The sequence below is a fragment of the Arachis ipaensis genome, chromosome B4, assembly GCF_059453495.1.
Source record: "Arachis ipaensis isolate K30076 ecotype BB chromosome B4, ASM5945349v1, whole genome shotgun sequence".
Taxonomy (NCBI): domain Eukaryota; kingdom Viridiplantae; phylum Streptophyta; class Magnoliopsida; order Fabales; family Fabaceae; genus Arachis; species Arachis ipaensis.
This window is the reverse complement of record NC_142439.1, coordinates 108,715,892-108,787,980: the sequence shown is the minus strand read 5'-3', so window position 1 is coordinate 108,787,980 and position 72,089 is coordinate 108,715,892. Positions and strand designations below refer to the sequence as shown.

General features: G+C 35.2%; 1 protein-coding gene across 4 annotated transcripts; it reads right to left on the bottom strand.

Annotated features, from left to right (window-relative positions):
• Positions 1 to 39,218: 39,218 nt before the first annotated feature.
• On the bottom strand, positions 39,219 to 49,401 carry LOC107639482 (auxin transporter-like protein 2). 4 transcript variants are annotated; one of them, XM_088483507.1, is made up of 10 exons: positions 48,755 to 49,182; positions 48,442 to 48,537; positions 48,066 to 48,258; positions 46,699 to 46,884; positions 45,424 to 45,536; positions 45,118 to 45,301; positions 44,201 to 44,298; positions 42,868 to 43,075; positions 40,998 to 41,255; positions 39,219 to 39,769 (listed from the first exon to the last, which is right to left on the bottom strand). In XM_088483507.1, exons 3-10 carry the CDS (start codon positions 48,234 to 48,236, stop codon positions 39,530 to 39,532), a joined length of 1,458 nt encoding a protein of 485 aa, XP_088339633.1. In that variant the 5' UTR covers positions 48,237 to 48,258; positions 48,442 to 48,537; positions 48,755 to 49,182; the 3' UTR covers positions 39,219 to 39,529. The 4 variants fall into 4 exon arrangements, with proteins under 4 accessions (XP_088339633.1, XP_088339632.1, XP_016198476.2 ...); XM_088483506.1 differs by lacking the exons at positions 48,442 to 48,537; positions 48,755 to 49,182 and adding an exon at positions 49,197 to 49,401; XM_016342990.3 differs by lacking the exon at positions 48,442 to 48,537 and having other exon boundaries at positions 48,755 to 49,259.
• Between the last annotated feature and the right edge of the window lie 22,688 nt (positions 49,402 to 72,089).

Sequence of the window (72,089 nt, the reverse complement as noted above, 5' to 3'; positions counted from 1 at the left end):
AAAGCAGTACCTCGTTTCTTAAAATTTTTTGAGCCCAATGAAGATCTGGAGGAACAAACTGATATTTGCTCTGAATAATCAATACAAATAAGAATAGTTGTAAGTTGATATATATTATATTTTTCAAACTAAGAACGAATTCTTAATCTACCAAAGATCAAATGTTTCTCTAAAACCTACTTCGAACTTTTTCCACCAAAATTTTCTAGTAGCTTCCACGAAGGCCACGGCTGAGAGTAATGCCCTTTAATAATGTCTGAAATCGCATTAGCCGCAGTGGGTGAAGGTAAAAATCTGTAGATGTTACTTAATATCAATCAGAATGCAATATAAGAGGTTAACTTCAAAAAATAAAATTACTGTAGTCTTGTATGGTGTTAAGAAAGTAAACATAGAATGATAAGGCCCTGTTCTCAAATATGCAAATAATAGTTTGTGAAAATAATTTCAAGTAGTTGAGATATTAAAATTATTTCAAAGACTATAACATATATTTCAAATAAAAAGGGACAGCAGGTATTTCAAAGACTATAACATATATTTAACACAAACGTGACACATAATCATCAAGCTCAAGAACAACAAAAATCTAAATACATCCCCACAAAACACAAAACAAAATATGTTACTGCCAAGTAACAACCCCAAGTGTATCCTAAATGCACATTTATTTTGTTTAAAATTTGATATCACCTCTTTTCACAAATTTTGATGTGACTCCACATTTTGTTTTGGCCTGTTTTGCCCTCAAACCCACCACACAGCTAAGCTTGAAATGAAAGAAAGCCAAAACACACAAAAAGAAGGTCCCATACACAGCATATGGGATAACTAGAAAAAAGATAGACACCAACCATAACCTCATAATACAGTTTAAGCCATAATAATTATTGAAGTTAAAGATGTGTCTGAGAAATAGTAAACTAAGGTGCAATTTTGATTAAGCGTTGCTCTTGAAGGATCCAAGAAAATTTCTAATGATTTAGTTGGTTTGACAACTTCCAAATATATGATGCTACCATATAAAATGAAAGTCAAATACTTAATTTGTACATTAAAAAACACAAATGTCAAAAGAATGGTTTGACAACTTTTTTTTTCCTTTTTTATTTTTGTCTTAATATTACCTTGTTATTTTTTCTCATGTTGTTTCTACTTATTGGTATCCATGTAGGTCCATTTGATTGGATATTGTGTTAATGACTTTCCAAATTCAAATAGCTCTGGACTCATTAATTTTTGTGTACTGATGTGTACTGAGGAGGTACCCTAACCAAAATAATGCAATCTAAAAAAGTTTGTGAGATTCAAAAAGGTGCATCATCAACAGGAGCAGGTAAATTGAGATCAATTAGGCATAGAACAACTGTAGCAGGAGCTGGCCTAATGACAAGTGTGTTCTCTACTTCAGATCCTCCAACAAAATGTGATCTTTTGTGACCCCCCCAATTCTTATAAAAGTACACAGCAATTTAATTCAATCTTGTATTTCTATGTTTTGGAGAAACTTATTCAAATTGACTACCACTTTATAAGTTCTCTTATTCAAATTGGCACACAGATAGAGAAACTAAAAACAAAGACACTAGTTTTTACTATCACTATACTAACCAAACTCAACCTAAGGCAATGAATGCAAATGACAACAATTGTGATGAATGATGAATATGACAACTAACCTCCTTCCAAGGTCCTTCATGAAGAAAAATTAGAGTAACTGGTATGTAACTTGAAGCCTTATTCATTGAAACAGTGCAGATTCTCAAATTCCATGGAGAAGAAGGAACACATGAGGGAAAATCTGCAAATGAAAAATGATCTAAGAAACTGCACTTTACTCAGCAACCAAACAAGAAAGAGACATTCGAAATATAACAAGAATAGCTTTTTCAAGTTTTAAATGTCATGGAGAAATTCTGATACTACACTAACATTTCGGAATTGAAAAGAAAACATTGAAAAATTTACATTACTTTTATGAGGAAGTGAGTGGTGACTGAAACAGTGACTAAGACAGCATGAGTGTAAAGAGTGCTTACAAGAGCAACTATAATACTTCTAAAATTAACATATATAGAATCATCCTCATCATAACATAAAAAATACATGTTTTCATCAAACTAACCTAACAAACTTGTCTTGCTAAGTTCTCATCTCTGCAGCCTAACTCAAAGATAATGCAGATCAAGTACCACAGAAACAACAATTAGATCATTCCACCAAAATAAGGCACAAGAAAATCTATGACCAAATATATAATTAAAAATTAATCAAATTGATCAAACTTGTTAAAACTCATTAAATGATCAATGGCATCAAGCAAATATGATCTTATCGAAAACACATTTTCTAGTAGGTGAATCATATCTGAGAACGAAGAAATCAAAAATAGAGAACAAAATAAAAAAACCTGAAAACATATCTGAATTGAGAGAAAGAGCATTTTTATTTACCTCTTTGAAAGAGCCTGAGCTTCTTCCTCCATGAGCTGGCCTCCATGGAGCACCTTGCTTATTCTATCCGAAGGCTGCAAACAAATAAATAAAGAACAATGCAAACGGTGAAAAGCGATAATTAGAAAAAGAATTCAAAAAGTCAGAGAGAGAGAGAGAGAGAGAGAGAGAGAGATATAGAGAGAGAGAGAGATAGTAGTGGATGAATGTGTGAACTTGGCCGAAGCGGCTGGAGGAGGCAGCGGTTTCCGTGGGAGGAAGAAGACGGTGAGGGAGACCTCAGGAGATAGCGCCGAGATCAGAGAAGATGACACCGATGGGACCTCAGGAGACGGCGGCGAGACATACGCAGAAAACGGCGGCGAAAAAGACGACAACGCGCGTAGAAGACGGATGACAGTATCTGATTGGAGAAGATGAGAATAGTGTGGGTGAGTTAGGGTTAGTGAGGGTAATTTAGATAATATCTTCTTTTTTAACTTAGCTACCGCTTTTGTGACTGATTAATTTATAAAATCGGTCGCTAATTTAAAAATTAGCAACCGATTTAGTGACAACACTTTAGCGACTGAATTAGCAAACAACTATGTTATTCTATCTACCTTTAGATCAGTTGTTAAATTTAAAAATAGCGACCGATTTTGTGACCAAGAGTGTAACACCCTAACTACCAAAGCTCACACTTCCGGCTGCGAGACTCTGGTAGCTCGGACATTACGACGACACTTATACTATTTAATACTAAAATATGAGCCTGTTTAAAACTTTAAACCTTAATACCGCTCCCAAAAATACTTTCGTTCAATAACGTACATCCATAAATACCATACAACTTACAACAACTCATAAAGAGTACATCCATATATATACATAAATATATATAAATAACTTTACAAGCATTAACCAATACAATTCCTATCCCTCTTACAGAATATATCAAGATAATGGCGAGGGTTCAATAAACCATAACTAAAACAAGACAAAGCATCTCAACAACAACTAAATAAACTCTTCGTGACTTTTGCATCCATACCCTGAAAGAGGAAAAATGTAGGGGGTGAGAACATCATCCTCCAAAGGGTTCTCAGTAGAGGGTTTTTGGAAATTACTGTAATAGGATACGTGAAGATAAACCGTACCAGTGATTAATAACTGACTTATGCCTCTTTTCAAAAATAACGGTTTACAGTAAAAGAGAAAATCTGAAATCCTTTTCTGAAAGAAGAAACTGTTCATTAAAAACAATATTTCGAAAGCCTTTCAAAAGGTTTATCTATGCTAAACCAAAAATAGCCTCTCATACTATTCCAAATCAGAAACACAAAACTGAAACCAACCATCGGTCCATCTCATTTCAACCACGGCCCTAGGCCCAAACAATCCAACAACAACCAATCACCACAATCCAACATAGTCCCAGTTGCAAACACAGATAGGTGGTTCAAGCACAAACAAACAGTTACAGCAAGTAGAGCAAGTAGCAGATAATCTCAAATAGTCACAAAGGCAAACCAAGTACAATATGCACACCCAAACAATGTTACATAAATGCATATGATGCATGCCTGTTCCTAGTGGCTGATGATATCATCTGTCGGTTATAGAGCCAACCCGACAAGTCCTGGTAGCTAACCATTGGACTGTCCCTCTGTCGTGTCTCCCCAACTTGAGTTATACTCAATATAAACTTGATCATAATCATGATCCATATCCATCACCCTCACTGGTGAATATTTATGGGGGTGAGCTCATCCGAGGCTTTCACAGTGCCCGGCCACCCTGACGACATAGTGTCAAAAGAGCTTCGAGTCTCAACCTGGAGCACGTGGTGGCTAGTCACTGCTTTCTCCCAGGGAAACTCTTATCTCCGATAGTAGAAGTGCAACATTAACATTTATCAATGATTCAGCATATACATGCATTCAATCTCATCCATGGATCAACATGCATCTAAGCCATTCGGCTCACGGTTCAGTCCAGAACCAGCCAATATTCATATCATACACAGCCATTCCGGCTCACGGTTCAATCCAGAACCAACCAATATTTATAATCATATACAGCCATTCCGGCTCACGGTTCAATCCAGAACCAACCAATATTTATAATCATACATAGCCATTCCGGCTCACAACAAAACAGCACTTCCACATTCAACATCATCAATTCATAAAATCGGTATTTAAGCCATAAATCACTTTTTCCCAAATCATTTCACTTTGAAATCAAGTTTCAACTCTTTTCAGCCTTGGCTTTAAAGATCTCATTTCTCAAATCATCTCAGGCTCATAAGCCACTTTTACTCAAGGTAAATTCCCCTTTTAAAACCATGCCACTCTCGGCATCCTCTTTTCAAAACTTCCATAACCATGGAAAGTTAAAGATTCATTTTGAAACATTCAAAATCATCCATCCAACAATGGGATTTTATAACAAAGTTTCTCGGCAGAGTCCCAAGTCTTTAGGGGGAAATTAATATAACTCATTTTCTCACATTCACTTAAAATCATTAAAACATTGGCTTCCTAATTTGAGTAACAAAATAGGATCTAAGGCATACAGATTCATAAAGTCAATTACTCTTTTCAAAGTTGTTTCCTTTACTTAAACAAAAATCAGCTTCAACCACATGAGGAAATTCTAAAGCGTTTCAACTGCTCAGAAATTGTTTTAGTCTTACAAAAATTCAGAACTCAAGGAGTACTTAAAACCTTTCCCAAAACACTTTAAAATGAGACTTGTCAATAGACGCTCGGGTTCTTTTAAAGCCATTGAAACTTCTTTAATTGAAACCCCCAAGTCAAATCCAAAGGCATAAACCCTTTTCACATTCAAGCAGCCTTAAAGCATAAGTTTCATTTAAATAACTTTTTCACAAGGAAAATGTAATACTTTGCTTAAGAAATAAGACTAAATCACAATTTCCTTTCTAATAATTCATTTCAAAAGCATAAGTCACCCCTTTCTTAATAATTCAGATAAAATAGTAGAAGCCGTTAACTCGTAAGTTTCCAAATAACGTTTCAGTAAAGTCCCAGATTCTACCGGAATTTTGACAGCACCTCCCCTAAAACTTGGACTTTGCCACCCGGTTCGGGTCCCAACAAAACAGTCCACAATCCTTTTCAACAGCCCAACATCCAAAATCAGTTCAAGGCGAGCCAAAATCCAACAGTCATCTAAATTCTATTTTTCACAAAAACATTTTCAAGAATCAAATCATTATCAGCCGAATAAACTTATTTCTAAAGTTTCAAAGAAACAGCTCAATAACAATCATATATCAATAACCAGATCATTTAAAGCAAGCCAGGCTGAATTCAAGAGTGTATTCTCTTTTTCACATTCTCAAGAAAATCAACTCAACTCAAATCAATTCCCAACGGATTAAACTCGATCTCAAAGCTTTAAAAGAATCAACTTCAAAATCATTTTGTTTCATAAAACCACACAACAATTCAGCCAAACAAACATTCATAATCACTCGAGACAATCGAATAATACATAAGGCTGCTACAACCACCAAATACACATTGTCTCACATCAGTATCCATATGTAATAATTCCAATATAAAATATAGTTTTTAGAAAGTGCCCCTACCTCAAAACGCAAAACCACAGCCCAACGCCACACAACGTCCTTTCCGTCTCAAATCGAAATCCAAGGCATCTTCAAAGCACAGCCCCACACATTTTTGCAGCAGCGTAAACAGCTCTAAATTACAAAAAGCAACCTCAGTTACTAAACTCTAGGAACATTAATACCATTAAGGCTTTAATACACGTACGGGACACAAACGTAGGGCTTTCAAAACATAATTTCTTACTGGAATAACAACACGAAGCAGCTGCAATTTTGAACCAGCCCCGACAACAGCTCCGGCGGCGGCCAGAAGCTCCAGTGGATCAACTATAAAAATTGCGCAGCATCAAAACCATCTCGAAAACCAAAAAGACAGAAACCTCAATTAAAACCGTTACCGGCAACTTTTCAGGCGACGGCAGAAATAGCCAGAAGCTCCGGCGGTGATCCTGGAAGTCACAAAACCACTCCCGGCGGTCAGGAACACAGAGGCACAGCTCCCTTCTCCAGCAGCGGCACCTGCGGCGGTCTAACCCCTCTTTCAACTGCGGTTCAGCCTACCATCACCAGCAACAGCGAGCTCAGATGGTGGTTGCGGTGACGACCATTCCGACGGAGGCGGTGGTTTCCACGACGACAGCGGCAGGAACGGCGGGGATAGCCTCGCGTAGCACGGTGACGCCTAACCTTCCCCCACCGTGGGCTCTCTGCCTCACTCTCCTTCGTGGCGGCTCTACCGGCGGCAGCAGCAACGCCGATCTCTGTTCGCGAATCCCAGGGTGGCGGCCCTCGACAACCCTCTTCCTCGCGTAGCTCTCTGTCTCAACGTCTCCCTCTTCCTCTGGCTCCCTCTGCAAGCATGCCCTCGTTGTGAAACGGCGACAGCATTGCGGAGACTCGACAGCAGCGGCGCGGGTGACGACTCACAGGTCAGGCGACGGCGACGCGACGGCGGTGGTGAAGCCTGACGCGCCGGCGACACTTCTCCCTCCCTTCTTCCTTCCTTCCTTCTCCGTGTCTCCCTCACCCCACTGCCCTTTCTATTTCATTATTTCCCTCTTCAGGTGGTTGTGTGTGTGTGTTTAGAGTAGAGAGGAGCAGTAGCTGCGGCTGCTTAGGTTTGAGGGAACTAGGGTTTCATTTTTGAAATTAGGGTTGGGGTACTTTTGTAATTTCACTCAAAAATAGGAATAATATAGTAATTGAAACCCAAATTAAATTCAACACTAATTGCATATAGAAAATACTATTTGCTCCTCAGTTTTACAAATTATTTTCAATAAATTGTCCAAATCAAATAATTAGAAATAATATAATTAAATCCTTTATTTTCTCAAAACAGTAGTATCAATATTCTAAAATATTAATTATTTAGTCCAAAATCATATAAAAATCCTTATTATTTCACAACCACCAACTGTGGTTTAAATATAGAAAATAATTCAATAATTATAAAATTGGATAATAATCATAACTTATCTCATATTCAATAAATCAAAACTTGCCTTAATTATCTTTAATAAAATAATTTTTGAAATTAAGGCTATAAATAACTATAGGATTTGAGACTTGATCATAATAAAACTTTTTCAAAAGTTCTGGGTCTTACATTCTACCCACCTTACAAAAATTTTCGTCCTCGAAAATTGATACAAAACAAAAGAAATTTCATAACAGTTCATCCTTGAACACATTTAAGAAAGAAGCAAAAATATCTCATCATATAAACATATATACGATTTTCAAATACTTTGATTGTCATATGCATAAAGATGCAAAGGTAGGGGTGTGATTGCAAAGCAAACGTTACAAGATAGGCTCAATGCAAAAGATGACATTGCTCAATCATGTGATAGTAAAGCAAGGTGTAAGACCCGGTTAATTAACGGCTAATTAACCCATATATGAGAATTTATTCTAGAAAGCCAAAAATGATATTTTTATGGCTTAATATGATAGAGGAAATTGAGACGAGAATTTCGGTACCAATTTTATAGAATTCGGACCAAGATTGGACCGAACGGGCCAAACCGGGCCAACCGGACCCAAAGTGGGCCCTTGGCCCAACATAACTAAACCAAAACCCTAGTTTTCAGCACTCTCTCTCCTCACAACACACTCAAACACGCTGAAATTGAAGAGAGGGGAGGAAGAACACTCTCTCAAGTTCTTTCTCTCACTTGATCTTCAAACCACCATAACTTTTGATCTAGAGCTCCGATTGCCGCTCCGTTTGCGGCCACGCGTTCACCGCGGAGAGCTCTACAAAACCCATACAACTAATCTTGAGGTAAGCCACGTGTTTCTGTTCGAAATTCCAGCCCTTATTTTCGAGTTTCATGGGTAAAATGTTAAGATTTTGGGTTCTTTGATGTTATAGGACCCAAATCTCTTGAAGGAGAAGGTTAATGTTGTCTCCTTGGACCTTGGGTGTGGTAAGATTCTCAACCCTAGTGTGATTTTGTTGTTCTATGATGTTTGGGTTTTGAGATGTTGTGTATGGGTATGATGGTTGTGGCTTAGGTTGTGTATATGTGAATATTGGAGCTTGATTGGTGACTTTGAAAAGCTTGGAAAGGGTTTGGTGGTGAAAAATCTGTTCTTGGAGGTGTTGAGGCCTTGAGAGCTTGTGGATAAGTGGTTTGGAAGTGCTCCGGGGGAGCTTGGGAAAATCGGCTAAGGTATGGTTTCGGTTTCCCGTATCTAATATGTAATGTGGTAGGAAATACTTAGGCTAGAGGCCCTAAGATAGGCATTGAATTGTTGATGTTGTTGAATGATTGAGATATATGATGTGGTCATATATGTGATGATGATTATTAAGGCCTTAGTGGTATGATGTATGAGAAATATGCATGTTGTGATATATACTTGATGATTGGTTATGGTTGAATTGTGGGTTGAACCATGTTGATGGTGAGTATGATGTTGATTGTGTACAATAATAATTTACTGGAATTGGTGTTGTTGAGAATTGGCATGAGGAATAGTATATGATATGTCAATGTGTTTGAGTTTGAGCCACTTGGGTGAAGTGGGGTAAAATGATGAGATAGTGATTTTGGTAATTTGTGGTAATGTGTGCCAATGTGTGAGTTGAGGAGGCTTGATGTTGAATTTGATATATTTTGATTGATTTCAAAGAAAAGGGATGAACCTAGCATGTTTTGATTGGTTTTGAAAAGAGTTGGAAATGGCTTGTTTTGAAATTGGCACTTTGTGGTTTTGTATGAAAATATGGTTTTTGGGCACACTTTGGCGGGACATAACTTGGACTACGGATCTCCGTTTTGTACCAAATCTGTTTAGAAATGAAATTGGATCCGGGATGTCCATGCCGTTCAAAGAACGGGTGAAAAACGATTTAAAATGAGGAAGTTATGTCCGTTGGAAGATTGGGGTTTAAATCTGTGAATTCTGCAGCTTTTAACTTAGAAAATTTTTAGCAGAATGACCCCTTGCGCGTGGGCGCACCTGGCGCGTACGCGCCGATCTTCCAGAAAGCGCCATCCACGCGTGCGCGTGATGTGCGCGGGCGCGCCGATTGTGCTGCACCCAATGCCCAGCCATTTTCCAGAGAGTTATGCCAGAACTGTGCCAGTGTTGTGCCTGGGGCACGAGAACACCCACGCGTACGCGTGGTTGGCGCGTGCGCGTCGATTGGCAAATCTTTAATCCACGCGTTAGCGTGCATGACGCTTGCGCGTCGATGAGTTTTTGAGGCCATCCACGCGTGCGCGTGGAGTGCGCGTACGCGTGGCCCTGTTTTCATCCCAAAGTTGATTTTTGAGTTTTAAAAGCCAAATCTCATACTTCTAAGCCTCCGATCTCACCATTTATGTCTTAAATCATTATGACATGCCTAGCTATTAAAAAAGGGGCTAGTGAATGAGGTAACTTGCGAGTGAAGCAAGGGAAAAATGAATGATCAATGAGGATCAAGATGATTATGTGAGATGCGGAGGATGGTGGTGGAAGTGCTTGTTAAGCCATGGGTCGAAAGGCTATAATTGCTAATGAAACGGCTGGTTATGGATTTAACCGTGAGCCGGAAAGGCTGTGTATAATATGAATATTGGCTGGTTCTGGACTGAACCGTGAGCCGGATGGCTGATATGGATGTTGATCCATGGATGAGAATTCATGCATGCTTATGCTGAATTATTGATAATTGAGATTTGCACTTCCACTATCAGAGGCACGAGATCCCTGGGAGGAAGCAGTGGCTAGCCACCACGTGCTCCAGGTGGAGGCTCGAGACTCTGTTGACCCTATGTCGTAAGTGTGGCCGGGCACTGTGAAAGACCCGGATGAGCTCGCCCCCGAAATATTCACCAGTGAGGGTGATGGATATGGATCATGTTTATGATCAAGTTTATAACGAGTATAACTCGAGTTGGGGATGCGCGACAGAGGGACAGTCCAATGGTTAGCTACCAGGACTTGTCGGGTTGGCTCTATAACCGACAGATGATATCATCAGCCACTAGGGACAGGCATTCATCATATGCATACTATGTGAATTGTTTGAGATTGCCTATTTGACTGCATATTACTTGCTAATTGTCTAAATGTCTTAACTGTTCCTATTTGTATATTCTTTGTCTGATATAACTGTGTTTGCTATAATATACTCCTGCTGGTGGTTGGGAGGTTTGAAGGAATTGGAAAGGGAAGTATTAGTTAGACTGAAGAATCTTTAGTCAGATACCCTTATATGGTTTAGCTTGTTTATAAGCTTTGATATTATCTGGAGGAAGTTCTAGGATTGCCTTTGGCTTTCCTCTATTATTATGTATTATATATGTGGAAGCTGTTACCGTGCTGGGGACCTCTGGTTCTCACCCATGCGGATTTTGTGGTTTTCAGATGCAGGACGCGAGGCTTCTCGTTGAGGCATGCTGGAGACTTCTGGATTAGCGAAGATCCTTTGTTCTTGGGACTCTGTTTTGGTTTATATATCTTGTTTAGATACTTTTATCTCCATTAAATAATACAAACTGTGATGACTCCTTCTAGAGGGGATTTTGGAGAATAGGTTGTATGTATTTGTGTCCCTTTGGGTTTCCTTTGGGGTTTCCTTATTTTATTATATGTATATATTATTATGCTCGGACCGGTTATCTTCGCAGCCGGATTTTGAGTCTTGATATTCCCGTTTTTGACACTCTTTATATATATGATCTTGCGTTAGCTTATCCTTGGCTCGTTACGTTATCGATCGGAGTGTTGCGCGTTCGAGTTACGGTTTTTGTTTACCCCGTTTTCTACAAAGGCTCCTAGTTATAATCAATTATTCATACTACTATACGTACTAAATTTTTGTTTTAGAGGTCGTAATACCTTGCCATCTCTGAATTATGACTTAAGCATAAGACTCTGTATGGTAGGGTGTTACATTATGGTATCAGAGCAGTTCGTTCCTATAGAGCCTGAGGGATGGACTGACTATGCTTCTGTGCATTCTCTGTGTGTGTGTTATGTGCTATTAGTATATCTGCTTGATATAATTGGCATAAACGTTCATGAGCATGCATTTGGGACTTTGAAGCACTAGACTTCCGATATTGAGACTGATCAACTTAATATCGATTGTTGGGTGTGTATAGGAACCAGATGGCGCCTCGTGGACGCGGTAGAGGTAGTGCGAGAGGTCGTACGAATGCTCGTGCACCGGAGAATAATCCTAATGACCCGGTGAACTTTATGGCTGCGTTGGAGAACATGGCTGCTGCTATGCAAGCCACTGCTGAGGCTCTTGGTCAACAGATGAACAACCATGGTAATGATGGAGGTGGAGTTCAGGGTCCGATGACCTTGGCAAACTTTTTGAAGGTTAATCCGCCTAAGTTCAAGGGAACTACTAGCCCGACTGAGGCTGATACATGGTTTCAGGCTATAGAGCGAGCATTACAAGCACAAGTGGTACCTGAAGGACAGCGTGTCGAGTTTGCCACTTATATGCTCACCGGTGAGGCGTCGCATTGGTGGCAAGGCATCCGACGTCTTCTGCAGCAGGGTGATGACTATATCACTTGGAATGTCTTTCAAGAAGAGTTCTATAAGAAGTACTTTCCGACTTCTGCTAGGACGGCTAAGGAACTTGAATTGTTACAGCTGAAGCAGGGTACTATGTCCATATCAGAGTATACTGACAAGTTTGAGGAGCTGTTCAGGTTCTCTCGTATGTGCCAAGGGACTCCGGTGGAATATGAGGAATGGAAGTGTGTTAAGTATGAAGGAGGACTCCGGAGTGATATCTTCAGTTCAGTAGGACCAATGGAGATTAGGACTTTCTCCGAATTAGTGAACAAGTGTAGGGTTGCTGAGGAGTGTGTGAAAAGGGCAACCGCTGAGAAAGGGAGTCACAAAGGTTCATTTCCACAGAACCGAGGGAAGGGCTTTGCACCTAGAGGTCCGTCTTTCAAGAGGGGGAGCTCTTTCAGGAGGCCCAACAACAACAACAATTTCCAAGGGAAGAAGTTTGGGAAGCAACCTCAGAATGAACAAGCTTGTACTAGGTGTGGGAGTCACCATCCGGGAGTACCATGCAAGGCCGGATGGGGTTTGTGCTACAATTGCGGAAAGGCGGGGCATAAAGCCGCAAGTTGTCCAGAGAAGCAAAAGCAAGGTGCTGGGAAAGCACAACAGACGGGTCGGGTGTTCACCACCTCAGCTGTGGGTGCAGAGGGATCCGAGACACTCATTCGAGGTAACTGTGAAATGGCTGGTCAAACTTTAAATGCTTTATTTGATTCGGGAGCATCGCATTCATTCGTTGCATTTGAGAAAGCCCATGAGTTAGGGTTGAAGATCGTAACCTTAGGTTATGACTTAAAAGTGTATAATGCTACCCATGAAGCTATGGTAACTAGACTAGGATGCCCGAAAGTTTCGTTTAGGTTCAAGCAGCGTGATTTTGTCCATAATCTAATCTGCTTACCGATGATCGGTCTTGATCTTATCTTGGGATTGGACTGGTTATCCGAAAACCATGTCCTGCTTGATTGTTCTACCAAGTCGGTGTACTTTATGCCGGAGGATACAGAAGGGCCGGTTGTGGTGAATAATTATTACTTGAATTCAATGATGGTGAACTGTTCTGGAACCGAATGTCAGGGTATCCTGTTGTTAACCGCGGGTGTTTCGGGTGATGATCAAAGGTTGGATCAGATTCCGGTAGTGTGTGAGTTTCCGGAAGTGTTTCCCGATGATATTGAGGAATTTCCACCTAACCGAGAGGTCGAGTTTGCTATTGAATTGGTGCCTAGGGCGGGACCAATCTCAAGTGCTCCTTATAGGATGTCACCGTTAGAGATGGCCGAGCTAAAGTCTCAGTTAGAGGAATTGTTGGGTAAGAACTTTATCCGACCAAGTGTTTCCCCGTGGGGAGCTCCAGTGTTACTGGTAAAGAAGAAAGATGGAAGTATGCGACTCTGTGTGGATTACAGGCAGCTGAACAAGGTCACCATAAAGAATAAGTACCCATTGCCGAGGATTGATGATCTCATGGATCAGTTACAAGGAGCTGGGGTTTTCTCTAAGATTGATTTGCGATCCGGTTATCACCAGATAAGGGTGAGGGGTGAGGATATCCCTAAGACCGCTTTCAGGACTCGTTATGGTCATTACGAGTACACTGTAATGTCCTTTGGGTTGACGAACGCTCCTGCAGTATTCATGGATTACATGAATAGAGTATTCCGTCCGTTTTTGGATAAATTCGTTGTTGTCTTCATTGACGACATACTGATTTACTCCAAGACTGAAGAAGAGCATGCGGAACACCTGAGGACCGTGTTGCAGATTCTAAAGGAGAAGAAACTCTATGCGAAACTGTCTAAGTGTGAGTTTTGGAAGGATAAGGTGAAGTTTTTGGGTCACGTGGTGAGTAAGAAGGGAATAGCCGTAGATCCAACCAAGGTAGAAGCTGTGATGGATTGGAAGCAACCAACCACAGTAACTGAGATAAGGAGTTTTCTGGGTTTAGCTGGCTATTACCGAAGGTTCATCAAAGGCTTTTCGCAATTAGCTTTGCCGTTGACAAAGTTAACTCGCAAAGACACTCCGTTTGTTTGGACTCCTGAGTGCGAGGAGAGCTTTCAGACATTGAAGAAAAAGTTGACCACTGCACCTGTGTTAGTGTTACCTGAGCCGAACGAGCCTTTTGAGGTGTACTGTGATGCATCGTTAAAGGGCCTAGGGTGCGTGCTGATGCAGCACCATAATGTGGTGGCGTATGCCTCACGACAGTTGAGACCTCATGAAGTTAGTTACCCTACGCACGATTTGGAACTCGCTGCGGTTGTGTTTGCCTTGAAGGTGTGGAGGCATTATCTCTATGGGGTTAAGTTCCAAGTTTTCTCTGATCATAAGAGCTTGAAGTATCTCTTTGATCAGAAAGAGCTTAATATGAGGCAGAGAAGGTGGATGGAATTGTTGAAGGACTACGACTTTGAGTTAAATTACCATCCTGGAAAGGCGAATATAGTGGCGGATGCGTTAAGTCGAAAGTCGTTATATGCGTCTTGGATGATGCTTCAAGAGGAGAAGTTGCTCAAGGGATTCGAGAGTCTAAAAATTGGTGCTCGAGAAGTATCTGGAACCTTGTGTTTGAGCCGATTAGAAATCTCGAGCGACTTTAAGTCCGAACTCCTAAAGGCTCATGAAAATGATGAAGCGTTATGGAAGGTGTTACCGGCTATCGAGCAAGGAAAACAGTGGAGAGTGTCGGAAGAGAAAGATGGGTTATGGAGATTCAAGGGTAGGATCATGGTGCTGGATGTTGGCACTTTGAGGCAAGATATCTTAAAGGAGGCACATAAAAGCGGATTCTCCATTCACCCGGGAAGTACTAAGATGTACCATGATTTAAAGGCGATGTTTTGGTGGCCGGGTATGAAGAATGATGTGGCGGAATATGTTTCAAAGTGCTTAACTTGTCAAAAGGTAAAGATTGAACATCAAAGACCTTCCGGGATGTTGCAACCCTTAGAGGTTCCGCAATGGAAGTGGGAAAGTATTGCAATGGACTTTGTGTCGGGATTGCCAAGGACTAGGACTGGTTTTGATGCTATCTGGGTGATCTGGACCGACTGACGAAGTCAGCTCACTTTTTACCCGTTCGGATGACTTACACCCTTGAGGAGCTAGCTCGGTTATACATAAAGGAGATTGTGAGACTCCATGGTGTACCTGCTACTATAATCTCTGATAGAGATCCTCGTTTCACTTCGAGGTTCTGGGGTGCATTTCAGAAAGCTTTTGGAACTCGATTAAGCTTGAGTACAGCGTACCATCCTCAAACAGATGGTCAATCCGAGAGGACGATCCAAACACTAGAGGATATGTTGAGAGCTTGTGTTTTGGACCAACCAGCGAGTTGGGATCGGTATATGCCGTTAGTAGAGTTTGCATACAATAATAGTTACCATGCGAGCATCGGAATGGCTCCGTATGAGGCTTTGTATGGGAGAAAATGTCAATCTCCACTATGTTGGTATGAAGCTGGAGAGAAAGGCTTGTTGGGGCCGGAAATGATAGCTGAGACCACTGAACAAGTCAAGAAGATCCGAGATAGGATGCTTACGGCGCAGAGTCGTCAAAAGAGTTACGCCGATCAAAGGCGGAAGCCCTTAGAATTTGAGGCAGGAGATCATGTTTTCCTGAAAGTTACTCCGACCACAGGAGTAGGTAGAGCGATTAAAGAAAAGAAGTTGAATCCTCGATACATTGGTCCATTTCAGACCTTGGAGAGGATTGGGCCAGTGGCGTATCGGGTGGCTTTACCACCCCATCTTTCAAACCTGCACGATGTATTTCACGTGTCGCAGCTTCGAAAGTACACTCCTGATGCTAGCCATGTGTTAGAACCCGAATCGGTTCAGTTAAGAGAAGATTTGACGCTTCCAGTGGCTCCAGTCAGAATTGATGATACTAGTATCAAACGGTTGCGTGGAAAAGAGGTTTCATTAGTCAAAGTGGCTTGGAGTCGAGGCGGTGTTGAGGAACACACTTGGGAACTTGAGTCGGAGATGCGAACGGATTATCCGCACTTATTCTCAGGTAATTGAATTTGAATTTGAATTTTGTGGGCAAAATTCCCAATTAGGTGGGTAGAATGTAAGACCCGGTTAATTAACGGCTAATTAACCCATATATGAGAATTTATTCTAGAAAGCCAAAAATGATATTTTTATGGCTTAATATGATAGAGGAAATTGAGACGAGAATTTCGGTACCAATTTTATAGAATTCGGACCAAGATTGGACCGAACGGGCCAAACCGGGCCAACCGGACCCAAAGTGGGCCCTTGGCCCAACATAACTAAACCAAAACCCTAGTTTTCAGCACTCTCTCTCCTCACAACACACTCAAACACGCTGAAATTGAAGAGAGGGGAGGAAGAACACTCTCTCAAGTTCTTTCTCTCACTTGATCTTCAAACCACCATAACTTTTGATCTAGAGCTCCGATTGCCGCTCCGTTTGCGGCCACGCGTTCACCGCGGAGAGCTCTACAAAACCCATACAACTAATCTTGAGGTAAGCCACGTGTTTCTGTTCGAAATTCCAGCCCTTATTTTCGAGTTTCATGGGTAAAATGTTAAGATTTTGGGTTCTTTGATGTTATAGGACCCAAATCTCTTGAAGGAGAAGGTTAATGTTGTCTCCTTGGACCTTGGGTGTGGTAAGATTCTCAACCCTAGTGTGATTTTGTTGTTCTATGATGTTTGGGTTTTGAGATGTTGTGTATGGGTATGATGGTTGTGGCTTAGGTTGTGTATATGTGAATATTGGAGCTTGATTGGTGACTTTGAAAAGCTTGGAAAGGGTTTGGTGGTGAAAAATCTGTTCTTGGAGGTGTTGAGGCCTTGAGAGCTTGTGGATAAGTGGTTTGGAAGTGCTCCGGGGGAGCTTGGGAAAATCGGCTAAGGTATGGTTTCGGTTTCCCGTATCTAATATGTAATGTGGTAGGAAATACTTAGGCTAGAGGCCCTAAGATAGGCATTGAATTGTTGATGTTGTTGAATGATTGAGATATATGATGTGGTCATATATGTGATGATGATTATTAAGGCCTTAGTGGTATGATGTATGAGAAATATGCATGTTGTGATATATACTTGATGATTGGTTATGGTTGAATTGTGGGTTGAACCATGTTGATGGTGAGTATGATGTTGATTGTGTACAATAATAATTTACTGGAATTGGTGTTGTTGAGAATTGGCATGAGGAATAGTATATGATATGTCAATGTGTTTGAGTTTGAGCCACTTGGGTGAAGTGGGGTAAAATGATGAGATAGTGATTTTGGTAATTTGTGGTAATGTGTGCCAATGTGTGAGTTGAGGAGGCTTGATGTTGAATTTGATATATTTTGATTGATTTCAAAGAAAAGGGATGAACCTAGCATGTTTTGATTGGTTTTGAAAAGAGTTGGAAATGGCTTGTTTTGAAATTGGCACTTTGTGGTTTTGTATGAAAATATGGTTTTTGGGCACACTTTGGCGGGACATAACTTGGACTACGGATCTCCGTTTTGTACCAAATCTGTTTAGAAATGAAATTGGATCCGGGATGTCCATGCCGTTCAAAGAACGGGTGAAAAACGATTTAAAATGAGGAAGTTATGTCCGTTGGAAGATTGGGGTTTAAATCTGTGAATTCTGCAGCTTTTAACTTAGAAAATTTTTAGCAGAATGACCCCTTGCGCGTGGGCGCACCTGGCGCGTACGCGCCGATCTTCCAGAAAGCGCCATCCACGCGTGCGCGTGATGTGCGCGGGCGCGCCGATTGTGCTGCACCCAATGCCCAGCCATTTTCCAGAGAGTTATGCCAGAACTGTGCCAGTGTTGTGCCTGGGGCACGAGAACACCCACGCGTACGCGTGGTTGGCGCGTGCGCGTCGATTGGCAAATCTTTAATCCACGCGTTAGCGTGCATGACGCTTGCGCGTCGATGAGTTTTTGAGGCCATCCACGCGTGCGCGTGGAGTGCGCGTACGCGTGGCCCTGTTTTCATCCCAAAGTTGATTTTTGAGTTTTAAAAGCCAAATCTCATACTTCTAAGCCTCCGATCTCACCATTTATGTCTTAAATCATTATGACATGCCTAGCTATTAAAAAAGGGGCTAGTGAATGAGGTAACTTGCGAGTGAAGCAAGGGAAAAATGAATGATCAATGAGGATCAAGATGATTATGTGAGATGCGGAGGATGGTGGTGGAAGTGCTTGTTAAGCCATGGGTCGAAAGGCTATAATTGCTAATGAAACGGCTGGTTATGGATTTAACCGTGAGCCGGAAAGGCTGTGTATAATATGAATATTGGCTGGTTCTGGACTGAACCGTGAGCCGGATGGCTGATATGGATGTTGATCCATGGATGAGAATTCATGCATGCTTATGCTGAATTATTGATAATTGAGATTTGCACTTCCACTATCAGAGGCACGAGATCCCTGGGAGGAAGCAGTGGCTAGCCACCACGTGCTCCAGGTGGAGGCTCGAGACTCTGTTGACCCTATGTCGTAAGTGTGGCCGGGCACTGTGAAAGACCCGGATGAGCTCGCCCCCGAAATATTCACCAGTGAGGGTGATGGATATGGATCATGTTTATGATCAAGTTTATAACGAGTATAACTCGAGTTGGGGATGCGCGACAGAGGGACAGTCCAATGGTTAGCTACCAGGACTTGTCGGGTTGGCTCTATAACCGACAGATGATATCATCAGCCACTAGGGACAGGCATTCATCATATGCATACTATGTGAATTGTTTGAGATTGCCTATTTGACTGCATATTACTTGCTAATTGTCTAAATGTCTTAACTGTTCCTATTTGTATATTCTTTGTCTGATATAACTGTGTTTGCTATAATATACTCCTGCTGGTGGTTGGGAGGTTTGAAGGAATTGGAAAGGGAAGTATTAGTTAGACTGAAGAATCTTTAGTCAGATACCCTTATATGGTTTAGCTTGTTTATAAGCTTTGATATTATCTGGAGGAAGTTCTAGGATTGCCTTTGGCTTTCCTCTATTATTATGTATTATATATGTGGAAGCTGTTACCGTGCTGGGGACCTCTGGTTCTCACCCATGCGGATTTTGTGGTTTTCAGATGCAGGACGCGAGGCTTCTCGTTGAGGCATGCTGGAGACTTCTGGATTAGCGAAGATCCTTTGTTCTTGGGACTCTGTTTTGGTTTATATATCTTGTTTAGATACTTTTATCTCCATTAAATAATACAAACTGTGATGACTCCTTCTAGAGGGGATTTTGGAGAATAGGTTGTATGTATTTGTGTCCCTTTGGGTTTCCTTTGGGGTTTCCTTATTTTATTATATGTATATATTATTATGCTCGGACCGGTTATCTTCGCAGCCGGATTTTGAGTCTTGATATTCCCGTTTTTGACACTCTTTATATATATGATCTTGCGTTAGCTTATCCTTGGCTCGTTACGTTATCGATCGGAGTGTTGCGCGTTCGAGTTACGGTTTTTGTTTACCCCTTTTTCTACAAAGGCTCCTAGTTATAATCAATTATTCATACTACTATACGTACTAAATTTTTGTTTTAGAGGTCGTAATACCTTGCCATCTCTGAATTATGACTTAAGCATAAGACTCTGTATGGTAGGGTGTTACACAAGGCATCAAAGGCTATAAAACAGGATGGGGTTAAAACGACGTGCTTAACATCCGCACACTAATCTCGTCTCAACCTCAAAGCTTCAGCTTTCCAACTCCATTAAGCACTTTACAATCCCCATATCTGATCATAAGCCTAACGATCGCAAACCCGTTCGTAAAGAACAAAACACCCACAACTCTTAACGTTGTACACCTACCGCTTCAACTTCCGTATACACATGTCACATCTTAAAGAACTAACGCATCGCGTTACTACGTCTACAAGTCGCACGTGATATCAGAACAATTCTCGAGTCTACTCAGAAGGATACAAGATTTAGAAAGGAGAGTCAAATGTCAAGGGTAGTACTCATAGATTTGAGAGAATGTATCCAACTCTAGATAAACAAGGATACTCAAGTAATGAAGTTTGCTAGACACAATTTCATTACAACTTCAAAAATAACCCTTGGATCAAGAAAATTCAACAGGACAAATAAGAAGAAAGTCAACACATTAGCTTGATACCAATTCAAGCTGAGCCAAAGAAGTATGAGATTTACAGAAAAGAATATCTCAAACCCAAGACAAAACTCACAGAACTTAAGAGCATGATTAAAAATAGTTCCAAATACATTGTTCATAAAAAAATCGAAAACTTGCGGAAAATCACTTCGCAATTTAGAAGAAAAGCTCAACAGCAAACATTCCTCAAGAGGGCAATAAAAGCAATAACATGGCTTTGCTCTAATTCAACTTCATGTTGAAGTAGATTATGCAGAGTTTTAAAAACAAAATGCACCCAGATTTGGCTAAGAGCAAAAATATTTTCATCAAATATTTTAGAAGGATAGTTAGGTGCACAACCTAACCAAAAGCAGTTCATAAAAACTCGGAAGTAATCAAATGCTTGTTCAAAATTCTCAAAATTTCATATTCAAACAAGCGTGTATAACATTTATAGCAAGTACGAAAGAGGAAGTTAAACTCTTTTTAGAAAAGAAACTCCGAAGTAAAAATTTGCTTACAATTTGGTAAAGGAAATAAGTGGTGCGTTACAAACGAACCGATTTCCACTAAACAAGGAAGCTTTCCAAAACCTCATTTAAAATAACGCATGCCAACTTTAAATTAACTTCGCCAAAATTGAACAATGGTTTCAATCTCAATCAAGCAACAGAAAATAAATTCCGTTTAATATTTCTTCAAAGAGAATTCAAAACTTCTTTAAAAGGTTCAAAACAAGACTCCAAAAGTGTTCTTGAAATCACCATCTCAGAAGAACATTCAAGAAGTTTAAGATGTACTAAAAAGAAGTCAAGCCATGCAAGAAAGGATCTTAAACCAAGATAGCTCAAACAAGATCCACTAGGCATGAGACATCAAACAAGCTTTCAATTGATTCAAAAGAATACAAAAGTCATAGAAAAAGATAACTCAACCATTAGTAATTTCTCAAGGATAAATCTTTGACTAAAAACTCTTGTAGAGATAATGAGAGGATAGACGATACACGAAATTGAAACAAATCAAGTTGACTCACATAAGAGTGAGATTCACAAGAGAGGAAAAACCAAGATCAATGGTAATGTTCACAAGATGTAAAAGATTAGTTAAAAACAAAGTCAAACATGACATTCATGGAGATGGAAAGCTTAAGAGAGAATGAGTCCATTCATAAGAAAAAAAAGCTATGAGTCCAACATTTTCAAAAGAACAACAATGACATAAACCATGTAGTATGATAAATCAAACTCAAATCAAAATGAATTAAGTAAGGTTTATCAAATGAAACTCAGCCGGGATAAAAGCAAGAAATCCCCTTTCTTTCCAGAATTTTGAAAAAAATACCCCAAATACATAATCAATTGAAGATGTGCATTGGAACTATAGTAAAATTACTAGAAAGTCAATTTACTTTTTAAGGTAAGTGCAATTCCGTAAACCAGTAAAAGTACAGGTGAGATATTAGAAAGTAATAGTTGTTAAACTGTATAAGTAATCTCAAAGTTTCATATATAGAAAAGTATATATCTAATCAACAGCAATTTATAAAATCTCAAAATTGGCTGTGATCACTGTCAAGTAAGAGAAAAACTGAATCAACAATTTCTCAAAGAATGGACTCAGAACCCAGAGTTAAAAGGTACAGCGCATTAAGACAAGTTCAAAGCTATATCAAAGAATACAGGAATCAAGAAGAACTCAAACAAAGGAAGATAGACGCAACAAGGATTCCAAACAAGCATATGCAATTAAGATCAAACAAGAATGCATATGAATGGAAAAATAGAGTTGAAAAATCAAACTACCTTTCAAGAGGATTAGTAAACAAGAACTTCAAGTTAGGATATGAAAGAACAGGTCGACTTGAACAGAAATCAAGACACACAACTGAATAGCCTCGAGAAATAGTTTCTAACGTTCCCAAAACCCGTGATTCGCTTTACTCAAAACTAGCACGTCATCTAAGATAACCCATTAGTGCCCTCATATACATAATTCACTAGTATTAAGCTGGCCAAACTTAATATCAGGAATTATGCAATGCAAGACTAACAGCGTTAATCAATAGACCGTCATGTGCATAAAGCTCTAATCCTCGTCATTCGACAAGACTTAGTACATGACAAACACTCAGAGTATGCAATTAAAGCATAGTCGGTCCATTCCTCAGGCTCTACAGGAAGGACTGCTCTGATACCATAATGTAACACCCTAACTACCAAAGCTCACGCTTCCGGCTGCGCGACTCTGGTAGCTCGGACATTACGACGACACTTATACTATTTAATACTAAAATATGAGCCTGTTTAAAACTTTAAACCTTAATACCGCTCCCAAAAATACTTTCGTTCGATAACGTACATCCATAAATACCATACAACTTACAACAACTCATAAAGAGTACATCCATATATATACATAAATATATATAAATAACTTTACAAGCATTAACCAATACAATTCCTATCCCTCTTACAGATATATATCAAGATAATGGCGAGGGTTCAATAAACCATAACTAAAACAAGACAGAGCATCTCAACAACAACTAAATAAACTCTTCGTGACTTCTGCATCCATACCCTGAAAGGCAAAAAATGTAGGGGGTGAGAACATCATCCTCGAGAGGGTTCTCAGTAGAGGGTTTTTGGGAATTACTGTAATAGGATACGTGAAGATAAACCGTACCAGTGATTAATAACTGACTTATGCCTCTTTTCAAAAATAACGGTTTACAGTAAAAGAGAAAATCTGAAATCCTTTTCTGAAAGAGGAAACTGTTCATTTAAAACAATATTTCGAAAGCCTTTCAAAAGGTTTATCTATGCTAAACCAAAAATAGCCTCTCATACTATTCCAAATCAGAAACACAAAACCGAAACCAACCATCGGTCCATTTCATTTCAACCATGGCCCTAGGCCCAAACAATCCAACAACAACCAATCACCACAACAGAACAGAGTCCCAGTTGCAAACACAGATAGGAGGTTCAAGCACAAACAAACAGTTACAGCAAGTAGAGCAAGTAGTAGATAATCTCAAATAGTCACAAACGCAAACCAAGTACAATATGCACACCCAAATAATTTCACATAAATGCATATGATGCATGCCTGTTCCTAGTGGCTGATGATATCATCTGTCGGTTATAGAGCCAACCCGACAAGTCCTGGTAGCTAACCATTGGACTGTCCCTCTGTCGTGTCTCCCCAACTTGAGTTATACTCAATATAAACTTGATCATAATCATGATCCATATCCATCACCCTCACTGGTGAATATTTATGGGGGTGAGTTCATCCGGGGCTTTCACAGTGCCCGGACACCCTGACGACATAGGGTCAAAAGAGCTTTTAGTCTCAACCTGGAGCACGTGGTGGCTAGCCACTACTTTCTCCCAGGGAAACTCTTATCTCCGATAGTAGAAGTGCAATATTCACATTTATCAATGATTCAGCATATACATGAATTCAATCTCATCCATGGATCAACATCCATCTCAGCCATCCAGCTCACGGTTCAGTCCAGAACCAGCCAATATTCATATCATACATAGCCATTCCGGCTCACAGTTCAATCCAGAACCAACCAATATTTATAATCATACACAACCATTCCGGCTCACGGTTCAATCCAGAACCAACCAATATTTATTATCATACACAGCCATTCCGGCTCACAACAAAACAGCACTTCCACATTCAACATCATCAATTCATAAAATCGGCATTTAAGCCATAAATCACTTTTTCCCAAATCATTTCACTTTGAAATCAAGTTTCAACTCTTTTCAGCCTTGGCTTTAAAGATCTCATTTCTCAAATCATCTCAGGCTCATAAGCCACTTTTACTCAAGGTAAATTCCCCTTTTAAAACCATGCCACTCTCGGCATCCTCTTTTCAAAACTTCCATAACCATGGAAAGTTAAAGATTCATTTTGAAACATTCAAAATCATCCATCCAACAATGCGATTTTATAACAAAGTTTTTCGACAGAGTCCCAAGTCTTTAGGGGAAATTAATATAACTCATTTTCTCAAATTTACTTAAAATCATTAAAACATTGGCTTCCTGATTTGAGTAACAAAATAGGATCTAAGCCATACAGAGTCATAAAGTCAATTACTCTTTTTAAAGCCGTTTCCTTTACTTAAACAAAAATCAGCTTCAACCACATAAGGAAATTCTAAAGCGTTTCAACTGCTCAGAAATTGTTTTAGTCTTACAAAAATTCAGAACTCAAGGAGTACTTAAAACCTTTCCCAAAACACTTTAAAATGAGACTTGTCAATAGACGCTCGGGTTCTTTCAAAGCCATTGAAACTTCTTTAATTGAAACCTCCAAGTCAAATCCAAAGGCATAAACCCTTTTCACATTCAAGCAGCCTTAAAGCATAAGTTTCATTTAAATAACTTGTTCACAAGGGAAATGTAATACTTTGCTTAAGAAATAAGACTAAATCACAATTTCCTTTCTAATAATTCATTTCAAAAGCATAAGTCACCCCTTTCTTAATAATTCAGATAAAATAGTAGAAGCCGTTAACTCGTAAGTTTCCAAATAACGTTTCAGTAAAGTCCCGGATTCTACCAGAATTTTGACAGCACCTCCCCTAAGACTTGGACTTTGCCACCCGGTTCGGGTCCCAACAAAACAGTCCACAATCCTTTTCAACAGCCCAACATCCAAAATCAGTTCAAGGCGAGCCAAAATCCAACAGTCATCTCAATTCCATTTTTCAAGAAAACCTTTTCAAGAATCAAATCATTATCAGCCGAATAAAATCATTTCTAAAGTTTCAAAGAAACGGCTTAGTAACAATCATTTATCAATAACCAGATCATTTAAAGCAAGCCAGGCTGAATTCAAGAGTGTATTCTCTTTTTCACATTCTCAAGAAAATCAACTCAACTCAAATCAATTCCCAACGGATTAAACTCGATCTCAAAGCTTTAAAAGAATCAACTTCAAAAGCATTTCGTTTCATAAAACCACACAACAATTCAGCCAAACAAACATTCATAATCACTCGAGACAATTGAATAATACATAAGGCTGCTACAACCACCAAATACACATTGTCTCACATCAGTATCCATATGTAATAATTCCAATATAAAATATAGTTTTCAGAAAGCGCCCCTACCTCAAAATACAAAACCACAGCCCAACGCCACACAACGTCCTTTCCGTCTCAACTCGAAATCCAAGGCAGCTTCAAAGCACAGCCCCACACATTTTTGCAGCAGTATAAACAGCTCTAAATTACAACAAGCAACCTCAGTTACTAAACTCTAAGAACATTAATACCGTTAAGGCTTTAATACACGTACGGGACACTAACGTAGGGTTTTCGAAACATAATTTCTTACCGGAATAACAACACGAAGCAGCTGCAATTTTGAACCAGCCCCGGTAACAGCTCCGGCAGCGACCAGAGGCTCCGGTGGATCAACTATAAAAACCGCGCAGCATCAAAACCATCTCGAAAACCAAAAAGACAGAAACCTCAATTAAAACCCTTATCGGTAACTTTTCCGGCGACGGCAGAAATAGCCAGAAGCTTCGACAGTGATCCTGGAAGTCACAAAACCACTCTCGGCGGTCAGGAACACAGAGGCGCAGCTCCCTTCTCCAGCAGCGGCACCTACGGCATTCTAACCCCTCTTTCAACTGCGGTTCAGCCTACCATCACCAGCAACGGCGAGCTCAGATGGTGGTTGCGGCGACGACCGTTCCGATAGAGGCGGTGGTGTCCACGACGACGGCGGCAGGAACAGCGGGGATAGCCTCGCGCAGCACGGCGACGCCTAACCCTTCCCCCACCGCGGGCTCTCTGCCTCGCTCTCCTTCGTGGCGGCTCTACCGGCGGCAGCAGCAATGCCGATCTCTGTTCGCGAAACCCAGGGCGGCGGCCCTCGACCACCCTCTTCCTCGTGTAGCTCTCTGTCTCAACGTCTCCCTCTTCCTCTGGCTCCCTCTGCAAGCATGCCCTCATTGTGAAACGGCGATAGCATTGCGGAGACTCGACGGCAGCGGCGCGGGTGACGACTCACAGGTCAGACGACGGCGACGCGACGGCGGTGGTGAAGCCCGACGCGCCGGCGACGCTTCTCCCTCCCTTCTTCCTTCCTTCCTTCTCCGTGTCTCCCTCACCCCACTGCCCTTTCTATTTCATTATTTCCCTCTTCAGGTGGTTGTGTGTGTGTGTGTGTTTAGAGTAGAGAGGAGCAGTAGCTGCGGCTGCTTAGGTTTGAGGGAACTAGGGTTTCATTCTTGAAATTAGGGTTGGGGTACTTTTGTAATTTCACTCAAAAATAGGAATAATATAGTAATTGAAACCCAAATTAAATTCAACACTAATTGCGTATAGAAAATACTATTTGCTCCTCAGTTTTACAAATTATTTTCAATAAATTGTCCAAATCAAATAATTAGAAATAATATAATTAAATCCTTTATTTTCTCAAAACAGTAGTATCAATATTCTAAAAATTAATTATTTAGTCCAAAATCATATAAAAATCCTTATTATTTCACAACCACCAACTGTGGTTTAAATATAGAAAATAATTCAATAATTATAAAATTGGATAATAATCATAACTTATCTCAAATTCAATAAATCAAAACTTGCCTTAATTATCTTTAATAAAATAATTTCTGAAATTAAGGCTATAAATAACTATAGAATTTGAGACTTGATCATAATAAGACTTTTTCAAAAGTTCTGGGTCTTACAAAGAGTCCAAAGGACATTCCTTCCTTTGTTTTGGTTGCTAATTCGGTCGCTAAATTAAAAAACAGCAACCGATTTTAGTGACCATTTATATTCTAGTTATATAAAACTAGTTGGTCGCTAATTCGGTTGCTATTAGTGACTGATTATGTTAGTCACTAAAACCAGTCTCTAAATTAACAATTAGCAACCGATTTAGTGACCAATAATTTAGCGACTGAATTAGCAACCAAACAGTTATTCACCCTATTTCACTATCAGTTGCAAAATCGGTCGCTAAAATAAAAAATAGCGAACACTTTTGTGACCAACAGTTTCAAAGACATTATTTCTGTTTTGGTTGCTAAATCGGTCGCTAAATCAAAAAACAGCAACCGATTTTAGTGATTGATTTTATTTTGGTTGTATTTAAAACTTATCGGTTGCTAATTCAGTTGCTATTAGCGACCAATTTTGATTTGATCCTGAAAATTCTGTATCGGTCGCTATTAGCAATCAATTTTTTTGTCGCTAAAATCGGTCACTATGCCGGTATTTTCTTGTAGTGGAAACAACATAAAGAAAATCAAAATTTTACGTGAAAATAAAAAAAAAAGTAAATTAAGTACGTAAAACGTAAAATCTTAACAAGATTTTAAATCATAAAATCGTCAAATCTAGTACAAATTTCATAAAATTGATTGACTCATTTAAAATCGTAATATCGGAAAATTTTATGAGCTAAATCGAGATTCTGGCTGATATGGAAAAAAGTCTTGATATCTTCCACTATGAATCTAGTTGCCTCATTACAACCGAAGATAGCTGATGCAGAGTTTTATAACACCACAACTCAGCAAGTGCACCAAATTGTATCAGGTAATATTATGAGAGCGGGTTATCATCGTTCCCACGAGAATTAATGGACTGAGCAACAATGATTAATTGATGAATACTTCTAAGTAGACAAATAAAAAAAAAAAAAGAAGAGTGAGGAATTCAAACGTGTAAACAAAGGCAAAGTAAATAGCAAACTGTGAGTGAAAACAATAATGATGAGAATGTTAAGGTTTTAGAGATGTTCACTCTCTAGAAAAATAATCCTTGTGTTCATTTATTTGAGGCATGCAGAGATCAATCACGACAAAATCATATATAATTGAATTTCAATTTTTTGACAATCCAATTTCTCCTTAATTAACTAATCGCCAATTCCTTGTTTAACCAATTAAGAAGAGAGGTTAAGCACAAATTTAATTTAGTTTCAAATAAGAATAAAAAATAGTCCTTAGATTGAATTATATGTCATTTATCCAAACTAGTCCTAAACAATTGAAATTTACAAAAAAAATAATTTTCAAAAATAGTTTATCCTTAAATGTTCCTTCCTAAATAAGAAGTATTACATTTATTATTAGTTAAACAAATTTTAGTTCTTTATTTATTATATTTTTTATATCAATAATTTAAAATATTTTATTTTTTGGCTTTTTTTATCTTTAACAATAATTTAATTTTCATAAAGTATTGTACATTTTTTTTTTCTAAAACGCAGTAGTATTCGTTGAGAAAAGGTTTTAATTTATATCGAGAATGGCCAAATTGTTCATTTTTCAATTAACATAAGATTTGGCACAATAATAAATATAAAAGTCCTTTAAACCAGGAATTTTGGGAAACTTTAGTTAGACTCAATTAGATTAGTCAAATTTCTTATAATAAGAAACATCACCACCAAATTATGAATTGATCTAATGGTTAGTTTATTAATCCGTTTAACTAAGTGTTAGATATTCGAATATCGTTTTATATATGTAATAATTTTATTAACTAACTGTAAATTCTTAAATAAATTTGTAATCTGTAATAAATTAGTCATTGACTTATCGAATTAAAAAATACTATAAAAAAAACAAAAAAAAATGAAAGAACATCACCAGGATATAAAGTTTTCTAACTACTTGGCATATAACATTTGTAGTTTTTTTTTTTTATTATTATTATAAAAAAGGTTCAAATCATGAACACTCAAGAAGGGAAAATCTAGCCAAAACATCATATTTAGAAAGCTAAGTTTAAAATAGCCAAAAATTAAATAAAATAAAGTAACTAAAATAAACTTACCTTAATATGTTGAAGAACTATCTATATGCCATTAATTTCTTTTTCATTGAACTTGTTTAGAAGTTCCCGTAAACGGATAACATAAACCTCCAAATTTCATGCAAGTTTCCTTGAATTAATATCCGTTAACATATCATAAACCTCAGTCATTCTTATGCAGGTATCCAAAGCTAAACAATCAGGTGAGAGTACTACACTAATTTCTAGAAGGTAACCTTTCTCCTCTCAAATACAATCAGGTGTAACAAAAAATGATATGCGACTGGCTTGGGCACATGTTTGAAATTTAAAGTTCAGAGGAGAATGCTTTGCTGCGCTACTCCACCATTGTTTATTAAAAAAATAGGATTTATTAATCTAGTGCCACGTGTCACTCAATAAAATGTACCTCTTGTCAAATTTATCCAGCTACACATGTCAAACAACTAACTCACTACTATATTCTTATTATATACATAATAATAATAATAATAATAATAATAATAATAATAATAATAATAATAATAATAATAAATATATATATATATTATTTAACTTGCATTAAAAGTGAACCAAGTGCACTAATCAAAACTCTTTACTATCTTGCAGATATAATCGTTTATATTTATGCACTTCACATCGTCAATTACATTATACACGCATTTTAAAATAAAGACAAAATAGACAAATTCGGTGACTTCAACATACGAATGTTTAAATTAATTGATAATGTAGATGAGAGATTCATGCATCATGAATGAGTATTATGAACATGAAGTTATATATATCACTTAAGAGTGACACATGAAGGGTAGAAAAAAACCCATATGCAACCCATGTGTTCATATGCTCCATTCCCCTCACTATCAATTAAGAATGAGGAATCTATAAACTAGAAATGGTTGATTAAATTAAACAAATTTCAGTCCCATACCCAACCTTTTTAAGAGTAGAAACTCATCCTTGCCTTATGCCTCTGCAAATTGGCATATATTGGGAACGTGCAAAATAATAATGAGATTGTAGTCTATATATGAAGGAAGCACCGAAAAGAAAATAGCATACAAAATCTTTGCAGAATCTCCCATCCAAAATATAAAGTGGACTCAAAAAAGGATAACATGGCAAATTACATGTAATTTAATTTAGTTAATTTACCTATTCATTTTAGAAATCATAATAGCCATTGGACACACTACTTTTAATCAACTAATCTTAAAAGGAGAAGGGGAAAAAAACTATATAGCAAAACACATCCAGCACACATCAAAAGAAGGGGAGTATTACTACTATAAATTGCAGATGACTGAGAACTGAACCACGATAACTAGGTCTTTTGTTAATTGCAGTAGATTCTATTCTAAGTCTATAAATTCTTCCTTTTTTAACTCTAGCTATTTCACACCACACATTCATCTCATTTAGTGTATTACTTCCTTCTTCAAACGTTTTTTGCGTAGGCTGTTCTATAGCATTCTTAAATTCATCCTGCCAATATCAAAATTAGATCAATTATCAATCATCACATATTTAAATGCCTCAGGCACAAGTTGGTTTACTTCGTAATGATGTTTATTCGAAGCAATCAAACAATCGTTAGAGTCAATTAGGACAAACACCAAATTGGACTATCATCCACCCTTCCATGCCAAACCCAAAAGAACTATTAACTCAAATCTGAATAAAGTAATTTAGACAAGTTTCTTTCATATTTATAACCTCAAGTAGAATTCACAATTCAGAAAGCTGAACTAATAACTGAATAAATTAATTAGTAGAATCAGCCAAAGCTAAGTTTCTTCTTTATAAAAGTCTAGTAAAGGAACTCAAAATAAAAAATCAGAAGAAAGATCCTAATCTGTATTTAATATCTCCGAATATACTCTCTCAACTACATTATTGGTGCAAGAAATTAAGAGTGACCATTATCAATTACATGCATCTCATGAGAGAAATTTCATAACACTTTCGAAACAATCTAAGAGGTTTCCCATGGCAAATTAAACAGTACTGAAAAGGACTCAATTATTCAAAAGTAGATCACTCAAATTTAGAGTTCCAGTAAACCCAAGCACATAATACAATATGAGCTAGAACAACCCTATGAGCTGGAACACTAGCCATAATAGAATATTGTTTAATACATACAGAGGAAGAGATATGCATTTTGATTAAGATAGATTCACCTCAACATGTTTTGATTTCTTATCCACCCATGTCTCATCCTTGTGTTTGTGGGTCTTCGCAAACAATTCTAAATGCAATATTGTTTAAAAAATCTATGAGTATCAACTACCAATTGAAGTATATAAAATTATAACATAAAAGATCTAAGTTTTTCTATAACATCACCATATTAGCTTTATGTTGGGTAACCAAAATTGAGCCAGTAGTATGAAGAGCTGCTCCAAACCTGCTACAATCAGATGCTCGATTTAACTTACCTTGTGCACTCTTTTGTACAAACCCAGCATCAATATTCCAATAAGCACACAGAGCATCCCACACTTCTTCTCATATCTATTAAGGTTTGACACGACTTGCACGGGCTTTTCCCAACAATTTTTTTAGTAAAGCAGCACCTCTCTTCTCAAAATTTTTTCGAGCCCAATGAAGATCTCGATGAACAAACTGATATTTGCTCTGAATAATCAATGCAAATAAGAATAGTTGTAAGTTGATATATATTATATTTTTTAAACTAAGAACAAATTCTTAATCTACCAAAGATTAAATGTTTCTCTAAAACCTACTTCAAACTTTTTCGACCAAAATTTTCTAGTAGCTTCCACGAAGGCCACAGTTGAGAGTAATGTCCTTTAATAATGTCCGAAATCTCATGAGTCGCAGTAGGTGAAGGTAAAAATCTGTAGATGTTACTTAATATCAATTGGAATGCAATATAAGAGGTTAACTTCAAAAAATAAAATTTGATGGTTCTAGTTGAACTTGAGAAGGGGGGTTGAATCAAGTTGGATTAAAATTTAGAGTTTCAAACTCTATTGCAGTGGAAGCTCAAGTTGCAGGAGATTATTTGAAATTATCTCATACGCAGAACATTAAAAGTGCAGAGAAAAGGAGAAAGAGGCCAGCATGTATCCTGGTTCGGATTCTTAGTGCCATGAATCCTACATCCAGTCTCCACCACAAACCATGGGGGAATTTTCACTATAATTCTCAGGTTACATACACCAATACTATTGAATTACTCCCTAATTCAACTAGTATCTACCCCTAAGCTTTCTTTACCAAAGCTTAGCAACCCCAAAGTGCTATCCCAACTTGGAAGGGAAATCTACACAGATTCAATTCTCACCAAGTGCTAACCCAACTTGGCAAGGGGAACTAATCCTAGTTCATACACCCAAATTACATAAAAAAAAACAAACAGTGGCTATTTTGCATCACTCTTGCCTTTTCTCTCTTGGCTTTTGAACCTCACATAATTGCCTTTTCTCAAAACAGAAAATAACACAAGACAGCCATAACAATAAATCAAAATTAAGCTTGAGTAGAAGAAAGAGATTTTAGCTCTGTGTTAGAGAAGGTGCTCTGAATGTGTGTGCTCTCTTCCTTCACTTGAAATGATGGAATGAGACTTCTTATATATCTTCAGCTCGCCTAGAATTTCTGTCTCTTCCATTTCCTTGTGCCAGCTGCTCGTTGGAGCTGTCCTTGCTAGCATGCAGTCCTTTCTTCATCTTGCTCCACCACCTCTGCTGTCCGAGGAGCTCGACCACTACTCCTGCTGTCCTTTGCTTGGCCTTCTTCCAAGGCATGCTCTTCTTTTTCATTTTGCTCCATTTCCCTGCAGCTGCTGCTATGTGCAAGTTTGTGTTTTGCATAACCATGATCCTAGTATTGCTCAGCTGATGTCCTTGGGTTAATGGTTGTGCCCTTGTGTCCTTTCTTGCTTTTGCATAGCCATACCCGTCCTTGCTGTGTTGTTGCTTCCTTTGTTTTCCAGCTGTCTTGTTTTGCTTGTGATATAGAGAGCTGCCCTTTTTTTCTTTTCCCAAATGCATAGCCTTTCATTTTTGCTGAACGGTGTAATAAGGATGAAGTATTGGGCTTGTGCATTTGCTTGGAACATCAAAGGAATAAATAAGTAGCATTGTTTGTCTGTGAGAACTAATGGACCTGCCACAATAAAACACACATTAAACAACATTGGGCTTTCAACCCAAAAACAATGTTTGTCGTCATAACTTAACCCAAAATCAAACTAGGCTCAACAAAATTACTGTAGTATTGTACGGTGTTAAGGAACTAAACTTAGAATGATAAGGCCCTGTTCTCAACTATGCAAATAATAGTTTGTGAATAATTTCAAGTAGTTGAGATATTAAAATCATTTCAAAGACTATAACATATATTTCAAATGAAAAGGGACAGCAGGTATTTCAAAGACTATAACATATACTTAACACAAATGTGACACATAATCATCAAGCTCAAGAACAACAAATTCAAAATCTGTCCCTACAAAATACAAAACAAATGACAACCCCAAGGGTATCATAAATCTAAATTTATTTTGTTTAAAATCTAATATCACCTTTTTTCACAAATTTTGATGTGACCCCACATTTTGGTTTGGCCTGTTTTGCCCTTAAACCCACCACATAGCTAAGCTTGAAATGAAAGAAAGCCAAAACACACAAGAAGATGGTCCCATACACAGCGTGTGGGATAACTACGAAGAAGATAGACATCAGCCATAACCTCATAATAGAGTTTAAGCCATAATAATTATTGAAGTTAAAGATGTGTCTGAGAAATAGTAAACTAAGGTGTGATTTTGATTGAGCATTGCTCCTGAAGGATCCAAGAAAATTTCTAATGATTTGATTGGTTTGACAACTTCCAAAAATATGATGCTACCATATAAAATGAGAGTCAAATACTTAATTTGTACATCTGAAAAACACAAATGTTAAAAGAATGGTTTGGCAACTCTTTTTTTTTTCTTTTTTTCTTTTCTTAATATTACCTTGTTATTTTTTCTCATGCTGTTTCTACTTATTAGTGTCCATATAGGTCCATTTGATTGGATATTGTGTTAAGGACTTCCCGAATTCAAATAGTTCTGGATTTATTAATTTTGGTGTACTGATGTGTAATGAGGAGGTACCCTAATCAAAGTAATGCAATCTAAAAAAGTTTGTGAGATTAAAAAAGGTGCATCATTAACAGGAGCAGGTAAATTGAGATCAATTAGGCATGGAACAACTATAGCAGGAGCTAGCCTAATGACAAGTGTGTTCTCTTCAGATCCTCCAACAAGATGTGATCTTTTGTGACCCCCCAAATCTTATAAAAGTATACAATAGTTTAATTCAGTCTTGTATTTCTATGTTTTGGAGAAATTTATTCAAATTGACTACCACTTTATAAGTTCTCTTATCCTAATTGGCACTCAGATAGAAAAACTAAAAACAAAGACACTAGTTCTTACTATTACTATACTAACCAAACTCAACCTAAGGTGATGAATGCTAATGACAACAATTGTGATGAATGATGAATATGACAACTAACCTCCTTCCAAGGTCCTTTAAGAAGAAAAATTGGAGCAGCTGGTATGTAACTTGAAGCCTTACTCATTGAAACAATGCAAATCCTCAAATTCCGCAGAGAAGAAAGAACACGTGAGGGAAAAATCTGCAAATAAAAAATTATCTAAGAAACTACACTTTACTCAACAGCCAAACAAGAAAGAGACATTCAAAATGCAACAAGAACATCTTTTCAAATTTTAAATGTCATAGAAAAATTCTAATACTACACTAAAATTTTTGAATTGAAAAGAAAACATTGAAAGTTTTAGATTACTTTTATGAGGAATGGTGAGTGGTGACTAAAACAGTGACTAAGACAGTATAAGTGTAAAGAGTGCTTACAATAGCAACTATAATACTTCTAAAATTAGCATATACAGAATCATCCTCGTCATAATATAAAAAATACACGTTTTTGTCAAACTAACCTAACAAACTTGTCTTACTGAGTTCTCGTCTCTGCAACCTAATTCAAAGACAATGCAAATCAAGCACCATAGAAACGACAATTAGATTATTCCACCAAAATAAGGCAAAAGAAAACCTATGAGCAAATATATAATTAAAAATTAATCAAATTGATCAAACTTGTTAAAATTTGTAAAATGATCAATGGCATCAAGCAAATGTGATCTTATCGAAACCACATTTTTTAGTAGACGAATCAGATCAGAGAATGAAAAAATCAAAAATAGAGAACAAAAAAAACTTGAAAATATATCTGATTTGAGAGAAAGAGTGTTTTTATTTACCTCTTTGAAAGAGCTTGAGCTTCTTCCTCCGTGAGCTGGCCTCCATGAAGCACCTTGCTTATTCTATCCGAAGGCTACAAACAAATAAATAAAGAACAATGCAAACGACGAATAGCAATAATTAGAAAAAGAATTCAAAAATTTAAAGAGAGATAGAGAGAGAGAGAGAGGGGGGGAGAGAGAATAGTGGATGAATGTGTGAACTTGGCCGGAGAGGGTGGAGGAGGTGACGATTTCCATGAGAGGAAGAAGACGGTGAGGAGATCTTAGAAGATGGCGCCGAGACCGGAGAAGATGACGCCAACGGGACCTCAGGAGACAGCGGTGAGACGCGCGCAGAAGATGACGGCGAAAAAGACGACAACGCGCGCAGAAGACGGATGACGGTATCTGATTGGAGAAGATGAGAATGATGTGGGTGAGTTAAGGTTAGTGAGGGTAATTTAGATAATATCTTTTTTTTTTAACTTAGAGACTGCTTTTGTGACTGATTAATTTATTAAATCGAAATTATCAACCGATTTAATGACCACACTTCAGCGACTGAATTAGCAACCAACCATGTTATTCTATTTACCTATAGATCGGTTGCAAAATCGGTCGCTAAATTAAAAAATAGCGACCGATTTTGTGACCAAGAGTCCAAAGGACATTCCTTCCTTTGTTTTGGTTGCTAATTCGGTCTCTAAATTAAAAAACAACAACCATTTTTATTCTAGTTGTATAAAACTAGTCGGTCGCTAATTCGGTGGCTATTGCTGACTGATTATGTTAGTCACTAAAATCAGTCGCTAAATTAACAATTTGCAACCGATTTAGTGACCAGTAATTTAGCGACTGAATTAGTGACCAAACAGTTGTTCACCCTATTTCACCATCAGTTGCAAAATCGGTCGCTAAAAAAAATAGCGACCGCTTTTGTGACCAACAGTTCCAAAGACATTATTTCTGTTTTGGTTGCTAAATCGGTGGCTAAATAAAAAAATAGCGACCAATTTTAGTGATCGATTTTATTTTGGTTGTATTTAAAACTTATCGGTCGCTAATTCGGTTTCTATTAGCGACCGGATTTATTGGTCGCTAAAATCAGTCATTGAATGTAATTTATCACCGATTTTGCGACCAATATTGATTTGGTCCTGGAAATTCTATATCGGTCGCTAACTCGGTCGCTATTAGCAACCAATTTTTTCGGTCGCTAAAATCAGTCTCTATTCCGGTACTTTCTTGTAGTGGAAGCAACATAAAGAAAATCAAAATTTTACGTGAAAATAAAAAAATAAATTAAGTACGTAAAATGTAAAATCTTAACAAGATTTTAAATCATAAAATTGTCAAACCTAGTACAAAATTTCATAAAATTGATTGACTCATTTAAAATCGTAATATCGGAAGATTTTAAGAGTTAAATCAAGATTCTAACTGATATGGGAAGAAGTCTTGATATCTTCCACTATGAATCTAGTTGCCTCATTACAACTGAAGATAGCTGATGCAGAGTTTTACAACATCACAACTCGACAAGTGCACCAAATCGTATCACGTAATATCATAGGAGCGGGTTATCATCGTTTCCACGAGGATTAATGGACTGAGCAACAATAATTAATTGATGAATACTTCTAATTAGACAAATAAAAAAAGATGAAGAATTCAAACATGTAAACAGAGGCAAAGTAAATAGCAAACAGTGAGTAAAGATAATAATGATGAGAATGTTAAGGTTTTAGAGATATTCACTCTTTAGGAAAACAATCCTTGTATTCATTTATTTGAGGCATGCAGAGATCAATCACGATAAAATCATATATAATTGAATTTCAATTCCTTGACAACTCAATTTCTCCTTAATTAACTAATCGCCAATTCTTTGGTCAACCAATTAAAAAAGAGGTTAAGTACAAATTTTAATTTAGTTTCAAATAAAAATAAAAAATAGTCCTTAAGTTGAACTATATGTCACTTATTCAAATTAGTCTTAAATAATTGACAAAAAAAATTCAAAAATAATTTATTCTTAAATGTTCCTTTTTAAATAAGAAGTGTTACATTTATTGTTAATTAAACAAATTTTAGTTCTTTATTTATTATATTTTATATCAATAAATTAGATTTAGAGCTTAACATTTAAAATTTAGAATTTAAGGTGTTCTATTTTTTATCTCTTTTTTTTATCTTTAACAATAATTTAATTTTCATAAAGTATTGTACTCTTTATTTTTTCTAAAACGCATTAGCAATCGTTGAAAAAGGGTTTTAATTTATACCGGGAATGACAAAATTTTTCATTTTTCAATTAACATAAGATTTGGCACAATAATAATTATATAAGTCCTTTAAACTAGGGATTTTGGGAAACTTCAGTTAGATTCTATTAGATTAGTCAAATTTCTTATAATAAGCAACATCATCATCAAATTATGAGTTGATATAATGGTTAGTTTATTAGTTCGTTTAAGTAAGTGCTAAATATTCAAATATCATTTTTTATATATGTAATAATTTATTAACTAACAGTAAACTCTTAAATAAATTTACAATTTGTAATAAATTAGTCATTGACTTATCAAATTGGGACATACTATTAAAAAAAAATGAAAAAAATAAAAGAATATCACCAAAATGTAAAGTTTTCTAACTTACTTGTCATATAACATTTGTTTTTTTTTTAGTGTATTATAAAAAAGGTTCAAATCATGAACACTGAAGAAGGGAAAATCTAGCCAAAACATCATGTTTAGAAAGCTAAATTTAAAATAGCCAAAAATTAAATAAAATAAAGTAACTAAAATAAACTTGCTTTAATATGTTGAAGAACTATCTCTATGTCATTGATTTCTTTTTCGTTGAACTTGTTTGAAAGTTCTCGTAAACGGACAGCATAAATCTCCAAATTTCATGCAAGTTTCCTTGGATTAATTATCCGTTAACATATCATAAACCTCAGTCATTCTTATGCAGGTACCAACAGCTAATAAACAATCAAGTAAGAGGACTACACTAATTTCTAGAAGATAACCTTTCTCCTCTCAAATATAATCAGGTGTAACAAAAAATGATATGCGACTGGCTTGGGCACCCTTATATAGAGATGTTTGAAATTTGTTGCGCTACTCCACCATTGTTTATTAAAAAACATTGGATGTATTAATATAGTGCCACGTGTCACTCGATAGAATGTACCATTTGTCAGATTTTTACAGCTACACGGGTCAATCAACTAACTCACTACTATATTCTTATTACATACACACTTACTTAGCTTGCATTAAAAGTGAACCATGTGCACTAATCAAAACTCTATGCTATTTACATATATAATCGTTTATATTTATGCACTTCACATCGTCAATTACATTATACACATATTTTAAAATAAGACAAAATAGACAAATCCGGTGACTTCAACATACGAATGTTTAAATTAATTGATAATGTAGATGAGATCAGAGATTCATGCATCATGAGTCATGAATGAGTATTATGAACATGAAGTTATATATCACTTAAGAGTGACACATGAAGGGAAGAAAAAAACTCATATGCAACTCATGTGTTCATATGCTCCATTCCCCTGACTATCAATTAAGACTAAGGAATCTATACACCAGAAATGGTTGATTAAATTAAACAAATTTCAGTCCCATACACAAATTGGCATATATTGGGAACGTGCAAAATGATAATGATGAGATTGTAGTCTATGAAGGAAGCACAGAAAAGTAGAAAATGGCATACAAAATCTTTGCAGAATCTCCCATCCAAAATATAAAGTGGACCCAAAAAAGGATAACATGGCAAATCACATGTAATTTAATTTAGTTAATTTACCTATTCATTTTAGAAATCATAATAGCCATTGGACACACTACTTAATTTTAATCAACTAATCTTAAAAGAAGGGGAAAAAAAACTATATAGCAAAACACATCCAGCACACATCAAAAGAAGGGGGAGTATTACTACTATATCCCTTCATGTATGATACAAAATATATAAAGACTCACCTTATCTTAATGTGAAATTAATAATTAAAAATTATTAGATAATTTAACCGATTTAACTAAATTATCATCTAACGATTCTTAATTAATAATTTCACATAAAAACAACTTCATATAATTTTTTACCTATGAAATATTAAGTCTAAGGAAAAAGAAAAAAAAGGGGTAGTTTCTTTTTGAAGTCTACTATGTATAGGTAAGTTGTTCTCAATGATGAAGACTAGGAGGATGAGAATGAGGCGGAGGTGCGGCTGCGGCCACCGGGGGCTTGCACTGATAGCACTTTGCGAAAAGCCCAAACGTGTCAATTTGCTTGATGAAATTGGTCATGCTGGCCCATCCTCCGAATCCAAACCCAACCACCAAAACCCACACCACAACAAATGCATTGATCACATACATTGCTGTCCAGCTTGGCATGAAGAAAGGAGGCTTCTCTGCAGCATTCTGCAAACGTAAATAATAGCAGATAACTTAGGAGTGAAGAGGCCACTTGACACTTAATATTATTGACAACTCCAAAAATTTTATAGTGAATACAAAATATATATAACATCACAAAAAATTTTATAATTATATAATAGAGTCAAATTTAATAATATAATAAAAAATAATAAATATCATTATTGTGTAGCTTTAAGAGTATTTACCACCACACAAGATACATGCATCGTCTCTGCTGACTAATATTAGATAAAAATATAAAAAATTTTACACTATTAATAATATATTTCAATATAATTCATATATCATAAAAAAATTATTATAAACTTAATTAGTTGGGTATATATTTATTTTTTTCAAAGTGTTTTTCACCTCGAATGGTTAAGAATAAATATGTTGCACATCAAAGTTCCATTTAAGAGGTTATTCCTAGTCAATGAATTATTACATGCATACGACAGAATTCGAACCTCCTAACACTTATTTAAGTAAACTAGTGGTATAACTACCAAATTAATCTAAATTAGCTAATATATTCATTATTCCCAATAACATGAACGTAGATCTGCCCTGCCCCAATGACTAAAACACTAGCTATCAATGTATTACTCAAAATTATAGTTGTTTCAACTGCAAAAGATTATGATTAATACAGATAGAGTTAAAATCATGCTCATGAAAGTTCCAAAAATGAATAAAAACAATGATGCCAAATATGGTATATATAAAAATATATAATAGAAGATTAAACAATACGGTACACAATAATATCTTCATGTTTATATGTTGTCGGATTTTGTTTTAAAGTTGCACTATTTCCTAACTTGAATTATTGCAGTGGCTGTGGCAAATAACCAAGTGAAAATGACATTCCACCAATCCTTTCACTGATCTGTTACCGATGTTTCCAAATTCAAGTCTTAAATGCTTTTGTACATTTTCTTCAGACACACACTCTTTATTTCTTTTCACTCTTGAGATGTGTATGTATATGCTGGTGGCCACTAATTGATTTAATAGCGGGATATGGGATTGGGAGCAAATGGGGTTTGCAAGGAATCTAAAATGACATGCATACCCTCCTTTTCATTCAGATAAATACATATATTAATTAATTTATTTTTAATATATATTTTATAACAACAGTTAATTAAATAGTTGATTTTTGATTTACACTTAGCATATTTAATAACAAAATTGAGAGGTTAATTAGAAAGGAAAAAAGAAGTACCTGTCTTGCAGAGGATTTTCTATAAGTAAGCATATGAGCCAAGGAAGGGATGATGTAGACAGTGAAGCTAACAAGAAGAGCACCAACAGCAGAGTTGATGGGACCAAAGAAAGGGAATATTATGGCTAAGAACCATATTGGTATCACCACCGGTAACCTTGCTAGTGCTCTCATACAAATGCTCTTTGTGTCATGCATCCCAATTACTTTCTCCCACACAAAGTACAATGGAGTACATGCAAATCCAAATGTTATGAACTGCCACCAATAAATAATATAAACGTTTATTAGCTACATAATATAAAATTATTCCTACTTATTACCATAATTAAGAGCAATGTGTGTTTGATTAAGTCTATTTGGTTTTATATTATTTTCTATTTTAACTTTCTTCTCATAAAATTCTTCATTATTAAAAATAAAATAAAAATATTATTTATACACTAAAATTACCTACTAAAATCAATTACCAATATATTTGTATATAAATACATGTGTGTTTTAATTTATTTTTAATATATATTTGTATTTGAACATATATTTTATACTGATAGCTGATTTTGGTAACTGATTTTAGTGTATAGGTAACATCATCTAGAATAAAAACACAAATCAATCATTCCTTATAAGTTTACCCATTTTGCTCGTGGTTAGTTTTATTAGAAAAATGTATTTTTATACGGAGTATAGAAGAGAGGGGGGATTCATTCACTAAATCATTCAGGTAAAAAAAATTGACCAATATATCGAGCATCATGGTTATTATTATTATTATAAATAAATCAATTAACAAAAACAAACACACAATTAAAAAAAAAAAAAGGTTTTTCATTTTGTAGGTACATAACAAACATAATATTTGAAGATTATGAATAAGTCTGTTAGATTGATGATCAAATAAATTAAAGATGTTTCATAGTAAACAACGAAAACACTTTAAATTAAAGCATTGGCCTCGGATCGGAGCACAATTCAGAATATCCCATTGTTTTTTTTTTTTTTTTCTCCAATATTTTTAGGATACAAAGTATCTTGATGAGAAGAGAAACATATATCATATTACCCATAATTCTATTTATTCAATTATTGTGCTCTCTCCTCTGACATGCTGCTTACTGAAAAGATAATCAAATACTAAACTTGATATAGTCATTTAAAGCAACATTTATTGCTATCAATGTTTACGCGACAAGCAATGCAAGTTATATATATATATATATATATATATATATTTTATCAAATACTACATATAACTAGTAACCCCGTGCATAAATAAATAAGCCAATCATAATTAATATGACTTCAAGTTTGGTAACTAATTATATTAAAGAATAAAGGTTTATTTATCATGTTATGTATTTTAAAAACACATATTAAGATTACAAAATAAAAAAAATATATATTAAAAATATAAAACATTTAAACTTTTTATTTTTTTCTTTATAACATCCAAAAAACAGAAAATATAAAAAATAAAAAAAATAAAAACACAAACTAAATATGTCCTTAAATTTTTAATATATTTATTTTATATTTATTAAATAAAAATATTTAAAATTTTTTACTAGTGATAAGCTTATTATGTACTTAGCTAAATTTAAAAAATAATAATAAATAATGTATTATGATTTATGAAGATGAAAGTGAATCTAAATATATTAATTATGTCATGTACATATTAATTTAGTAGAAAATTTACTATATAGAACTAACTGAAGCTGAGCCAATAATTTAATTGGTAAGTTGCTTATATTTCTTATTTTAGTCAAATGTTGAACACTTAGATATTCAATCTTCTCGTGCCATGAACTAATGCTTTGGATTTAAGAAAAAACTATTAAATTAAGTGAATAAAAAAAGTTGTGTTCACCTGGTGAATAAGCATGAGAATAACAGCTGAATCACGAAAAGCATTCTTTGGGAGGAGAGAGAAAGCATTGGAATGGTTAAGAAGCTCATCACCAAAAGCCCAATAAACAGCAGCAGCTGAAGGAATCGTTAATGTGAAAACATACAATGTAGCCAACAAGTATATGTACTTGAACTTCTGTGGCTTCCACATCGCATGCATAATCTCTCTGCACGCAACACATCAAAATTATTAATTATTCACTTTTATTTCAATTTCTACAAATTCATCTTACAAGGCTGTAATTAGTTAAGAAAAATGTTAGAGGATTAGCACAATTTATTATTTTTAGTTGTTAATTTAATTTTTATAGTCTAATAATTTAACAACTTATATTTGTAACCTATATTTTTAAATATTAATGATTAATTACTAACAAAAAATAATAAATTCTGTTAATTTCTGTAACATTCCTTGTTAATTAATATTCGTTCATTTTTAATTTTTTTTTTACTTGCTATATATCAATTCAGACAATTGGGACCTGTACAAAATTATTGAGCCATTACTATTTCCATTTAATTACTATTAACTGTCACTTTAATAAAATTTGTAGACTATACGTATTCAAATGTTTGGATGTACATTATGTTCAAGTATGACGCTAATGTTTAGGTGATATTTCAATTTCTGAAATTTATAGCTATTATGAGTGGATACAGAGAGTTTTTTTTAATTAATTAGAAAAATTAAGGGGAGAGAGGAAAGAAAAAGACCATTGAATGTAGGAATTTTTTTAGAGGAGACATTTGTTTAATTACATCTTAACATGATAATATTCTAAGACACTGTGTGTCACTATTTGAATAGTTTCATAACTGTCCTTTTTATTAATTATTAATTAATGATTGAGTAGCGGAGATTAACAAAGCAAAATGTATGTTATGATTGAAGACAATAATAATGGCACATGTGTCTTGCTTGGAAGCTATAAAGGGTTCATGGAACCTAATGAAACATGCATGTAGCGCTGACATCATATGCAAATATTATTATATAATTATATAAAATTATACTTATTATATACTAGTATAATAAGGCAAAGACTATACTTCATTATTAATTCATCATGTGACAATGTATAAGTCTACATTGACCCTATATGGGCCTATAAGTCTATAACTATATATGATAATATGGAGAATAATAATGCTGGGGAAGAAAACAAAAGGGGAAAAAGGAATGGGATAAGATAGAATATATAGGAGAGCATACTATGTTGGTGAAAAAAGAAAAGAAAAGAAAAAAGAAAGAAAATTAAAGAAGGATAGTGTAAATTAAATTAGTAACTTACACAGTAACTGCATGTCCACCAAAGGTGTAGAGTATGTTGGTGGCTCCGGTGAAGTATAGTACTAGCTTCGTTGGACCTGAATGTGTCACATTTTCTACCTAAAACATTATTCCAAATACCAATTATTAATATCTGGTTTTCTTTGAATACTGAGTTAATTTATTTATTTTTGTTATTAAATAAGATGTGAGATGAAATTAATTTAGATTTCATTTTTATTTTAATATTAGCAATAAACAAAAGTGAGTTGACTAATTAAGTGACAGCATTACTAATTCCAACTTTTATTATCGATTTAGTAATGTCAGAAAGACAAAAAAAATTATAACTTATTTTATTTAATATTTATTAATTTTAAATAAGACAAATTCTTATTATTTGTGATTTATTTTTTATTACCAACATTTCTATTATCGAGTTTAGCATATATAATAACGCTATGTAAAGGTAATATATTTCAAACACATAATATAACCCATGTCTAAAAGAAAAAAAAAAAAACAGTATAATGACCCACAATTAGACCAAATTCAAATATACTTTAAAGTACATAGATAAATAATATAAAAAAATCTACGTAAAAGAAAAAATAATATCAACCACCAAATTATTTATCATATATTGTGTACAAAAATATATTATTTAAATAATTTTTAATATATATTTTATATTTTAATATATATTCTATACGAAAATAATTAATGTAATAACTAATAAACAATTTATTATATTAGTAAATAATGCTTTTCATAAATGATTCAACACTCTCCAACACAAAATTAGCCGAATCCATGTGAACTTTATCTGAGGTATTAAAAAACATAATAATTACAAATATTGTATTGTTTAAAAAAAGGGAAATGAATAGAATATTTGAGGGTAGCTTATGTTTAGGTACTAGGTAGATAAGTATGTACCTGGCCATGAACAAGAGCAGCAATAGCTAAATACCAAGCAGTGTAAGTGGTCATTCCAAGTCCAAGAAAAGACCAAATACGGTAATTATGGAAAGAAGGAATGAAGACAGTGGTAGCACAACAAGCTCCAAATATGTAAGTCCAAGTCCTCTTGTCCAGTTTGTCATTTATGTAGTATATGTTACTGTCATCAAAATATTCATTATTTATTGTTTGCATTTTGAGGAGGAGGAATAAAACCATGTGAAATAGCAATAATAATCCCAAGATGAAGATTTTTTTGCAGAATAAATTGTGTTTGATTACCTTGCACATGCTATAAGCTGTATCACTGATCCAAAGAGGAGGAAAGTACAATTGAAGGCTAACCCCAATGCTTTCCAATATTTGCCTAGCAACCCATCAAGAACTTCGAACCACTAATACAATCATCCAATCCAATTAAGGTGTAAATTTTATTAAAAAGTTATTTTATTTAATATATAGGAAATACAAACTTTTCTTTGATTAATATTCTTAGTAAACAATTTTTTATATCTTCATGGACCATATATTGAAATAAAAACAAAATACAATTTTTCTCTCTATTTGTTCTAACTTTTAGAGACATTATTTTTATGGCTAATTCTATAACAATAAATAAGTCTTTGTTTGCATAAATGAAAAAAAGAAATATTTAATTTTTATTTTAAAAAATTAACAAAAATAAAATGATGTAATAACTATTCAACCATCTATCAAAATTTTTTTTTCTTTATTTTTTCTTTCCACCGCATACAATGAATATTGTCATTTTTTTTTATAATATCATTTGTCTTTAAGAAATACATACAAATATACAAGAGAAAAGGATAAATACGTCCTTGATCTTTTGGTTGACAGATATTTAGATTTTCAATGATTTGAAAATACAATTAAGTCTCTGACATTTTTAAAATTTAGACACATCGATCCCTTTATTCACTTGGGTCTGGTAGAGCCAACGAAAAAATCAAACATAACTTCTATTGTACTGATCTGGCTGATATATCGATGCACATGTAGGAGAATTTTTAAAATGAGACAAATTAGACCTAGGAATCAATATGTCTAGATTTTAAAAAAGTCAGAGACTTAAATATATTTTTAAATTCTCAAAAATATAGATATTTACGGGTCAAAAAATCAAGAACTTATTATCTTTTTCTCAATATATAATATAAAAAAATTATGCAAAAGTGATATATCAAAAATAAAAATATCATTACAATTTTTTACCGTAATATACACCTTATTTTATATGGCTAATTCTAGGGGTCTATGGTTAATGTTTAATTTCTGCCTAATTTATTTTTATATTAAATTTTAAATTTTTTAAAAATATTTACTTTATATTTTAAAACTAAATATTAATTTTTAATTTTTCTTTTAACAGATGAGATACTCTTTTTTAAACACCATAACAATCATCGTTCTATATATCAAAATGTTTATAATTAAATTTGTGTTGTGATGTATCTAAAACGGTCATTAATTATATAAAATAAAAGAATAGTGTTGGTATGGATAGAGAGCGATAGAATAGGAGGGAAAGTGAAATACCTGAATGACATGGTTCTTGAAATTAACGTTTTCCTTTTCCTTTCTGGAGCGATATTCGACATAAAGGACACTAATGAGATATGCAGTCCAACTTCCCATGATGCCGTAGAACACCTGAAGCACTATTCCTGATACCATCCCCAATTGCGAGAATGAATATGGCAGTGTCAACAGCACTTGAGCCACCTATCATTTTAACCAAACAATCTTAATCATTTTTCTTAACATTCTTTATAATAAAAAAAGTTTCATGCTTTTTTATTCCATTTTTTATAAATTAAATATTTTAGAAATATTAACATTTTTAGTCTTGTAACATAATATTTCTTACTTGAGTTAATACTTAGAATGGTCTTTGAATTTAGGGTCGAGTTTCAATGTCGTTTCTGAATTTATAATTATTTTAAATTTATTCTTGATCTTAACAATAATCATCTCTGAGATACTTTTCAGAGACGGAATAATGACGTGGTTGGATAGAAGCCATGCTGAAAGTTATGCTACACTGATAAAATGTAGCCGTTTCTTTTTTTTTTTTTTACGCTCAAATAGAACATAAACGACATCCTTTAGGGTATTTTGAGGAGTTTTAACTTCAACATGTTAAAACCACTCAAAATACTCTAAACGATGTCATTTAAGTTTTCTATTTGTGCGCAAAAAATGAAACGATAATGTTTTACTAGTCTAACGTAGCTTTTGTGGCCTCTGTCTAACTACGTTATCATTTCGTCATTGAAAAATATTTTATGGGCAACTATTATTAAGTTCAGGGACTAATTTAAGGCAATTTTAAGTTTACAGACGATATTGAGATTCGACTGTAAGTTCAAAGACCACTTTAAGTATTAACTCTTCTTAATTTAACTCTAGTTTTTTATGTAGTTATTTAAAACTTATTAGCATGTGTAAGTAAAGTGTGACCATGTGAGTCACGTCAAGAAGTCATATATAGAAAAAAAAAATATGTTTGTACTATTATCTTTTTCATAGAAAAGAAATCTGTATAAAAATGAGACATATACTGATATACATATTTAGTTAAAAGGAAAAATACATTTTAGATTTTACCATGTTCGGTTGAGTGAAAAAGTGAGTGGAGAGAGTTTTAACAAAGGCAAAAGTGGGACTAAAAAAACAAAAAACACCCCATCAAAATTTTAAAGTGCCTACGCATTTGGAACTATATCCAAAAGAAGCATATTATTTTTACAGCTTAAATTCATAATCTTAAAATCGACAGAGACAATTAATTATTACTCAGAGAATAATTATGAAAAAAATACACAAAAGATTGTTTGAAAATGAAGCATAAAGGTAAAAAGAAAGAATTTGGTAAAAGGTATAGAGTGATGTATGAGTTTGACCTGGTTAGAGGCACAGCTGAACCATGCATCCCAAACAGAGCCACCATGCCAAAGGAAGCTCTTAACACTGAACATGGAATGGTTTTCTTCTTGATCATTATTCTGTTCTTCATTCTCTACTTCGCTCATGTTGCTCACTATTGCTTCCTCTCCTTGTTTCTGTCTCATCATTATTAAAACCTGATTTATGGATCTGTATCACAAAATGAAAAAGAAAAGGAACATGATCAAATCAAAACACCACCCCAGATTCTGAAAAGCCTTGTAAACCAGTTAGGACTCTGCCACACAAATCCAGAAGAGGAAAAGTGGAGAAGCACTAAAAGAAAGAAATTAAACAAACAAGAACCCAAGATGGGTTCAACTTTCCACTTACCTCAACTAGTTTTTGAAAATGTCTCTTTCTCCAAAAGGGTGATGGAATGGAACACCCTTTGAAGAAAGATCAACCTCTCTCTCTCTTATTCAATGCCTTTCAATAAGAACAGTGTTTAATTAATTAATCATATTGATGCTAATGAAATACACTAATACCTGCTGAGAATTATGGAATTCTTGGATATGCTTTAAATGCAATGAAAATTGATTAAACACTGCTGTTAATTACTACGACTACTGCTCTATGAAAAGCCGTGTGGAGCTTCAAAACTCAGAAAAAGCAAAAGAAATTAATAAGAAAACTCACTCACCAACACTTTAATGCAATCCCACCGATTTGTGTATTATTGTCAGAGAGAAAATGGCAGAACCAGACGGTGCGGCGAGAAGCCGCAAAAGCAGGCAACAAAGAAAGAAAAAAACACTGAAACAGCGTTTCAAACTTGTCTTGTTTTCTTTCTCTCACATACACTGACTTCAGAGTACTCTCATCAACTATATATAAATAAATAAAAAGGACCCTTTTACATTACTCTGCGTCCCTTCTAAGTTCTAAGTAGTAAGTAGTATTTCAAATAAATAATTAAATAACAAAAATGAATGAATGTGGTCATGTGGAGATTCCTTCTTTAACTTTTTTTTTTTAACGGAAAAATATGTGGGAAAAAACTCAATAGATCAGAGAAGGAAAAGCAGATAAGGGAAAACACCTTGAACTTGAAGTTATACTATATAATATGTAATATATGTTACCTGAAAGAATATTAATAAATGATGGTGGTTGTGTTATTATTTTTCTTCAGATTTGAAGCCTTTAATTTTCTTCTCTTTTTGTTTTGGCTATTTAATATGGAGAGAGTGGAAGAGAGGGATCGAATGAAAGGCTTCTATTTATGATTCGGTTCTTGTGTGAACAAGTTATAATAATACAGGATTTAGAAGTTTCGTTCTGATTTTTATGTGAAAGCCAATAAGCCACTGTTTTATAGGCCAAAAAGGTGCCTAAACGGCTAAGATTATGTGCTAACGTTTGATGAGAACTTTTTACTACAGATAATTTAGTATATTATTTCTGACATAAAGCATTTTTTTTTTAGTTTTAAAGGATATAATTTTTATTTAAGTTAATTACGACTAGTATTAAATGTTATTAGACTATTCTTTTATTTAATGATAAAAATTTGCGTACAATTGTAATATTTTTTATAAAGTTATTATTTAAAAATTATATTTGATATATTTAATTAAATTATTATCTAATATTTTTTAAATGATCAGTTTTATTGTGAAAGTAAAATTGGCTTACTAAAAGGATAAGGTTCTCTCAACGGTCAATTAATAGTATATTCTTATATTTATAGAAGTGTGTATTTCAATATTAATGTGATGGAATTTTGTTGAAAAAAATAAAAGAGAAAAACCCAAATCAGCCCCTGACAATTACCTCGAAAGACAACGAGGTCCCTGACAAAAAAAAAACTCCAATTCGGCCCCTGACAAAAAAAATAAACCCAACCCGGCCCCTGACAATTACTTCGAAAGGACAACGAGGCCCCTGTGCCAAAAAAAAATAAATGTTATTTTTTTTGGCACAGGGGCTAATCTGTCCCAAAAAAAATTTATCAGGATTCGGATTGGGTGTTTTTTTTTCTTGGGGGCCTCGTTGTCCTTTCGAGATAATTGTCAGGGGCCGGATGGGGTATTCACTCAAAAAATTTCTGAAAGTGTATATTATTCTCGAGCTCGATCTAATGTAAGTTCCAATTTTATGCATTCCTTGCTTAGCTTGTTTTGACTTTTGAGATTCCTAAACATTTTGTCTCTTAGGTTATCATTTAGACAAGTTAGTGCTATAAGCTACACCTTGTTATTATGGCAAGGGCAAGCCACTTGTGCCTTGTGCTTTAGATAAGAAAATTTTATTATTATGACTCGTGAAAAAGGACAAAAATAAGTTATACATAGTCTTATACGTTTTTCTTTTTTCTTTTTGGGTGAGTTATTACTCATTAGAGTGTGAGTTGATGTCTTGCACAGATTTTAATCCCCAGTTAATAGCTATACAACATTCATTTGTTACAATTATGCCCGATAGAATAAAGATCAGATAGAGCCATCCCACCATATTATGCCCAAATGATGGCTAATTTTTTTCTATATGAAAATAGTGTCTTAGCTGAAAATGGATATTTTAGTGTCATTACAGGTGAGACACTATAAATAGAGCAGGCCTAACATATAGGGAGTGTGTTGAGTTAGCACGTAAAAAATGTGTTGGACACGTATTTAGTTTAAAGCCAACACACAAACAGCATATTGCACACGTGGTGAACAGTCAGTTAACATGTAAAGTACGTGTTGAATACACGTCACGTGGTGATTTGATACTATTTCAACACGTGGCCTGTATGTTGGGTGTTCTGTTTATAAAAAACAAAATTCGTTACCATTTTACTTCATTGCAAGAGAGGTGTTTTAGTGTATTGTTGGTGTGATAGAGGGTAATACAAATATAGTGGTGTACTACAACAGTATATACAAAATACACATGAGGGAATGAGTTTTGCGTGTGAGAATCTATTTTCGTTTGTGGTTCCATGCACTATGACGTTCGCGGAACTACAGTATGGTCTCTATCAAAGCATAGAGAGTAATATTTTAAAAAGGGTGAGTAATATTCTAAACAGGAGTCCCATTATCGTATTTGGTGGTCTAATATAGTTTGATATTATGCTGATCATTTGCAAAGCAAATATTTAGCGTATGTTTCATATTCACCAGCAGACTCAGGTGCAACAATCAAAGATTGAGTTGTATGTTGAGTTTGAACATATAATTGCAGATAGAATCCAACATGACTCGGACATGAAAGATGACAGAGTTGAAGTATACGAAGGAATAAATAGTGATAGCGAAGAGGACTTCAAAGCTTCCGACTAAGCCGGTGATAAGGACGAGGATGGTGATGGGGGAGGTGAGGCAGTCATGAAAAATGTAGTGGTTGCACCCACAGTCAGTCAACCCATGGACCGTCTACCTTTTATGATTAGCTTGGATCTTAGCGCGCATGCATGCACCTGAATTTTTCAAATATGCGAACATAGCTAGGTACATGAGAAGTAAGCAATACGTTTTTCTTAATTTGTATTTTGGATGGATCGATGAGTGACAATTTATTTTTTCTATTGGTGCTCTGATCCTAAGGACGAGGAGTTTCGAATTGGAATAGAATATAGTTCTAAAAAGTTGGTCGTTGCGGCAATTCAAATTTATACTATCTCTAAAGGAGTCGATTAAAGTGTTTATGAGTCCGAGCCGTAGACGTTCTATGCTAAATGTAAGACGTATGGTCATGGGTGCAATTGGCTTATCCAAGCCAGCTTGATACGGAAGAAAGATTGTTGGGAGATACGGAGATACAATGGGAGGCACACGTACTACATGAGAACAATTTCACACGATCACTCAGAGTTGGACTCAGACAGGGATCTAGAGGTTATAAGGCCATTGGTTGAATTCGATCCATCCATAAGGGTGAAATCTATATTTGCGGAAGTTCAGTCAATGTTCAACTATACCATTAATTATCGAAAGGCTTGGTTGACAAAATAGAAGTCGATAGCCAAAATTTTTTATGGTTGAAAAGAATCTTACGAAGTTTTTGCCATTGTGGTTCTCGGTAATGGCTCAAAAGATGCCTAGCTCAATTGTCCAAATAGAAACACGACCCCTGTATAACAGGTGTGAAGAGATGGATAGTGTCAAGATATTTCATCGGGTATTTGGGAGTTCAATCCATGCATTAGATCTTTTTAGCATTGCAAGCCGTTGGTTCAGATTGACGGTACACACCTTTACGAAAAATACAAAAGTACCCTTTTGGTTGCAGTTGCACAAAATGGGAATCAAAACATTGTGTCGATTACTTTTACCACCATCATAGAGTGAAAGATCTTTGATGCGTGGTACTTTTCTCTTAGTAATTTATAAAGGCATGTTGTTAGAAGAGACAACATGGGGATAATTATAGCAATGCTAATCCACATCGATAACTCTTTTAGGCTTAAGGGCGGGTTGTGCATACCTGTACTAGCATATTTTTGGGTTTGCAAAGTGTCATTCGACACAATCGAATAATAGTAATAGCGCTAGTGTGTAACACACTTCAAGATGTCTATGTAGATTGATGGGTATGATCAGTCCTTCGTACGGCCGCTAGACAAACTGCAACATATTATTAGAAAATTATATAAGTAATATCGTAAATTAATACCTGTACTGATCTCTTCCATGTAGTCTATTTTCTGCCTAAAAGTCGTTGTGCTCTTCAATGTCCACGCTTTGTTTCGTGGGCAATAAATCCACCTACAACACATAATTAAAACACAAATTGGGGTAAAGTATCGTTTTTGTTTTCAATGTTTAGGGTAAGTCCCAAGTTGTCTCTAACGTTTAAATTTTCCTATTTAAGTCCCTAACGTTTCAAAATTGAATCAATATTGTCCTGCTGTTAGGGATCTGTTTACAGAACTGACGGTGGGACAAAATTGAGACGATTTTAAAACGTTAGGGACTTAAGTAGGATGAAAACGTTGGGGACAAAAATAATACATAGAAATAAATTTTAATTTTATCCTTCAATAATATCAATCTTTTACGGTACATAGTTATTCAATTATTTTTTAGTCACATCTAAGTAACACTTAATCACATTACTTTCATTCTAAATAAATTTATTTTTTTATAATTTTACTCTTAAAGATTTTTACTCATCATAAATTGAGTGTAACTAAATTAAACTGACTAACTAAAACAATTTACATATAAAATACTTAAAATTTATAGACACTTTAAATCACATAAATCATCAAATACAACACAAATCCTATGTTCATTTATATTATTTGAAAACAATTTTGGCTTAACTTCCTCTAGAGTTGGATATTATCCACCTTTACAGTTTTCACAAATCCAACAAATTGCAATCATAAATTAAAACTTAAAAACAGCCACATCATATATCCAAAATAACTTAATTAGTTAACTAATTAGTTAAGTTTCTAACTACTTAGGTATTTTAATGTGTTCATCATCAAACCAATAACTTAATCAACAACACCTCAAAATATGTTTTAATTAGAATCTGAACAAATTAGAACCAAATAACAGATACAAAATTATAATAACAAATCAGAAAAGAAATTATAATAGCAAATAAGAACCAAATTAAAATAACGAACATAAAATTATAATAATAAATCAGAACCAAAATTATAATAAAAAATTAAACCTAATTCCTATTTTAGAAAAAAAGAAGTCCAAAAGCATTACTTGAAGAAGAGCACCAGTGCCAAGAAGAAGAGGGCGGCAACAGCAGCGGCAAAATCCAACAGCAGCAACGGTGATGGCAAAAATGACGAATAACGGCAAAATTAAAGAAAGGGTTGTTGGCGTCGGAGGGGCTTCCGGAGAGAAGGGGGCTGCTGGAGAATGAGAGGGTCAGAGAGAGTGGGAGGTGAGAGGGTTAGAGAGCGAGAGAGAAATTCAAATGAGGGGAAGAGGGTTCGCGATTCGAATTTAGAGCACAATTATCGTCGGATTTACCGGCAGATAAATTCGACAGTAATGTATTGTGGGTTACCAAAACGCAGCATTCCACTAAGTGGATTTACCATCGGAATTTTTCGCGATAGATCCGACCCTAAATGTCGTGCCTATTTTTCCTACAATTATTGCTGGTGAATTTACCGTCGAAAATGGGAATCTATCCACCGGTAATATTTTAACATGATGAATTTGACGCCTAAACTGCCGGTAAATTTGTCGGTAAAGACGCCGCTACTCTACAACGCTAAATCCGATGGTAAACCAGACGATATTTAACATTTTTCTTGTAGTGCGTGCCTGCGTGTTATTGCATGGCCGCCACGTGAAGAAAAAGGCAAGGAATCTCTAGCAAAAGTTGCGAAGCATTTATGCAGAATCTCTAAAAAGATGTCAACACGTTTCCTGTGTATTGCTCTGATAATGCCCGCCACGTGTCCAAAGCTGCGACGAATTTGTAAAAAGCTGCGAAGAATTTTTTATGCAGAGACAGCAACACGCTCCCTGCATATTCTGTGAAGGAAACTTTGAAAATCCACACTTATATAAAACATCCTAAATATCAATATTCTACAAAAATAGCACTACTTTTTTATATTAAAAATAATTTCTGCCCAAATGAAAGCTACTACTGTTATTGTTTGATTAATTAATTAAATGGAAAAATTTTGTTATAGATAAATGAAAATTTGAAATCTAACCACTGCCTTCCCCCGTTCAGGCAGGGATTTGTCAGCTTGTTTTTTTTAATATTTATCGAGAGATTTGGGTTTCAATTAATTTGGAACATCAAAGATCTCTTTCAATAACAAAAGTATAGTTAATTAGAAGAACCCTAACTCTACATTTATCCGCTGGTTATATATACAGCTCAAACGAATTCTAACCGCATCCTTAATTTTTATTGGAGAATGTTAGGGACTAACATTTTTAGTAGGGAAAATTTGACAAATATTAGACTAAAATATAAGGGTAGATGCAAGAGAAATATTAATCCTTAACATTTGTGATTTCAACTTCGATGATATGTTTTCTCACCCCCACCCCCCCCCCCCCCTTTTTTTTTTTTTACCTTCCTTACGTGCGAAAGACTCATATTTTGGTTTACTATATATTGTAAATAGTCGAAAAAGATTTTCTTTCACTTGAAGATTAAAATTTGAGACAATTAATTATGAGAAATTCTATGATGGTTGTAAATTACTAAAAGCAAATGTAAACACATGGTTTTGGTAGGTAGAAATAAGACTAGTTTAGTTTATTATAACTTGTGTCCAATGAGAAGTTTTCTGTATAATTGGTCAAAGCTGCAAATAGTTTATTACTGCCATGTTTTTCACTAATCCATTTTTTAAGGTTTGGTGCTAATTAGTGGGGGGAAAACAATTATTAGAAGCTGGACATTGACGGCATTAAAGCCATTCCCATGAAGACCAAAACTCGGAGTATGTTCCACTGGTGCCTCTCAAATGGGTCCTCTTTCTCACCCATTTTCATTACACAAATTTTGAATAATTATTCCATTCTTTTAATTATTATAAGAGTGTGTGTGTGAGAGAGAGAGAGAGAGTAAATTAAATTAAACTATCTTATCGAGAATTGTTTATAATTTTTAATTACAAAAGATTACTATTAATTAGTATTAGTACTAGTTTTCATTCGGTCATCATAGAATGATTAGTTTTAATAAGAGAATGTAATTGTGATAATTAGGTATATATATGTACGGTATAACATATAGGATAGAATTAAAGATAATCTAGAAATATTCTTGCTAGTTTAAAGAACGACTGCTATCATAGTTGTGGGGCATAATAAGTAGAATTCCTTACAACTTTTATGTCACGAATATATTGATCTTGCTTTAAAGTTATAAACAAAGGTGTAACGTGAATCAGGGCTGTTATTTTATTCATTACAAGAATATAGTAGTAATAATTGTCTGGAATAAATTAATTTTAATAACCCAGATCATCCATATTAAATCATCAAAAATATATTATATCATAATGCGAAAGCGTACCTGAATTCATAAACATAAATTCTACGATTAGAAGAGTTTTGATCTTGTGGTTCTTTCGATCTTCCTCAACCAAAGCCTTCTGTATTCCCAGGAGGCTGAACTGCAATTCTTTTAATGGGGAAAAAGTAACAAAGGCGACTTTGGCATATATTGGGACCGAAACCCTGAAGGTCTATTTATATTTGAGCATGACACCTATTAAACCCTTAAGCCCAAATAAAATAGTATCTAAAGCCCAAAAGATAATATATCTAAAATCCAAAAAGATAATTATATAAGGAACAAAAGATAATATCCGGTTTTATTCTCATTTAATTCCAAATTAAAAGTAATAATGACTTATTCAATTAGCATTTAAAATAATAAATGAGATCATCATTATATAAGTCATTTAATTTGAAATAGCATAATTTGTGATTATAATTAATATATGTATTGCTCACAAATAAGTTAGAAAATCAAATAATTTCCTAACAATCTCCCGCTTGAGCTATACATATATTATTTCTTGACATAATTACATCTTTATAAACTTTATGCGCGCATTTGAATGCTATTTCTCTCATTACTTTAACAATCTGGTCCGTCTCATACATTAGATATAGAACTACCGCAGCTTTTATCACATTAAATGCCGTGACTAAACCACGCCAATCACCATCCTAATATACTTAACGACATAGATCAAATTTGGATGAGTAATATGGAAATTACATGCCAAGTGATCTCATGCATGTCTATTTCCAGCTGGTCCAACTTTATTGAGATCAAACACAATACAAATATTGCTAAATGAACATTTCACATAACATGAAATAAACCATCAACTTAATTCTGCAGAAAAATAATTCAATTATCTGTCATAGGACATATAGTATAAAATAAACACCCACTAAACCAAAGCATCACAAATATTGACACCCATCTGAGCAGTGTGCTCTTGAAAGACTTTAGGGATCAATTCCTTGGTTAATGAGTCTGCTAGCATATACTCTGTTCTTATATGTCCTATGGAAATCTGTTTTTTCTTAAACTTTCTCCTTAACAACTAAGAACTTGATATCTGTATGCTTCGATTTTGTCAAGCTCTTACTGTTGTTGGAGTATAGTACTGCTGACTTATTGTCACAGAATATCTTTAACGACCTTTCAATGTCATCTACTATATGAAGCTCAGTGACAAATTTTTGCAACCATATGCCATGAAATCGGAATCAGAGTACCTAATGATCTCCAAATTTTCTGATCTCCGATAAGTAAGCATGTAATTCTTTGTTCTCTTTAAATAATGCATTACGCGTTTAACAGCTATCCAATGATCCATGCCCAGATTGCTCAAGTATTTACCCAACACTCCCACTATAAATGATATATCGGGATGTGTGCAAACTTGAGCATACATTAAATTCCCTAGTGCTGATGTATACGGTTTATCATACATTGTTGTCTTCTCAAAATCATTTTGGGGCATTGCTTGAGACTAAACTTGTCTCCTTTAGCTACAGGTGTGTCCATTGGTCTACAAATTTTTATGCCATATCTACTTAAAATCTTTTCGATATAGTTCTTTTGTGATAATCCAAGAATACCTTGAGAGCGATATCTTAGTATCTCAATTCCTAATACAAAAGAGGCATCACCAAGACCTTTCATTTCGAATTTGTTCGATAGAAATTTCTTAGTTTTACGCAACAAGCCTATATTGCTACTGGTAAGTAGAATGTCATCAACATGTAAGACCAAAAAAATGTATTTACTCCCACTGAACTTGCGGTATACACACTCATATATAATATTTACCTCAAAACCATGAGGTAGTGACTTAATTAAACTTGTGATACCATTAACGGGAAGCTTGTTTGAGACTATAGATGGATTTTCTCCTTTTTCTATTGGATCTCTTTAATGACACTTCTTGAGGTTGTTGAGCTTGCTGTATGGGTTGGGGTTGATGAGGATTCTCATCATTTTCTTGTACTGTAGCAGTATCTCGAGCAACAATAATATTCTCATTTTTCTCTTGTTCTCTTGTACTGTAACTGGATCTACAGTAGGATTCTCATTTTGCTCTTGTACTATAACTGTATCTTGAACAACAATAGGCACAAGGACCTGATCATTGTCAGTTACAGAATCCTCATCAAAAGCAACATTCCTAATATTTCCTTCCCCCCAAACTCAACATCCTCAAGAAATCTCGCATTTCCTGTTTCAAAATAGACCTTGATGCAGGATTATAAAACTTGTACCCCATTAGCGCTCAGCGTAACCAACAAAGTAGCAACTAATTGTCCTTGAGTCCAATTTTCTTTCATGCGGCCTATAAAGTCGCGCCTCAACTGGACATCCCCAAATATGCAGATGCTTTATACTGGGCCTTTTTCCAGTCCAAATTTCATATGGGGTTTTGTTAACTGCTTTGCTTGGCACCCTATTAAGGATGTATACTGCGATCTTTAAGGCTTCTTCCCAGAGTGATTCAGGCAAGGAAGAATGACTAATCATACTTCTCACCATGTCCTTGAGAGTTCGGTTCCTTCGCTCTGCAACACCATTCATGCTAGGTTTGCCTAGCATGGTGTATTGAGGAACAATACCACACTCCTCTAGGAAAAGAGCAAAAGGCCCGGGACGTTGCTCACCTGAACCATCATATCTTCCGTAGTATTCACCACTACGATCAGATTTGACAGCTTTAATTTTCTTTCCAAGTTGAAGTTCAACTTCAGCTTTGAAAGACTTGAAAACATCCAAGGCTTGGGACTTTTCATGAATTAAATATAGATACCCATAACGAGAGTAATCATCTATGAACGTAATAAAGTAACGTTGTCCATTCCAAGAGACAGTAGGGAATGTGCCACATATATCGGTATGTATTAGTTCTAAGACATCTTTAGCTCTCTCGGCACCTAATTTCCTTTTGTTTGTCCTTTTCCCCTTTATGCACTCAATACAGACTTCAAAGTCCGCCAAATTTAGGGGTCCAAGAATTCCATCCGATACGAGCCTCTGAATTCTCTGTTTAGAGATGTGACCTAGGCGTTTGTGCCATAATGATGCCGAATTCTCATTTAGTTTTCGTTTTGTACCTGTTTGCGGTATTTCATTATTATAGGAATTTAAGTCAAGCCTATATAGATTATCCACCAAATGACCAGAGCAAATATTATTCAAATTATAAAAGAGACTGACTTTATTGTCTCCGAACAAACAAAAATAACCTGATTTGTCCAAACGAGAAACAGAAACTAAATTTCGTCTAAATGACGATACAAAAAATATCTCTAATAAATCCAAGTAAAATCCACTCGTGGAACATAATCTAAAGGTTCCTATAGCTTCGACTGCAACTATATTACCATCTACCACATAGATGTATCTTTCAACATCACTTGGCGGTCAGCTCCACAGGCAACCCTGACATGAGTAGTAGCAGCAGAATCTACCCACCAAGTATCAACAGGTGCATAACTTAAACTAGCCTCAGAACAAATGAAAGTAAGAATTATACCATTCTTTACACGCCATGTGGCATATTTGGTACAATCATTCTTCATGTGTCCCACCTTCTTACAGAAGAAACAAGTTGAAACTTGATCTTGTTTCTTAGCCTTTTTCTGCTGAGAAGGCACATCCACAGTAGTATCATGCTTTCTTTTATACTGAGAAGATGAAGCCATGTGAGCACTTACAGTCTTATCTTGCTGTAGCCTCTCTTCTTCTTGCACACAGTGAGATATAAGCTCATTTAAGGACCAAGTGTCCTTCAAAGTGTTATAACTCACTTTGAATTGCCCAAAGTGTGCAGGAAGGGAAATCAAAATGAAATGTACGAGTAAATCTTCAGACAACTCTAACTTTAGTGCTTTCAATTTTGAAGCAAGATGAGACATTTCCATAATGTACTCCCTTATGTTCCCTTTACCTTTATACCTCATGGAGACAAGTTTGCTCAAAAGGCTACTTGCCTCCGCCTTTTCATTCTTAGTAAAGAATTTTTCAACATCTTTCAGGAACTTTTTGGCATCTTTATCCTCAGTAATTGAGCCCCGAAACGCCTCAGGAATTGAGCGTTTCATGATCATAATGCTCATTCGATTGGATCTCTCCCACTTCTCTATTTTAACCTCATTGAGGTTTTCCGGAATGGAAGTGAGTTTCTCCTCTCGAAGAGCTATATCTAGATCCATACAACCGAGGACAATCTCCACGGTATCCTTCCAAAATTTAAAGTTTGAACCATTCAGCATAGGAATACTGCTAATTTGCGCAGAAACATTGGTAGCTAAAGCCATAGTTTCTGGATTAGAACAAAAAGAACATGTAGTAAATATTAGTTAATTAACGGGTAAAAATCCATATTGAGATATCTAGCACAACATTAATTTTCAATCTTTGGATAGAAAAATTAATTGTAAGTGATACTCTCATTGCAGTAATCAAATATTGTCGAAATTCCTATCACACATTAAGCCTTTCTTTGAACCGACTTAATGCACACATGGAAACTTAAACTTCACAACCTATTTATTACCGCATATATTTTCTATTAATTGGCCAAATAATAACCTTCCTTTGGGCCGATTATTGACCGCATAATTAATAGAAAATAAACAGAAGTATGCAATGCTTATTATTTGGCCAAACAATAAACTTCCTTTGGGCCGATTATTGTTCGCATAAATAATAAGTATTACTTTATTCTTAATTAGTTATACCCAAACATGTATTTACTATCAATATGTGTATGTAATTCGGCCAAATATAGACTTTCCTTTGGGCTGACCAATATTCGGATGAATTACATATCATCATATTCTTAATGTTTTGAATAAATTAATTTTCACAAAAGAGGCTAATTTGGCAGCATAATGTTCAATCAATTTATTTCAAAACCAAATCTTTATAAAATAGATGGGTATACTAATCCAAATTGTTACTAGTTTCTTTATGTAACAATTAAATAATATTTTCTATTATTCAAATATTATTAATATGTATACATAACTTGGCCAAATATAAATCTCTTTTTGGATCGATTAATATTCGCATAAGTTACATATACATAATAATCCTTGGATTTTTATAGCGTACAGATGCTCTTCATACCGATTTTCTGTGGTTGAATACCAGGATGACACGTGGTAACATGCTAGTCCTCAGGGAGCAGTTTGCAGGGCTCACTGAACATGTAGCAGAGCTTGGTTGACATTAGCAGAAATAGAAACAGAAGAAGCCACGTTAGTTTCCATAGAACGGTGTAACGATTACTAATGTTGGACTCTGTTATACATAGTGATCCGTTCATATGGTTGGGGTTCGCGACCCATTTGATTGATTCAGGAAAGAGGGTTTTGGTGGGCCTATCAATGGAGCTTTGTAAACTTGGACTATTTTGCACTCTTTGTTTTTGTTATCTTTAAAAGCTTGCATGTTTACTATGTTTTTAAAAGCTCATGTATAACAAAATTTAAATTCTTTTAACATGAAATTCTAATTTTTAATATATTCATTTAAAATAAATTAGTAAAAATAATATACCAAACATATTAATATTGATACATATATTTATGTTGTATTTTCTGATTTTAATATCACGAGAAAATAAATAAATTCTAATGTAATTTAATTTTTGTTATATGTTTTGTAACTATATTTAGATAGGAATTGTTATAGGAATTAAAGTATTTTTTATATGATAATAGATGTAACAACTAAAAATAAAACAAGTATAGAATAGACAAAATATTAAGCTTCTTAGGCTTTAATTGTAAGGTGCAATGATATTTAAAATTTGGCATGCCAATTACTCAATTACCAAATAAAAATCAAACTTTATTATAATTTTAAGATGGTATGGTATGGATTCAATTCATTATTAAGTGAAACGGTGAGAATTTTGTGTCCAAGGCAACAAGGCAAAACATCTTGATCATAACTAAATTTATCGTTTACATTGTCCAACATTCCAACCTATAGACACTAGTAGCATACTTGAGAGATTAGGGCATAGTGAAAATTCACATACAACATTAGAGAATGATTTAGTCAAACCATCTACTGATTTTTTGCTATCAACTTCATATGAACAATATCACAAGTAATGCCTCTGAATCCATAAAACAAACAATATCACAAGTAACATAGATATACGGCTCACATATTATATATGTATAAAGGACAAGGCATATATACGGCTCACAAGCAATGTTTTCTAACATATTGAAAACAAATCTTGATTTATGGACACTAAATATACATATTATATACGATGCAACTTCATATATGTTCTTTACTGTACAAGAAACTACATCTTCATTTGCGAAACTACATCTTCACCCTCAAGAGGCATAGAGATCAGGATCTTCATTAACCAAAGGGGTATTATCAATCTCTTTCTTTGCATACACAAGAGCCTAATGAGGTGGCAACAACTGTATGTATCTCTGAGAAATATATATGCATCAACTTATTGATGACTTTATAAAAAAAGTGGTAGGTTCAAGGTCCCACCAATTTCTACCTGCTTATAAGAAGGAACACCAAGAGGGGGTAAAAATCTTGTATTTTTTGTTGCATCAACAAGCTTGTCCTCCCTTTTATTCCTAGAAATTGAACTATTCAGCAGGTTTCTGCTCTCTCAAACTCAAATGCGACTTATTGGACTACTTTATTTGATGAATTAAGTAAAATAACAGAATAAGGAAGGCTGAAGCGAACCTGCTAAAGTATTGCCTCTTTGGTGGTGCTGCTATTCAAGGATGGGTGTGATGAATCATTTTCATAAGGAGACTAGTCATTTAGTAAATATCTATGTACAAGCATCTGAAACAAAATACTAGATACAGTCAAAACAGTCGCCAGAAGAAACAATCTTCACAAGTTGATTTTATGGCCAAAGAAACGCCATGATAACTTCCTCATCAGGATAAAAACAGATTGTCGGAGGGCCCTTTTCATCTCATTATACAACATATGAGAACCGAACCATTCAAATATCCAAACAAATGCTACAGATCATAAAAGCTAAGCATGTCATTTCTACATCTTTGTAGTCCTAAATGGCACAAGGACAATTCGGATACCTCAGTTCGTTTGTGGGTGCATGACTGCACCAACACAAAGACACTTTGGAGCTCGACCCAGCCAAAATCCTACACTTATTTCAAGCAAAGTCTTCAAATTTCTCGACATCAAAACTGAACTATTTTTGGGGGGAGGGGGGATAAAAAAAGAGACTACAATATGAGAAGAAATAATTTCCAACTTATTAAGTGCAATCCAATCCACAGATAATAATCTGCACAAAGATTCAAATAATAACCATGTAACCATCAAAAACTACAACAGGGTAAAAATTCAAGTACTATGTACTAGCAAGATTACATTATGTAACACTAACAAGTTTCACCATTGCTTGTTATATTGTTGACAAGTTCATCTCTAACACCATATCACTATATACTAACTATGCTGTCATACATTAACTTGGCTACTTATATGATATATCAAATGCTATCATGATCCAATTCCAAAACAGGCATTATGATATAAAATTATAATATAATTGATATCTATAAATCTACTACACGTGAAGGGAAGGGAAAAGAAAAATTCGCTAAAAATTGAAACAAGTTCCTCTAAGCTTAAGAAATATTTCGCAGAAGCTGATTCATGAACTTATATATTTTCCCTAAGCCATACACACTGCAAAAAGCAGAATCATCTGAATCTGAATACAAAACCATGTAGCGCAAAAGAAAAATAAACCTAAATCAAAGTAAATTAAAGGAAATTATATTTAATATTATTAATTAACCATGATTATGAGGAATTGAAGCTTAATGAGGGTACCTGGTCGAAATGGTGGATCTAAATCTGAGGGAGGAAATGAAGAGAGGTAAGGTGTCAAAAATAATAAATACTAATAAATAAATCAAAGAGAAAACTAAAAATAATTTGTTATTCCAATTTCAAAATATTAGAAGATAGCACATTTTATGAACAAACTTGAAGGCTATATCCGAAAGAAGTAGCGGGACGGAATTCCAGTTGCCCTCCCTACATGAACCAATGAAAAAAATCAGCAAAAAGCTATCATGTTAAAGTTATTTTAGTTATTAACTTCCAAACAATTTCATTGAAAATTAAAAATGAAACAGAAAGTACTCTACCAGCCCATGAATACTTTGCTGAGTTCCAAAAAACCCATCGTGACTAGGAGCCATAGAATTCAAGGGACCCTACAAGGATATAGATGTCAAAGCTAATCAATCGGTGGGCAGAGCAGCTCTTACCTTCGACTCACAAGCAAGGCAAACGACTAGCACGATGAGGGACGGCAGGCAGAGCGCTACTGAACACAGTAACCATGATAACGGGTCAAGGCACTACGACTACGCGACTACGACGAAGAATGGCGATTGGCGAATGGGGAGATGACCTTGACCACGACGAACAGTCACAGATCTCGAGCGCCACTAACAGCCAGTGACAAGACCGGAGGCGGCGGTCGCGTTGGAGGAAGCTCGGGTTTGCTTTCCCAAGAGGAGAAGAGTGACCTGAAGACCCGACCTGCATCCGTTTCTTTTTTGGAACGACCAATAAGGCCCAACTTGCGAAGCTGGCACCTACGGAACCCAGCACAATGAGATCCCGTTCTAATTCACGCTACCAACTCGGCTCGGCCAATCATTCCATGAGCGCCCACAATTTGCTGACAATCTGCTCCATTCTGCAAAAGGAAGACAACACGCGTCAACAGGAGATGCACAAAGAAGGAATATCTGTAAATCTGTATGAACTTACATCTGTACAGTAGTGCGACCCATAATCCTTATATCCTAAAAGGATAACCAATTAACTTTACACCAAATTAATGGCACACATAATTAAATCCAAAATAATAATAATAATGTTCTTTAGAATAAAACATCTGTTTATTACGTAAATTAATTGTCAAATCACTCTCACAGCATTAGAATAAAAAAAATGTTAACCTTTAAAGTGATTATATATCCTATACTGTGAAAGGTTATATATACAATGCCGTTTGCGTTGCCCTTTTTTTTTTATATAAATATATATACGTATGTTGATGCACATACAAAAGGGGAACAATTAGCGTGCAACAATTTCGGATGCAACGTAAACAACGCATATATATATATATATATATAAAATAAAATCGAATATTTTCGATGATTAAATTATGGATGGCTCTGATACCACTTGTCTGGAATAAATTAATTTTAATAACCCAGATCATCCATATTAAATCATCAAAAATATATTATATCATAATGCGGAAGCGTACCTGAATTCATAAACATGAATTCTACGATTAGAAGAGTTTTGATCTTGTGGTTCTTTCGATCTTCCTCAACCAAAGCCTTCTGTATTCTTAGGAGGCTGAACTGCAACTCTTTTGATGGAGAAAGAGTAACAAAGGCGGCTTTGGCATATATTGGGGATCGAAACCCTGAAGGCCTATTTATATTTGAGCATGGCACCCATTAAACCCTTAAGCCCAAATAAAATAGTATCTAAAGCCCAAAAGATAATATATCTAAAATCCAAAAATATAATTATCTAAGGAACAAAAGATAATATCCGGTTTTATTCTCATTTAATTTCAAATCAAAAGTAATAATGACTTATTCAATTAGCATTTAAAACAATAAATGAGATCATCATTATATAAATTATTTAATTTAAAATAGCATAATTTGTTATTATAATTAATATATGTATTACCCACAAATAAGTTAAAAAATCAAATAATTTCCTAACAATAATTGATAACATATAACCGCCAATGAGTTATAGTCAAATAACATAGTCTTTTTATATAAAATAAGAAATTTATTAATTTTATATCTTAAAATTTAAAATTAGATGTAATATTTTTTATTTTATATTTATTTATTTAATTTATTTCTAAAGTTTCTTCAGAGTTAAGCATGACGTTTTCCATAATAACCCAACAAATGATATCAAAGCTGCAAGTATTTCACAAGTCTTTTTTTTTTCATGTTAAACATATATTATGGAGGTGATGCGTGGTCATATGGGAGAATTAAAAGTGTAATCGTAAAAGTGGTAGTGGAGCATTTTCTATAGGAAAATGTCGTAGATATATTATTTATCTCATGATATTTTTTTCTCTTAAATTAGATTTGTATTCTATTAGATAATAAATAAATAAGGATAAGTACTGTTTTGGTCCCTAAAGTTTAGGGTCAGAATCGAAATCGTCCCTCTTCTAATTTTGGATTTAAAATCATCCTTAATGTATTTTTTTGTATTAAAATTGTTCTTTTTATTAAAATTTTTAATTTAATTCCTAAACTACTCCTATTCCTATTTTAATAATAAAATTTATAAAATTAAAAAAAAAACAAAACGCGTGTTTGGGAAGGGGGGAAGAAAAATGCGTGGGTGGGGGGGGGTATACGAAGGTGCAGGGGCAGGGGAGGGGAGTGGAAGGGAGGGGGGAGGGGGATGGCGCCGGGGAGGGAGCAGCTCGCTGCTGCTCACGTTGCTACCGTCAGACCCTGTCGCCGCCACCATCGAGCAGAACCACTAAGAGAGATGGATCGCGAGTGAGGGGGTCACGGGCTTGGAGCCGCTGCGCCTTCATCACCACCGCGTCCTCGCCGCGCTGCTGCCGTCGTCCTCACCACGCTACCGGGGGTGGAGAGAGAAAGAAGGGGGGGGAGAAACAGGGAGGTCACCGTCGTGACCTCCTCGTCGTCGTCGGCTTCCGCTCCGCTGCTGGTCGCCGCCTCGCCGCTGCTGCTCGCTGCCTCTGAATTTCTTGATTTCTGAATTGTTTGCTGTTGATGGAAGAAGTTTGTTAATTGATTTCTGAATTATTGTTGCTGTGGAATATTATTGTTGCTTTCTGTTTATGATTTGTTGATTTTCTGTTTCTGCTTCTCTGTGTGGAGGTGGAGGTGGAGGTGGAGGTAGGGGGAAGGGCAGACGGGGAGGGGGAGGGGGAGGGGACGGGTGGGGACGCTGGGTGGGGGGAAGAGAGAGGCAGTGAGGAGGAGGGGAGGGGACGCGGGGTGGGGGAGGGGGAGGGGGAAGGGGAAAGGGGGGAGGGGGACGGCGACGGCGTTGGTGGTGGTGTTGGTGGTGGTGGAGTGGCAGTGGGTGTTGATGATGATGATGATGGTGATGATGATGTTGATAATGGTGGTGGAGTGGCAGTTGGTGGTGGTGGTGGTGGAGGAGGTAATTATATTGGTAGTGGTGAGGGTATTTTTGTCCAAAAAAAATTAAAAGGACAATTTTAATACGAAAAAAATGTTAATGACGATTTTAAATTCAAAATTAGAAGAGGGACGAAATCGATTCTGGCGCTAAACTTTAGGGACCAAAATCGTACTTACCCCTAATAAATAACGTAGTATAAATCATTCCGATATTTTATATGCGCATATATTACTTACATATGATTTACAGAGGCGGATATAAGGAAGGTAGGCCTTGCCCCTATTTTAAAAAAATTAGTATTTAAGAGAGAATTCAAATAAATATAGTCAATTGGTTTTTGATATTTTTATAAACGAAAGGGTCCTCGGATCAAACCAAGCCCAACATATAGTTATTCATTCTTTGTTTTAACTTCAACAAAATATGAACATGATCATATTTTTTTAATATTGTGTTTATACTAATGCAACTTATGTATGTTTAGTATTTAGTTATCTCTCTTCCTTTTCAGTAATTTTTATATGAGTAGACTACTATTTTTATCTACAAAAATTTTAAACATTGATAAAATTTACCCACACAAAAAAATAAAATTAAAATTATATCCATAAAAATTATCAAAAAAATCTGCCGATAATATGTTTACCGTCAAAATTATTATTATTCAACGGTATAAATTTTGTCAATAATTGTTTACGAGCAGATTTTGTTTCCATCGCTAATTACCATCGAAATATTTTTTCTGATAATTTTTACCAGTAGATTTAACCGACGATAAATCCAACGTTAAACTTAAATTTTAAATTTCTTAAAAAATTTGTTTAAAAATTAATATATAATTCATGCATATTAAACAAATGACTTCGAAATTTGAGGGTAACATGTTTAATGATAAAATACAAAAAGTATTCATGCATATTACCTATAATAAGTAGGATATTGATATTGCTCTGTATTTTTCTTATTAAGTATCTGTTCATATGACAAAATAGATACGTTAAACACGAGAAGAATTAGTCAAACTTAAATTAATAGATCATAAAGAAATTTAACTAGAGACAGTGAATGTGTCGGTAGGAAAAACATAAAAGAGGTGATGAAATTTAATGACAAAGAAATGTTGTTAGAATCTAGACCGATTAGTTGTGACAGTCACACAATCATGCTAATGTTTGCTAGGACCTTGCTCACGTTGCCCGGTCAGTTGGGAATAAACGGCTAAGGCAATCACTAATTACAAACAAAAGTAGGATATGTAAGTATGTAATGTTCTCAAAATTTTCTGATTGCTTGTTTTTATTGATTTTACATTGTTTATTGAATGAAGCATGTAGAATGCAATGCATGGGATACAGTTTATTTAATGCATTTTTATTATTTGGATGAAAAGGTTTTAGTTAATTTATATATTGTAATTCGAAAGTGAAATTCTTTTAGAAATTAGAATTGATAGTGTTATTGACCATTACAGTAGGTTCATCTTTATTGTAGATTATGGTCTATTTTGATTGATGAAAAATGTTAAAAAGTTTGTTAAATTCTAAGCAAGATTTTTCATGTTCTTTATATTTTAGAGTTTTATATTTTCTTCTAAATTGTTGTCTTGTATGAAATTTATAGTGTTTTGTATATATCCTAAAAGATTAAAGAACAAAATTAGTTGAATAACACTTAGAATGATAAGTTACCCCTCCAAAACATAAAATTTTATATCAACAACTGACCAGGTTTATGTGCTTGTATTCCCTTTAGATCTAAAACAACCCTGAGTAGAACACTAAAAGGAAAACATATATATTTTCAAATGTTGAGTCTGCAGCGGAATTTTGACTTCTAATAGCTACAAAGTAATATGAAATTGAACACTACTCACAATAATGCACTCGCTATATAATTACTAAAGAGAAAAGGAAAATAAAATAAAATAATAATAATAATAATATGAAAAGAAGATGTGAATGTAGTTGTTATTGTTGATGATGATATCAATTACAATTCTTGAGACGTATATATAGTATCTCTATGCTATAACTTCAACGAATAGGAATAAAATTCTCCGACAAAAACTCCTTACTAAACATTTTGAGTTCTTTCCTATTAAAACTCAATTTTAATTTCACTTCCTAAAATTACTCTTATCCTTCCTTTATTCTCACAATTCTCCACCTCGGTCACAATTTGAAATCTACTCAAATTTTGGATGATCAAAGTGTGGTATTCATATCTGGTTGCATCATTTGACAATGACTGCCTAACATGGAACAATATTGAGCAATTTCAAACAGTGTTGGAACTTGCTTCCTGACACCACTTTAGTCAACATGTCAGCGGGATTTTCATCCGTGTGTACTTTTACAAGAGAAATGTTATCTTTCTCTATAACATCGCGCACGAAGTGATATCTTACATCAATATGCTTAGTACGAGCATGATGAACCTGATTTTTAGCCAAATGAATTGCACTTTGACTATCACAACTCAGATTCACACAATCTTGCTTCAACCCCAAATCATCTAGAAGACCCCTTAGCCACAATGCTTCTTTCATCCCTTCTGCTACTGCCATGTACTCAGCCTCTGTAGTAGATAGTGCCACTGTAGCTTGTAACATTGATCGCCAACTAACTGGAGCACCTTGTATTTTATATACATAACCAGTCGTAGAACGTCTTCTATCTAGATCACCAGCATAATCAGAATCAACAAAGCCGCTGATTTGACATGATTTTCCACTAAAGCATAAACCTGTGTCAATGGTACCCTTCAAGTATCTTAATATCCACTTGATTGCTTCCCAGTGTGCCTTACCCGGGTTTGCCATGAACCTGCTAACAACACTGACTGCCTGTGAAATATCTGGGCGTGTACACACCATAGCATACATTAGGCTACCGATTGCACTAGCATAAGGTACATTTTCTATGTAAGCCTTATCCTCTGCTGTTGTGGGAGATTGTTTACTAGAGAGCCTAAAATGTGGAGCCAACGGCGTTACCACCGATTTAGCATTTTTCATTTCAAATCTTTCAATGACGCGCTCAATGTATCCTCTTTGGCTCAAGAACAATTTTTGGCTTGATCTCTCCCTTTTAATTTCCATGCCTAATATTTTTCGTGCAGCACCCAAGTCTTTTGTTTCAAATTCTTTACCAAGTTGAACCTTTAACATATCTATCTCTACCTTGCTCTTAGAGGCAATAAGCATGTCATCCACATACAATAGAAGATAGATATAATCACCTCCAGGAAGCTTACGAATGTATACACAACAATCATAATTACTTCTGGAAAAACCTTGTTTTAACATAAAGGAGTCAAATCGCTTATACCATTGCCGAGGAGATTGTTTCAATCCATATAGCGATTTCCTCAAGCGACATACCTGACTTTCTTTACCCTCAACCTTGAAACCCTCAGGTTGATACATGTAGATTTCTTCCTCTAAGTCACCGTGCAAGAATACAGTCTTCACGTCTAGTTGTTCCAACTCAAGATCACCATGAGCGACAAGACTTAAAAGCACCCGTATGGAAGTGTGTTTCACCACTGGAGAAAATATCTCATTGTAATCAACACCTTCTTTCTGTGCAAATCCCTTTGCTACTAACCTAGCTTTGAATCTTGTACCATCTGACTTAGTAGGATCTTCTTTTCTTTTATACACCCACTTACAACCAATTGCAGTCTTTCCCACGGGCAATGGGACCACATCCCATGTCTTGTTCTTATGAAGAGATTGCATCTCTTCCTCCATAGCGACAAACCAACTCTCTTTATCTTTGTCTTTGATAGCATGTTTGAAGGTGACCGGCTCATCATACTCCACTGAGAGTGCATAATCTACCAAGTTTATCTGCCCATAATGTCTCAAAGGCTTGTCTGACCCGAACTTCTGAACAAATTTATAATTCCTCTTTGGCCTAGTAGATGCCAAAGAATCCTGCTGCTGCTGTTGTAATGCATGTGCATTTTCTCGCTGAATTTTCTCATGATCAAGTTCATCATCTGCGTCATCTCGAGTAGCATTAGGATGCTCCACTTGAACATTATTAGAGTCTATTTGTTGATATTTAGACTCTATCTCCACCACTTGAGTATTTGAAGTTTTTCCAACATCACCATCATCTGGCATCACATCTTTAGACAAAGCTACCATAGATCGTTCATCAAAGGTAACATCCCTGCTAATTACAAACTTAGAATCATTTACACTCCAAAGGCGATAGCCTTGAACCCCTCTTGGATACCCCAAAAAGATTGCCTTCTTAGCTCTATCATCAAGCTTATTATCTTTGACATGATAATAGGCTGTGCATCCAAAGACTCTGAGTTTCTCGTAATCTGCATGTTCCCCTGACCATACCTTATAAGGTGTGTCTCCATCTAGAGAAGAATGTGGGGATCGATTCACTATGTAGCAAGCTGTAGCAACCGATTCTGCCCACCATTCTCTGCCTAACCCGGAATTAGAGTGCATACACCTTGCCTTCTCAAGTAGTGTACGATTTAGTCGTTCGGCGACTCCATTCTGTTGTGGTGTTTCTCTAACTGTCCAGTGTCTTGCAATGCCTTCTCGGTCACAGAACTCCTTGAAAGCCCCATCCGTGTACTCTGTGCCATTATCAGATCGTAGAGTTTTCAGCTTCCTACCTGTCCAGTTTTCAACCATTGCTCTCCACCGCTTGAAAGTATCGAATACCTCATTCTTATGTTTGAGGAAGTAAATCCAAACATACCTGGAATAATCATCAACAGAAGTAACAAAATACCTGGAACCACCCTTGGAAGTAACT

Excerpts from the sequence above, each read along its gene's own strand:
- LOC107639482 (XM_088483506.1), bottom strand. The coding sequence starts at position 48,236 with ATGATGAGACAGAAACAAGGAGAGGAAGCAATAGTGAGCAACATGAGC. Across the intron at positions 45,302-45,423 it reads CAGCTTATAGCATGTGCAAG|TAACATATACTACATAAATG; the intron begins GTAATCAAACAC and ends TTTTGATGACAG. Across the intron at positions 39,770-40,997 it reads GAAAATCCTCTGCAAGACAG|AATGCTGCAGAGAAGCCTCC; the intron begins GTACTTCTTTTT and ends TTACGTTTGCAG.